General features: G+C 47.2%; 2 protein-coding genes across 4 annotated transcripts; one reads left to right on the top strand and one right to left on the bottom strand.

Moving 5' to 3' along the window:
• Nucleotides 1–11,786: 11,786 nt before the first annotated feature.
• On the bottom strand, nucleotides 11,787–68,875 carry Slc25a48 (solute carrier family 25 member 48). Of its 3 annotated transcripts, XM_051172266.1 has the most exons (8): nucleotides 68,788–68,875; nucleotides 64,690–64,733; nucleotides 57,843–57,914; nucleotides 55,058–55,316; nucleotides 41,534–41,791; nucleotides 39,454–39,587; nucleotides 31,616–31,745; nucleotides 27,986–28,929 (listed from the first exon to the last, which is right to left on the bottom strand). In XM_051172266.1, the coding sequence occupies exons 1-7, from the start codon at nucleotides 68,840–68,842 to the stop codon at nucleotides 31,623–31,625; spliced, it is 945 nt and encodes a 314-aa protein (XP_051028223.1). In that variant the 5' UTR covers nucleotides 68,843–68,875; the 3' UTR covers nucleotides 27,986–28,929; nucleotides 31,616–31,622. The 3 variants fall into 3 exon arrangements, with proteins under 3 accessions (XP_051028215.1, XP_051028219.1, XP_051028223.1); XM_051172258.1 differs by lacking the exons at nucleotides 27,986–28,929; nucleotides 31,616–31,745 and adding an exon at nucleotides 11,787–11,877; XM_051172262.1 differs by lacking the exons at nucleotides 27,986–28,929; nucleotides 31,616–31,745 and adding an exon at nucleotides 17,219–17,594.
• Il9 (interleukin 9) lies at nucleotides 22,016–24,408 on the top strand. The gene is made up of 5 exons (XM_051172500.1): nucleotides 22,016–22,129; nucleotides 22,232–22,267; nucleotides 22,347–22,379; nucleotides 23,590–23,721; nucleotides 24,209–24,408. The coding sequence occupies exons 1-5, from the start codon at nucleotides 22,016–22,018 to the stop codon at nucleotides 24,320–24,322; spliced, it is 429 nt and encodes a 142-aa protein (XP_051028457.1). The 3' UTR covers nucleotides 24,323–24,408.
• Nucleotides 68,876–71,170: the final 2,295 nt, after the last annotated feature.

The following is a 71,170-nucleotide window of genomic DNA, read 5'->3' as shown; positions in this document are numbered from 1 at the left end:
TAATGTCACAATATCCAGTCTAAATCATCCAGTGGCTTTCTCTTACTCAGAGTAAAAGCCAAGTCCTTAGCAGGACCTATGACTCCTACATCTGCCTTCCTATCATTGTGGCTCCCTCTTACCCTACCACTCTCCTCCCTCCCTCTGCTCCATTCACAGTATCCTCCTTACTGTGCCTCACACCCTCTGAGAATACTCACATCTCACACTTTCTGCAGTCACTCTCCCTTCTGCCCACAATGTTCCTGCCCAGCTGTCAGCCCCTCTCCCCTCTCAGGGCTGGAGCCAGAAGGCACCTGCCTTTTCTTTCTTCTTAGCACTTCCTGCTGTATCACCTAGACAGGCAGGGCATTTGTGGTTTTCACCACCCTATTCTCACTGCCCTAAGACATGCTTGGTTGGCATCCAGTGAATACAGAGTGCGCAAAGACAGAGGTGAATAAGTTAGTGTCCTACCATCTTATGGAACCACTCCAATAGTGAGAAGACAGTAGAAGGTAGCTAAGACAGATATGAAGGCAAGCCAGTGATATAGATGATAAACTTATGGCTTGATGATCGATAGACAGAAACTGTGGGTAGGCCGGCATCATCTGTCCTTCCCAGTCTCTCTTCCGAGGAAAAGCAGCACCAAGTTCTCACAGACAATCACAGACAGAACATGCCTATATGTAAGACTAAAGAAGGCATATAATCATCATGTATTCTGTATTTTCCATAACTTAAGCACCATGGCCTTTCATTTGACAATCTCCAAGTGTGTTACCAAAAGAGCACTGCAATTACATGTAGTGATACATCACTACTGCACATCAAGCAGGGTGAGGAGGCTTAACGGAGTCAAGAGCTCACTTGCTCTTGACACATCTGTATTATAAAAGGAAATGCAAGATGAGCCCAAGTGGCAATTCTGACACTTAGGCTGTGTCATCTGAGCCCGAGGAAGATCTATTATGGTATGGCTTATTAGCATAAGAAAAAGTGGGATGACTTGTAGACTGTCTACAGTCTCATGATGGCCAGCCAGTCACCTCAGCTGACTTTATGTGTCTCCCCAAGTATGTCACAGTTGAAGAGACTACTAGAGGAGGGCTTTAAGGAGGAAGCGGGACTCATTTTTGGTGGTTAACCAAGAGCACATCTCTGAGGTCAAAGTGTGACATGTGTGCTCTGTGTTGACCGCGTTGGGTCAAGAAAAGTTCTCTTCATGAGACCAAACCCTGACAAACTTTCCAAGTGCTTAGGGCATGGATTCAGTGTGTAGTGACCTAATGGCATGTCACTTTGCACAGTGATCCTCTCCTTAGATGCCAACAACCTTCTCCTCAAAAGTGTCACACAGAAAAGCCTCTGGTAACAGCTCAAATGCTCATCTCTTCCAAGATTCCCACACAATTACGTGAATATTTCATGACCAGAAGCAAAACTACTGACAGGCCCACAGTGAGATCACAGGTCCAGTCTCTGTGTCTGGGTACCACCATTTGACTGCCAAAGCCCATGGAGATAAAATTGGATATGATGCCCCAAACATATCTAGCATGAAACTTCTGTATTACAATGAACTGTCTCACTGGTGTGAAGAGTGAAAGAGAGTCTGGCTGGCCTTCCTCAGTCACAGTCGCAGACAGCTGGAGGACCCTAGAAGCTACCATGCCTCAGTTTGTGAAGTGACCTGGAAGGTCCCAAAGAGCACCCTGCTAATCTGTGAGGACCTGGGCGACAAGTCTGTGTCTTACGTTGCATGTTTGCTTGGATGTGAGTAGAACGCAGTTTGTCCAATTGCTTCTGTGCCCCAGCAAGATTATTCTGTGCTCTGTCCTCATCTAAAGAGTACCTCAGATTGTCAGCCAGGACACTCCTAGTATCTCCTCATACAGACTACACAGAGGAACGAGGCTTTTAACCTGGAAATAGCCTGTCACTTGATATGATAGCCCTAGCCTGAGCTTTAAAAAGCCCTCTACGGGGTCATATATTTAAATGCTTAGTCACCAAGGAGTGGCATTATTTGAGAGGGATTAGGAGGTGTAGCCTTGTTAGAGGAAGTGTGTCACTGGGGGTGAGCTTTAATGCTTCAAAAGCCCAAAGCTAGTCCCAGTGTCTCTCTCTTCCTGCTGCCTTCGGACTGAGGTGCAGAACTCTGAGCTACTATGTCTGTCTGTCTGTGTGCCGTCATGCCCCCATGCCATGAAGATAATCAGCTAAACCTCAGAAACTCTAAGCCAGCCCCAATGAAATGCTTTCTTTTTTATAAGAGTTGCCGTGGTCATGGTGTCTCTTCGCAGCAATAGAACACTGACTGAGACACTTGCTTTTACATTGGAGTAGCCTCCCAACTCCAAAATGATCAGGCAGCAGCCTCTACATGACCAAAGTTAAATAGTGGGACAATGGGGGAATAGTAGAGAACCTTGAATAGAAGGTGTTGAGTTCAGCTCAGGCTCGGTCACTGTCTAGCCACTTCACTTCAGACAGGTATTCCACCCCCTTTGGAGACAGAAGCTACTGTGTAACTTTACCTGGGGGAATGTAAACAAATATCTATTCACCCCATAAATGATAGAACCTTGCAAATCTCACCCAAGTGTAACAATGAACAGGTGCATTTTTTTTTTCAGGGTTACTTACAATAACCTGGTTGACTCCAAGGCAGGTGCATCCCTGAGAAACCCACCCAGCCTGGACATCAGTTTGTGAAAAGCTGTTTCCCTGGAGCTCCTGCTCAACTAAACGTAGCTCAGGAGGTTGGGGAGCCTTTTTCAGATAGATTGGTGAGCTGGGCACCTCAGCTTCTAGGTGGGTGGGTTGGTCTGAACTCCTCTTAAATAGCTCCACTTGTCTGTGAGTCTTTTAGGCAGTGGGCTGGTCTCTGTCTCTTTCAGGTGGCTTGCCTGTCTGTGTGTCTTTCAGAAGACCTTACTGCACACATATGCTTGGGGAGAAAGGGACCTAGTGAATCTGGTCAGTTTCAGGGACTTCCTGAAGCTATTGAGTTGTTTTCTTCCTGAGCTTAGTTTAGCAAGCTTTCCTGCGGGTTAGAATGTTTTACCTCCCCCTGTGTCTAGAGGAGCTTTTCTCTAAGATGGAAGGTGTTACCTTGAAGGAAATCACTACACAATAACATTGGAAGGGAGGGAGGGAGGAAAGAGAAGATGGGGAAAGGACTGAAGGAAGAAAATGCCAGCAAGTTCCCAGTAAACATCTCTTCCTTTGTTTAACAGACCTTAGAATTTGCTAACTAGTGCCTTACAGATTTCAAAGGGTGTCATGAAGCTAGCCTACCGTGCAGCTGCTTTTCCTAAACTGAACAGAAGAAACTGCAAAAGAAACCTCAGACCGCAGGGGCTTGAAGATTAGAAGCAAATGAGGTAACAGAAGATAGTGACACCTGATAGAAGTCCTCACCATGCTAGTTCCATGAAGTGCTGTGACGGGGCTCCGGCACAGCGAGTGGCTTTTCAGAGGCTCGTGTCGGGGCAAATCGTGTGAAAGTGGGTACTTCGTGGGTTTAGTAACAATGAAGACTGATTTTACAAACCTGGGCACTTGGTGATGAAGAGGCGGGAAGGTTGCTCTAACAATTGTTTGGTATGAGTTGTATCGTTCTCTGTGATCAGATTTTTTTCAAACCACAAACAGGATGCAGATGAGTGGTGCTGAGACAAAAAAAAGAGTCTGGGTGCCAGAAACAAAGATGATCACCAGAAGGGTTTGTTTTGCATGACTTTGTTAACGTTGGTGACCACTTTAAAACTTGCTTTTTTCCAGTTTTAAGTTCAGTCATGACAAGCAACATTTCAAATGATTCTTTAAGGCATAAGCACCTGCTGAGAAGTATCTCGTCCATCAGTTCATATGTGGACTTTATAAACAACGAAAGGGGGGAACATCTCACTGCCATTTGTACTATATAAATTACATTAAAATAATGGTTTTTTTTTATCAAAACAGATATATAATAAATCTCTAGAGAGCACCCCAAACTAGAAAAATACTCACTTTTAGAACTATAGCAACATTGTCCATGATACTCATGACTACTCAATTAGGAAGCCTCAACACCTGTAATTATTAAATATAAATAAGATTTTCTTTACTTGAAAATCTTCAAAGGGACACACTAAAAAGAAACCTAATTTCAGTCATAAATAAGTTGTAAGGATATTTTCTTCCTAAGATGGTGAGAAGGCTCAGTGGGTAAGCATACTTGCCACCAAAGCTAATGACCAGAGCTTCATTCTGGTAACATACATGGTAGATGAACAGAACTGACCCCCACAAGTTGTCCTCTGACCTTCACATGCATGCCATGGTACGCACTCGCACATGTGTGCGCACGTGCGCGCACGCACACGCACACACACACACACACACACACACACACACACAATAAATAAACAAACTTTCTTCAATAGTTTCATACCCCAAGCACATAACAATATAAATATTTCTTAGCTTTCTGAAATCCTGGGAAACTGAGCCCTGGCATCTGATAAGAGCCACCGATGGTTGTAGCATCAGCCTGTAATGTTTAAGTTCGTGGACATGAACGCAAGGCTCACTGCCCAGCAAACTGCTTTTCATTTCCCTGGCTTTTATTCCTCTGTTTACGTCACCGCATCTCCTAGAAATTCTGAGATATTGGCTTTGCTGTTTATCAGTCTGCGGCCACGTTATGAGATCTGCACAATAGCACCATACACAATTTTAACCACAGATTCTTTAACCCAAGTGTCCCATGCAACAGTGTGTGACCTTCATTCACTGTTCAAGAGTCTGAAAGTAAGAGTGGGCCAGATTGCTTTCTGAGTTTGGAGTTTTCACTTCTATGGCAGAAAAAGAGGAAGAAATGAAATACAAACAGATGAATAAATGGGGAAATGGCTTTAGAGGCCAATAAATATTACTAGGCAAACCAAACAGGTAAGATGATAGAGGGGGCATGAGGAGGGCATGTTAGCAGTGCCATTCAGCTCAGTCCTTCCTGAGGACATGGCATCTCAGCCAGACCTGAGTGGCAGGAAGGAGCCAGCCTGTTTACTCCAGAACCACAGCACAGGACAACAAGAGCAAAATAGAAGGGATGAGCATCACGTCAGAGGGAAAAGGAACAGTCGTGAGGAGTGACGAGGCTGGAGAAGGGAGCAGAGGCTGGAGAAGGGACGAGGCTGGAGAAGGGAGCAGAGGCTGGAGAAGGGACGAGGCTGGAGAAGGGAGCAGAGGCTGGAGAAGGGACGAGGCTGGAGAAGGGAGCAGGGGCCAGAACAGGTAAGACATCGCAGGCCGCAGTGGAAAGCCACAACTCTGGCCCCCAAATCAGTGTTCTTCACCAGAATGAGGACACCTGATTTACACAGGTGTCACCCAGGGTGGGGGTGGGGGGCTGCTGGCTGTGCTGTTACAGGTTGAATCTATGCAAGGGTGTTAGGCACAGGAGGTAAGCAGGGGCCAAGATCTAGGACTTAACCACTCTGCCAGCCCTGTGTCCATCACACAGATGGTCATCTGTAGAAAGAAGGGTTTTGTTGTTTTATTTTGTGTTTGTGTTTGAGACGGGTCTCACATAGACCGAAATAGTTTTGGACTCACTATATAGCTAAGGATGGCTTTGAACTCTGGATCTCCCGCTTCCACCTCCCGCGTGCTGAAATCACTGGCATTGCCACCACCCTCAGTTTCATGAGGTACCGGAGCTTGAACCTAGCTCTAAAAAGAGATCTCTGTTTTGCAGCACATGACATACCGCATGGAAGCAGCCTCTGGGGTGAAAGGAAGGGAGTATGTTGCATCTGTTTACAAGGATGGTAGTTATTATAGAAGAAGAGAGAAACAGGAGGTTCTGGCTGTGTGAGAATCCTGACGGAGGAACCATGAGAGGCGAGGGGAAAGGAGTAATCAAAGTGAGCCTTAAGTTTGTGGGGAGCCGTGTTGTCCATGACTGAGGTAGGGAAACTGGAATTTTTCTTTTGGGGAAAGAGTAAAAATATTTAGCTTAGGCTACAACTAACAAAAAAAAAAAAAAAAAAAAAAAAAAAAAAATGCAGCATGTTAGGAGCCAGTGTGGCACCTACGTCAGCTGAAGACGTCTGTAGCTTTTGTAACCATAATCTGGAAGTGCCAAGTTGTAGCTGCATTCAGCTCTTCCATGATTCCTGACTCTCTGGGAGATGGAGGTAAGGAAAAGATGCAGGTAGGGGACCAGAGTCAGTTCAGTCTGAAGTGCTTCAGTGAGGGAACACACCACCTCTCAAGGGTCCAGCCTGCCCCTCTTTTCTTCCCCGTGATGGTTCATGCACGGAGTTGTCATTCATATTGGAGTTCTCTCCCACGATGCTCTCACGGTCTTGGCTGCTCAGCGCTGGGACATTCTCTGCTGTTCCTGGGAGCCGACTATGATTAGATGAGGACTGGTGAAGTCCCTGGAGCTCCCTGACTGACATGACCCCATACAAGCCGGACCATCTACTTCTGGGTGTCTGTCATACCTCCACCCAGCTCCTAGCTCTGTGTGCCAAGCTCCCTTGTCCCTTGTGTGTGACGTCTGCTAACTTTCTACCTAGACACAGTCGAGTAGAGAAACCCTTTGCTAACGCATGGGTTTCTAACTTCTGTCCCTATGCAGGAAAATCAATGGAGCTTCATCTGTCTCTCCTCCCCTCTGTCTCCGTGTGACTGTACCATCGAATGGTCTCAGGATGCTTTCCCCATCTCTTTCTCAATGCCCAGGGGGGTGGCATGGTGACTAGATAGGGGGATCATTGCCTCTGGGGGCCCTCAAAGGAAAACAAGAAAAAGCACCCTCACCATCCTCTCAAGATCTATGGCTTGTATCTTCTGACTAGTGAGGGCTAGGAGAGCAAAGACAGTCACCCAGTGCCTCCCTCTGCCCCCACTGTGCCCTTCTGGTAGACTTCCATCTTGAATTCCTCCTACTTCATATTTCTGGCCTGGAACATGTAGCCTCACCACATAGCCATCAGGCAGAAGGGCACGCCTCCATCTACTGACTGAATCTGCATGCAGCGAAGGAGTTACAGAGCTCTTCCCAATCTCCCTGCTGCTCCTGGTGGTTGAGGAGTGATAGGGTTTTCTCTCTCTCTCTCTCTCTCTCTCTCTCTCTCTCTCTCTCTCTCTCTCTCTCTCGCGAAGAAACTAAGCTATTTTCATACAGAGACATATCATACTTGTAACATGAGTTTGTAGTCCTTACAGCTGGCATCATTCGAGTCTTTGGCATGTGCCTGAATAACACTGGGAGCTGGGGACAAGGACTTTGAGTCATGACAGAGAAGAACAGAAAGATCAGGAGCGGCTTCTAGGACAACCCATTATAAGGACCCTAAAACCACAAAAGGGCCTCAGAGCCCACAGCAGTCGGGTTGCCTGTGAGACTGGAGGAATGTTAACAACGTATGGTGAGCTGGGGTCTAGGAGACAGCAGGTCTCCAGAGGGAGGGCGCTCAGCTGAATCAAGTGTTGCTGGTAGGGCTGACCTAAGGTCCCAAGGCATACTCTGACCCTAACCCAGAGACACACCCAGAGCTTCGAATTTCTCTATAAAGACCCTAGGGATTACTTTCCCAGGTCATAAGTCAGCTCAGTTGACCAAAGAAGATCCCTGGCAAAGGAAATTCACAAATTCATGCCACCATCTGAGAGGAAGATGGCACCCTCCTCAACAGAAGCTGCGCCCTTTGAGGCAAACTGAAACTCCAGTAGTTGACTGTGACAGCGAGTCCTGGCCACTGGAGAGTCCCTGGGATTACTGAGAAACATGAACCCGCACTCCAGGGGATCTGCTGTCTGCCCCCTGCTGAGCATCACACAGACCAGGATGACTCTTTCTTTCTGTGCTTTGCCTATCTTTTTCTGAAATCAACCTGGAAAACACTGTCATTCTTTCAGGCACACACTGAAGTGCACAGCGGTGGGTGAGGCAGACCTCTGTCAGATAGTATACTTGGTGTCACAAGTGTACTGGAGGTGGCAGGAGTATCATCAAAGATAGATCCCCAGTGAAATAAGAGCCTGGGGTGTAAGAGATGCCCACATCCTTCTGCCTTAACTCCACCTCTGTTCTGAGGGGCTGGTACCCACCCCTCCTATTCTGACCTCAACTCCCAACTGTGACTGTTGCCATTGTGGATACCATATTCATTTCTCCCATTCCATCTGTCCTGTTCAATCCGATTGAGATAGAACCAAGGAGAGAGTCGCTGGGCTGCAGCCCATCCAAGGGAGCATGGTGAGAGGCAAGGATAGAAAAAGAGGCCAAGTTTGCTTTTGGGGCCAACCCCAGAGAGAGTCAGCAGATCTTAAGAGAGATGAGGAAGTCAGTTCTAGCGCTAACATACCGTCTTGAGGCCGAGCATTTGGGATGGAGGGTGCAACCGAGAAAGTCACGTGGCTCATGGGAACACGTGGAAGGTTGGGGTATTGTAAGGTCAGACACCGCAAAGCTGTATATCCTCTCTGCCTATACGTCTGGGATCATATCTGGTGATAATGCCTTCTCTGAAGACCTGATGTGGGCTTTATAATAAGATAGCATACATACAATATTTAAGTCAAGAGCTGGTTTATACGAAAGGTTAAAAAATATTACTGAACAACAGACTCATTTTGTTTTTAATTTTAGGAGCTGGCGAGATGGCTTTGCAATTCAGAGCACTTGCTGCTCCTACAAAGGACATCAGTTTAGTTCTCAGCACCCAAGTAACACCACCAGCTCTGGCACATGCCTTAAATCCCGGCAGAGACAGGTAGGTCTCTGAATTTGAGGCCAGCCTGTTCTACAGAGTGAGTTCAAGCCAGCCAGGGCTACATAGTAAAGATCTTGTCTCAAAGATAAACTAATTAATTAATTAAAGTTTAAAGTTTTATAGGAATTAAATTTTTTTTTTATTTACTTATGCGGTGGCTACTGGCGGCACACACCACGGCAGGTTTGTAGAGGTGAAGAGACAGTGTGCAGGAGTCAGTTCTCCTCTTCCACCATGTGAGTCCCAGGGACCCAGCTCAGGTCTTCAGGCGTTTTGGCATGTGCCTTTACTAAAGCCATCTCACCAGCCCAGCACATTTTCTCTTGAAGTTCCCTATATATTTCAAACGTATGGGGGAAAAAAATTCACAATTTCAAGTTTATCATATTTAAAAATCAGGTTCACAGTGCAAAACTATGTGACAGATATGAGATGTAGCGTCACAGCGAGAGACTAAGGCGGTGTGCCAAGCCACTTTGTGCGTATTCTTTCCTAGCCACCAAGGCCATACCGGAAGGAAAACACGATCCTGCTAGAGACTGTGGTGGAGTCTCCCCCCTAACCCCGGGTGGGCAGACTCCTGAGACTTGTGTAGGATACCATCTCTTTCTTGTCGCACACCTGTGTAGTCTCTCCCCAGGAGATGGACACAGTGACAGGGTGCCCTCTCCGTGATGGGTTCTCGGCAACAGTGACTTCCTTCCGCTAGCTGACACTCACTACTGCATCTAACTTGCACACTCTGAGAAGCCAGTTGCCGTAATAGAGAAGCCGAAGGCAAGAACTAAGATGATCCTCCAGACAACTGCCAGCCGGGGGACTCTGTTCTCATCCCGACAACCCACAGGAACCGAATCCACCCGCATAAGCTAGGAGGTAGGTAGATCCTGCTTCCAGTACCAGATGGGACCACATCCACTTTTGGTGAAACCTCGATACAGCCTTGCGAGAGGCTACAAAACACAGGATGCAGCTGAACCATGCCTGACCTCTGAGAAACAAACTACTTCTAGTTTTGTTTGTTACGTGGACATAAATTAACAGTGGCCTTATCTCAGTCTCAGTCGTGTAAGGATGTGGATAAGAGTCAAACCCTGAGCCATCTTTACCCCTCTACCTCCACCCTCAACCTGGGGCAGGTAATATGATCAGGTCGTGAGGAAGTGGGGAGCAGAAACAAAGGTCAGTGCTTTTGAATCTTCTACCTCAAGTACCCGAAGAAGGTGTCGGAGGCTGAGCAGAGTGGGGGCCTCAACCCTGCTCATAGGTGGTGTCAAAAGGCAGAGCTGGGCCTCTGGGAAAAGGATCCCATGAGATCAGCAGGGACTGAGTGCCACCTAGTGAGAAGCGAAGCATCAAATGGCCTCCAGTTTCTACAGAAGCCGGTGACATTGCACACAAGTAGCTCACAGAGCTTAAGACACTCTCTCAGTCTGTAGACAGCTGTGGCACACCCAGGTCTCCCAAGATTGAAGACCTGAGTCCGGTCCCGGAGCCCACCGGTGGAAGTAGAGAATTCACTGTCTGATGTTTTGTCTCTGGGTTCCACAATTCAGTGCATGCACAGCCAATCCCCAAATACATGGGGAAAATTTCAAATACACATGTAAATTATTTTCTGTTCTTTGTTAAGGATGGAGAGAAATTGTACTTGTTTATATAATCCCAGCTGGAGATTATCCCAGCTCCTAATGCTGATCTCATTATCTTTCCGAGAGGAAAAAAAAGAAAAAAGAAAAGAAAAAAAAATCTATCTGTATTAACAGAACAAAACACTGCCAGGATGCCTAAAATATTCAGCAGTTTAAATGAATCATTCAGTACAAACGACTCTCACTGCAGAGGTTCTCCCTCAAGAGAAGCCCCCGTGCATTTCTATGCTAATTATAATTCTTATTGTTACACTGCACCAATAAGGAGAGGAGAGGGCAGGCTGCTGGAGAACAGCCGCCATGTTCAAAGGTTCGCTGAAGACAAATCTCAGTGAGATGGACAGTAATTGCAATGAACACACCTGCTGCCATCTTGGTGCCTAAAGCCATTTCCCTTTAAAAGGAGTTAGAATTGTTTAAAGGAATGGAAGCTTCCAGAACTGTGGCAGAAAGTGCACAATATGAAGCTGGAGTATCTCATGGCAAAGGAAAGAGAGGAGGAAGAGAAGAAAGAGAAGGGGGGGGAGAAGGAAAGAGAGGAGATGAGAAGAGGGAGGAAGTCTCCCTTCAAATACTAAATTTAAAAAGCCACATTGATGAACTCAAAAGGTACACAGAGGACAACTTCAACAAGCTCCTGGTGGTCAAACTTGGAACAATATGAGCAATAAGTAAAGCATCATCAAGTTATCAGATGAGATATAAACTACCCACAAATCTATATTGATAAATATTTTACTCGATAAATGTGGAAACCAATATCCCATGAGTAAGAATTATAAGTCATTTGTGAAGATACACAGCCATCGAGGAGGCAGTGCATGGCTGGTGACTACCTAAGTGTGGCCAGTGTGCAGTGGTTTGCTTCCAAAGAGAATCTTCAGGGGAGAGGAGGAAAAAGATTAATCTCACAACAGAGAAACAGCAGGACCACCTCAGCTGAGCAATTAAGACAACATCATGAGTGAAAAAAAATTGACAATATGTACCTTTGACATCAAAAAACTAAATGTTTTTTGTTGTTGTTGTTGTTGTTTGTTTTAATACTAAAGTAGAGAATGTGATCTTAAGATTCAGTGAGCCAAGTACATGCTGGTCAGCAGTAGCCAGGGACAGCCATAAGTAAGTAGACACTTCCTGGTCAGGAGCAGCCAAGAGCAGCCATAAGTAGACACTTCCTGGTCAGGAGTAGCCAAGGGCAGCCATAAGTAAGTAGACACTTCCTGGTCAGCAGTAGCCAAGGGCAGCCATAAGTAAGTAGACACTTCCTGGTCAGGAGTAACCAAGGGCAGCCATAAGTAAGTAGACACTTCCTGGTCAGGAGTAGCCAAGGGCAGCCATAAGTAAGTAGACACTTCCTGGTCAGCAGTAGCCAAGGGCAGCCATAAGTAGACACTTCCTAGCATCATGTCTAAGTTTCTGTAGGGAAGGAATGTAGACAGGAAGAATCAAGGGGTTTCCTGCAGAGGGGAAACAACAGAAACTTCACCAAAGGGAGACAGAACTGAAGATAGAGAATTTAAAAATTAGATCCAGGGGCTGGAGCTGGCTCAGCAGTTAAGAGTACCTGCTGCTCTTCATGGGGACTAGAGTTTGGTTCCCAGCATCAGTATCTGGCAGCTGACAGCTGTAACACCATGTCTAGGAGATCTGTCACCCTCTTCTGACCTCCATGAGGACCTGACACATGTCATACCACACACACACACACACACACACACACACACACACACACACACACACATACACACACACACACAAATCTCAAAATAAAAAAGTGGTTGCGTGAAGTATGTGCTGAGATCTACAGGGTGATGCAGGCTGTGTTCTGAAGATGGTCCCTTTCCTAGAGCAGCTGTGTGAGCCTGTACAAAGCAAGCTCTCATCTCCTCATCTTCAGACAATGGTATCAACCACTTCCATGGTGGTGAGTGGGTCTCCCACTATTGTGGAGACTTCATGTGTACAAAGTCACTGATCTTCTCCCTATGATGGGGCTCAGTGGGGATCCAATGGTACAGATTCTGCCATCATCCCCTTTTACAGATGAGGAAATTAAGGCAGAAGTCTCATGCATAAAGTCACAAATATACAAATGGCAGAGTTCTCTGGCTCAAGTTTGTGCCAATCGCCACAATGCTTTGTGAAACCTCACACAGTGCTTAGAGGACTCAGTAGAACAACGTGTGTTTAATGTGTGGCTTTACTTGCCAAAGATCAACAGTAGTGGATGCCATTGGTATAGAAAAATAACACAAATGTGCAATCCACGGAACTATAAAACAAATGGTAAAAGCAAATCTAAATCAAACAGATAATAAAGGAAAGCTGTAGTGTCAAATTTGTGTGGTAGTTTGAAAGGGAATGGCCCTGTTGACTCACATGGTCCCCAATTGGAGGAACTGTTTGGGAAGAATTAGGAGGTGTGGCCTTGCTTGGGGAGGCGTGTCACTGGGGGGGGGGCGGGCTTATCTCTCAAGCTGTGGGCTCTGAGCTGCTGCTCCAACACTATGCCTGCCTGCTGCTGCTATGCTCCTGTCATGATGGCCACAGAGTGTAACCCCCCAAGTAAGCTCTTCTATAAGTTGCCTCGGTCATGGTGTCTTATCAAGCAATAGAAAAGTAACTAAGACAGAAAACTAAGAAGTTGGACCAGAGAGTAGGCCATTGCTGTGACAGGTCTGATTTTGCCCCCTACCCCCCCCTTTTTTTTTTGACTGTGGAAGCGTTTGGGGTTTGGGAAGGGCACAATGAGCCAACCTGGTAGGATCTTGGAGCACAGCAGTGCTGAGAGCAATGTGGATCATAGAGACCCAGCTTAAGAGGTTTCAGACAGAAAAAACATTGGCAGCCGGGCTAGAGGCCATACTTGTGATACTTCGGCAAAGAATATGGCTGCTTTCTGCCCTTTTCCTAAAAATTTGACTGAGGCTAAATTGAAAAATATTGGATTAATTTCCTTGCCCAGGGAAAATTTTAAGATAGCCTAACACTGACTCTGTCTCATTGTTATTAGTAATCACGCTTATGCAGGTCTACAGTGAAAATTAAGTAAGGCTAAAAAAAAGTTAGGAAATAGAAAAAAAAAAAAAAAAAAACCTTGAATCTTTATAAAGTACAAAATACAAATGTTTTAAATGCATGTTCTAAATGAATACTGAAAGAATTAAGAAATGAGAGGGCTGGTGGGTAGAAGATAAAGCGCTAATGCTTTCCTACTGTGGTGAGTTGCATTTGGGGCTACGGACTCACTTCCCCATAGTCATGTTCTTTGCTGAGCCGCCATCTTTGCAGAGTTCTGAGCAGCGGGCCGGGCGGCTGCCTTCAGCACTGACTCTGCAGGGTTGGCAGATGTGATTAGAAGAGAAGCTTGATTTGAATCCTGGTCTTGAGCATGATTTCCTCCCCCTATTAAACAGGAAGACTATATCTGTGCTACCCGACCAGTCACAGTCATGTGAGCAGCGAGCACTTCATTCAAGTCCACACAAGTCCACAGACCCTTCTAGGAAAGCCCAGCTGAGCTCCATAGGTGTGCGTAAAAAGGAATGAACATCACTAGCATCTGGTGACGTATTGAGGTTGGTTGTTGCACAGCAAAAGCTGACTGCTGTATTTAAACATCAGTAATAACCAGTTGGAAGACACACACGCATACATACGCGCACACACACATACACACACACACACACACACACACCATACATGTATTAAAGTAGAAAACACTTCACCCTTTGCTTATACTTTAATGTCTAGTAGATATTCCACAAGGCTCATGCATGCTCGTCACGGCACATGACATCAAAGCTTTCAAAATAAAATACACCTCACCACAAGTGCTACACCCCAATACTGCAGTGTCCCGTACCCAGCTAACAATCACCCCATCAGCTTCCCTGGCAAAGGCCTTGGAGTCCTTTTGGCTGTTTTCTCTCACATCATTTACCCAACTCCAGCTTAAAAGATTCTGGTTTTGATGCTGGTTGTCATGTGCTACCAGTGGTCAGGCATCCATTGTGTCTCACAAGGGTAATCTAAACAGCACCCTAACTTACCTGTGACCTCTAAAAGAACCCAGCCTTCTATCCTGTGTCTCCTGTCCCAGCTACTCTCTATGCAGCAGCCTTCCTAAGTATAGACTAGTGCATGTCATTCCCCAGGCTTAACGCACACCAGTGGCTCCCACCTTCCTCAGAGTTGAGTCTGGAGTCCGTATTCACTGCCTACAGGGTTTTCTGTTATTTATCCTTTTGCCTCAGACCCTGACTATCCCCAGACCTTTGTATCAACCTACAGAAGCACTAGCTGCCTTGCTGCTGGTACCTCTGGCATGGTAGACACACTGGAGCCATGAGGCCTTTGGGCTCCACATCCTTTTATCCCCCCTGCCAGAAATGCTCTTTCACAGGTTGTGTGACTCACTCACTTGCTTTCTTTGAGCTTCTGCCCAAATCACCGTCATGGGAGAGGCTTTCACTGCCTATACAATAGGCCACAGAGCTGCTCCCCTCCCATAGGCTCTGCCTCCTTACTGGCTTTTGTCTTCCTCACATGTCTCACCACTTGACATAGTACCAGTATTTTTATGTTTGTTTCTCGTTGTCTTTCTGCACTTTCTAAAATGTATGCTGCACAGACCAGGAATTTGGTTTTTGTTCAGTTCTTTATCCCAAGAGCCCAGAACAATGCTCAATAAATTTGTAAATAGGTGGACTTAGGAGGGAACTTTGTAAGAATGCATGAAAATTGTATGAAATTTAAAAAACTATAAAACCTAATTGAGGGAGATAGAAAAATACACTCAAATATATAGTGATGACTAAGCTTTAGGAAAAGAGATCTTATATTTTAAAGATAATATTTCTTCTTAAATTCACTTTAAATGGACACATTCCCTATAATATTTAGTGGTGGGACCACCAAATAGATGTAAAGGTCAGTTTAGAGATGTGAGTGTTCACAGCTATCTAAACTCTTCTGTAAGAATGAACAGTAAGGATTGGGGATATGCTCGCTCAGCATGTGCCAGGACCTATGCTGGGTCCACAGCAATGAAAACAAAAGGGTAGGCATGTGATCTCTACCATCTACCAGAACAGAACCATGGCAACGCCAGTGTAAATAGACATTTCATTGGACTACACTTAGCCCAGAAACAAACCTGTGACCATCCATACTGATCTTCAACCTGATGACATTTAGATTCACCTGGACAAACCTCTAGACACATCTGTGAAGGAGTTTCTAGATTGCATTAACTAACATGGGAATTCCCACACTAGATGTGGGTGGCACCATTTCCTAGGCTCAGGCCCAGGCTAGGGCCCAGGTTGGGCACTAGAAGACATTGCTCTGGACTTTCTGACTGTGGATGCAATGGGGCCAGTCACCTCCAACTGTAAGCTGAAATCAATCCTTCTTCCCTGACATTGCTATGGTGTTGTGGTGGCAGAAGTGTCATGGCAGCAGAAGAAGAGGCCAGCTGGGTCTACAGGCAGGAAGCCGCAAGTAATGACTCCTTGTGCTCAGCTTACTTTCTCCTTTTCAAACTTTTTAAAGCATGTTTTAAACTTGTTTTATGAATATGAGTATTTGGCCTGCGTGTGTGTCTGTGTGCCACATTGATGACAGAAGGTAGCCTCAGATCCCTGCGGACTAAAGTTACAGATGGCTCTGAGCCGCCATGTGGGTGCTAGGAATCAAACCCAGGTCCTCCGGAAGAGCAGACAGTGCTCTTTTCATCTGTACCATTTCTCCAACCCCAGTTTCTTCTATCTATTTAGTCCTGGACCCCTAACCCATGGAGGAAGTCGGGGAGGGGGTGTCCTTTCGTCTCAGTTAACCCGGATAATCCCTCACCAACAGCCCAGAGGCTTGTCTCCTCCTCAGTAATTCCAGGTTCTAAGTTGACAGTGAGTATGAACTACCACGACCCCAAAGGGATACACTGGTTTTCTGATTATATTACGTCATCTTGGGATGCAGGCTGTGTGGGGTGGGCTGATAGAAATGGAGCTCGAACCCAGCATTGTCCACAAGCCTTGGGATTTGCTACAAGCAATTCAACCTGCTGATTCTGTGACTAAGACGCACCTCTTTGCACCTCAGTATCTACCTCCACATAAACATATCTGTTTTCCCATTTAAAAATGGAGTTTAAAAAAAAAAAGGTTGGAGCCCAGTGCCCAGTGTGAACAAATATGGAAAGACACCTAATATGAAGATGTAACTGAGTCTAAGATTTCCAACACGGCCAAAAGAATCATCAGCTCTCCTGACCCACATGGACATCACTACATCGACCACAGCAAAGGGCGGTGGGTGGTTCCTGCACTGACAGACAAGGACAAGTTTCAAGCAGTGACAGACTCTCCTGGCAGGATGTGAGAGCTCAATTTACAAAGATGGGCTGGGCTGCTGTTAGGCAGTATGGGGAGTGAGGAAGACAGGAAGGGACCCTGGGGAGGAATGGCAGGTAAGCGGGGAACAGCGTCCCTAAGTCAGAAAGAAATGGCTTAGGAGAGAGTCTGGGGAACGGCCCATGGTGTCCAGTTAAAACGCCTCCTCCTTTGGGGAAAATTGCATCCAGACGGGGCTTACCCCATACAGCTGGTGAGAAATATTGATCTAAGAATTACTATTTCACAAAGAAATTAGTGCTGGAAGATTCTGGGAACTACTTATCTCTTTACTGTTTAGAGTAAAATGTGGAATGGTTTTTTTGTTGTGCTTTTTTTTTTTTAGCTTGGAAACTTATTTTTTTAAAAAAAAAAATTTTGGGGTCATTTTGTGTTGTGGCTTCCTAGAACAAATAGCCAATTTTTTGTTGTAGAAATAATCCATGACACGCAAGCCTTTTAATCACAAGTATGTTAAGTTTTATCTTTGGAACAAAATAAATGGCTGATTGTTGTCTCCTGTCACTTATTTCGAAAGATGTTATCTGTGCTTGATCTTGGCCTGCAGTCTGCTCCCCAACCTCCCTTGTAGTTAATGTCAGTGAGTCATTTTGGAGTTAGGCGCATTTCCTGCATTTGCATACTTGCATTCTGATGCTGAGAAAATCCTAGAAGCCCAGCTTCTGAAGCTGCACACAGCTTGGCCAGCACTGCTGTTGCGATGGTGTGTTCAAGTGCAGGGCTCCCCTCGTGGCCCTGATTCTGCTGCTCTGTCACAACTGAGGGGGTGTGGGGGACAGAAATGAAAGATAAAAAACAACCAGCCACCTATCCTCTTCTTTACATAAAGGAGGCCTTGCCCCACAGCCCTTCCCTGTGTGGCCACTATGTGAACAAGCCCTGCCCCACAGCCCTTCCCTGTGGTGTGGCCACTATGTGAACAAGCCCTGCACCAGGGGCTCAGAACACAATGTTAGCTCTGTCCATCACCTACTCACTCCTCAAATGCTTCCATGTTCAGCTTTTAAAACATTAAATAGTCATCTGCTGGGAAGATGTGTTGGTTATTCCTAAATAATATATATTACATATACACATAAATAATACATATAATGAGCTAGCAAGAGCAAATTTATCAGTCACAGCAATTGCCGAGCACTTGATGAATTTAGAATTGTTTCTTTTTTCCCCCTGGGGATGCCATTGATATTTGGGTGGAAATTGCATTAAATACTTGGGGGTAGTATAGACATTTTAAATAAATTAATTTTCCCACATGATGTTTCCCTTGTGTGCACACATACCATCTTCAGTTTCTTTTATCAGTGTTTTGTGATTTTCACTACAGGGTTTATTGTTACTTCTTTGGTTGATTTTCTTTCTAGGCTTTTGGGCGTTGTTTACTGCGGGACCTGAACGGTCCAAGCCATCTTGCTGCCTCAGCATCCTGTGTAGCTGGGACTATGGACTTGCACTCCCATACCTGGCTTATTCCAAGGCATCTATCTTGTTTTCACTATGTTTTTGCTGCTTTTGTGAATAGATAGAATGCCTCTCATATCTTCTGAGTAAGTTCATTATTACTGTATAAAATATTGCTGACTTTTATGTTGGATTATGAAGGATTTCACTGAATTCCTTTATCTGTGTCTTTTGGTGGAGTTTTGATTTTTTTTTTAAATCTATATATCATGTCATTTCAACCAGGTAACTTGATTTCTTCTCTTCTTATTTATATATCTTTGATTACTTTTATTTGATATCTCATCTCATCCAAAATTGCTATTATAAAAAATAGTAAATGTTACCTGGCAAGAGTGTGGGTAGAGTGTGGGCACTGCTGGGGGAATGTACATCACTACAGACATCTTAGTGTCAACATTTGAAAAAGAAAAAGTGAAAACCCAAAGAATCCAGTAATCCTACTCCTGGGTCTATCCAAAGGAAATGGCTAAACACGTCTACAGGCAGGGCGCGGCACTATTACAACACTCAGGTGTAGGACCAACCTACAAGTCTATGACAGACAGAAAAGGAAAATGTGGGTAATAGGATATGTATAGTTCCTGGAAAGTAGAAAAGAGAGAAAAGAGGAATTAAAAGGCCTTGGAAAATAGGTGCCAGGACACAGATAGATAGAAGGAGCGAGTTTCAGTATAGCATGTCGGAAGGAGATGCTAGTCTACTCAAGCACAGGGGCTCAGGTTCCAAATATAGGGATGAAGAGATGACTCAGAGGTTAAGAGCACTGGCTGCTCTTGCAGAGGTCCTGGGTTTGAGTCCCAGGACCCACATATGGCAGCTCACGACCGTTTGTAACTCCAGTTCCAGGACATCTGATACCCTCCTTGGTCTCTATGAGCATTGCGTACAGGTGGTGAACTCACACGCATGCAGACAAAACACTCACATATATAAAAAAAGAATAAATAAATAAGTCTGATTATAAAAAGGTTCCAAACATAGACAAGTGATAGAAGTGTCTTGGACCTGCACTGAAATATCATCACACTGACCAACAAATACATGCAATTATTATGTATTAGCTTTAAGGAGAGATAGATACATATAACTGCAAAATTACTGCAGTCAGGGAAAGCATGGAGAACGCGAGCAGGCCTGGTATGGGACAGCTGACGAAGGACATTCTAGGTAGATCTTAGCAAGGATAAGGGTGAAGAGGTGGAAAGAAACGGCAACTGAGGAGGGTCAGTGTTAGGAAGTCAGTGCCCAGTGAGAAACTTCCCAAGGGAACTGTAGTCACTCCCGGACAACATATTCCAAGTCAAATAGTGTTATCCTTCTGGAAGGAAGGACTCAATGGATGGTTCCTCCTTCCTGATTTCTTGTTACTGTAAAAGTTAGGTGACCACCTGAAACACACCAACATGTATGGACGCCATCTTTGCACCATCTCTTTTAGGTGGTGGCAGAGAGGCAACCCATAGACCATGGGTCAGGGCAGAACTTTCTAGGCAACATAAGTAGTCAGGATTAAAATGAGACACATGGACCCCACTGCAGCAAAGTTGTGAGGGGAAAGCAAATCTTTCACTGGCTTTATTGCCACACTGAACTCTCTAGAGACTTGTCAGAGAAAGGTGCAGATCTGGACTTAGAAACACAGGTGTTTTCCATAGGCTAGGAGGCTATCAGGTACTTTGGGGCAGGCATATAGGACTAAGCTGTGGGGAGATTTGGGAAACCTGGTAAGAAGTCATCTCTACCTTGTTTACATCAAAGATGGCCCCTCTTTCCCACTGTGCAGCCAAATTCTGACAATGGCCCTCTCTCCTGAAAAAAAGGAATTCAATAAAGGCAGACATTGTCACCCACCCTCACCACACACCGCACAATGTTTAGTTTACTCCTGCTGCCAACTAGAGAAGATGTGCCTGGCCGAAGGACCTCACGCCTGTTGATCTGATGGCTGCCTCTTACCTGAGTTCACCTCTGAGGATAACTGTCTTGAAACCTCACAGAAACCCAGTTTATAAACAGTGTACTTTTCCATTTAAAAGAAATGTTTCAAATTAATGTTTGAGGTCAGTCGACAAACATTTAGTCAGAGTTTGAGTCTCCAGGTATCTCATCATGGAGACTGGCCAGGAGAACCAGACCACAGAGACCTTGGGGTATGGGCGGGGTGGGCAGGGCAGGCAAGGCAGCCCTCAGGGCAGCTGGAGAACACTTAAGCGGTACACTCGAGGGCTGTGAAGGCAGCTCAGCTGGAAAAAACACCAGCCCACAAGCCAGCCAACCCGGGCTCAATTCCCAGAACCCACGTGAAAATGCGGGATGCAGTGGTATTTACCTGCAACTCCAAAACTCCTACAAGAGATGAGACAGGAGAACTGAACAGAAACTTGAAGGCCAGCTAGCCTAGGGTACACAACACACCAAAACCAAGAGAGTCCCTCCCTGCCTCAGAGACAACTGCCCCAAACTGTCTCTTGACCTCCATACACTTATACCACAGTAATAATATTTAATAAATAAATTGTAAAAAGGATTTTTAAAGATGCATGTGGTAGCTGAGGAGGGGGTAGCCTGGCAGGGCCTAGTAGGGTGTAGCTTGGTGGTACAGCATACTTGTCTGGCTGTTCAATTTCTGTACCACCACGCTACCCCCAAAACCTGGACTTGGGATTTTCAGTATAGAGTCTACTGATCTCTAGTTGTATGACTTTGGGCAAATTATTCTCTGTGCCTCAGTTTTCCCCTGTATGAAACCCTGAGGGTAACTATAGTATTTGCATCGGTACTTCACAGAGGGTCTGCGTCCTGGACGTAGTGATGAAGGAATCCACACTCGAGGACCTGGTAGTATATATCCACCTGCAGATGTATACAACTGTAGAAAATGAGGGTGGCAAATTAGTACCAATCTTATTTGGTGGCTTAATTTACATAAAGCACCTAGGATGGGGCTGATAGAGCCATAAGTGCTCTAGGTACTAGGCTGTGCCCTGTTGTTTTAGGCAGTACCCTGTTTTAGTACTGAGCTTTGTTTTGTATATTTTACCTGACGTTACCCAGACACATAGTCTGTAAAGAACCTGAGACTCCTTGAGGCCAGTGCTAACAAGTACAGTTACAGCTTCCTGTGCTTATAGAGAACAGCTCCTCATATACTCGCCTAGAATAGGACCTCTCAGAGGTGGATACATGAGGTAGAGCTTCTGTTCCAAGCCCTGAGACATTGAGATACCAGCAATCAAATATGGGGCTACAATGGCCAGAGGAAAACCCCAGTGAGTGGAAGGGGTACCTTATCTTCCCCAATATCCCCAGTGTGACCCCTTCATTACACCACCTACAACCATCCCTCAGCATTTCCACCAACATGGAGGGGAAAACACAGACCTGGGCTTTCATGGAAAGCATTCTGATTCTCACAACCAGAATTCCTGCCTCTAAAGGGGGGTGGGGGTGATCTTTAACTTTTCCTTTAGTGTTTCAGAACACCAGTATTAGAAAAGCATCTTCTCTGAGGAATGGTATTTCCTGGCACAAGACACTCTTTTGTCAAGTGACTCAGACTGATTTTTTTTTTTTTCAATATCAATTGGCCCCAACTTACAGAGAAAAGGTGGGCACTGGGTATCAGTTTGATGTGGGGGTTTTTCCCAGTTTGAAGAGCTTTAAATACGACTGGTCTGGAAGGTGCTGGTAGGTTGAGTGCCAGACTCCCGACAAGATGCTTGTGGCATCCGTCCTTGCCTTTGGCCTGCTCTTTGGTTCTGTACTAGGCCAGGGATGCAACATCAAGAGGGGGATTTTAAACACCAATTACCTTATTGGGAAGCTCAAGGTAGTTCTTTGGGGCTGGAGAGAGCTGGCACTGTGTGAGCCATGCCCTGGGGGATGGCAAAGGGCACTTTGCTCACCACGGTTATCATCTCTTTGCCTACAGGATGACCCACCCTCAACATGTAGCTGCAGCAGCAACGTGAGTAAATGACCTTAAGAGCCTCCCAAGTGTCTCTGCTCACAGCTAGGATGCTCACACTGTGTTTTCTCTCTTGCAGGCGACCAGCTGCTTGTGTCCTCCCATCCCATCTGTAAGTATAGGCGAAAAGGACCACAGGACACTGTTTTGAAGAAAAATAACACAATTTACTTGACATTCTAAATTCTAAATTATTGTTTAAGTGGAACTGTTATAGTATAGACTTTATCTTTAAAGTGTGTGTGTGTGTGTGTGTGTGTGTGTGTGTGTGTGTGTGTATCTCACACCTTATCTATATGTTTAAGTTACCTTCATGGCCTTTGAGAACCTTGAACATTTTTCAGAGCCTAAAAATTATTGACTATCCTCTGAGATAAATGGCCATGTACAAAATAACAAAAATGAAAATTGCTTTCTGATTCATCTGCTGATGACTCCAGGCATATAAAACAAACAAACAAAATGGATTGTCATTACCTATACCTCCTTGCTCTGCTTTCTCTGGATTCCTCCCTCCCCCTCCCCCTCCCTCCTCCTCCCCCTCCCCCTCTCTCCCTCTCTTCCTCCATCTCCCTGCTGGGTTTCAGGGGCTGTTATGTGGTTCCAACTGTGCTCTGGGAAGATAATATCTCAGTTTGGTGCTGGGGATCAAATGGGACCCTAAGAGAGCAACTCCCACCCTGACAGTGAGGGAAGGCCAGGGAGGCTCTGGGACTCTTCTAACTCCTGGATATAATGAGGGAGCAGTTACCCAGACCTGTAGCCATTTGCAGGGCTCACGCTTCAAGCTGGACCTGGGGGAGAGCTGAGCTTGGGACCCTGAGGAGATCAGAAGCCTCATCCTTTGGCCTCTGTGGCTAGGGAATGGTCCGCCTACCTTGGGTCTTCTTGATGCAGGATTGTAGCTTATTGAAACATTGAGCCCTGTGCAATGGTGTGTCGCCTCAGCAGGTGTGAGAAATTGCTTTGCCTTTCTCAATACTTTCAAACTCACAGCCACTGGATCTGGACAGGGACACCAGGTGCATGGAGGAGGCAGCATTGGCTTTCCTGGGACATCAGGGCCCACATTTCCTGTCACTGGAGGAATGACCCCCCCCCCCCACCTTGAATTACTTTAAGATCATTTCCTAGAGTGGCAGGGACAGATAAAAAAAACAAAACAAAACAAAACAAAAACAAAAACAAAAAAAACCATAGCACGAGTTTGGGTGGCACTGGTTAAATTAAGTGGCTCTTTAAAATTCTCTTGGTGATTTCTTTCTCAAAGCATCCTAGACGGTTCTTATAAATCCTTTTCATAAGACCTTGTTATTTACCAGGATGATTGTGCCACACCGTGCTTCCAGGAAGGCCTGGCACAAGTGACCAACGTCACACAGAAAACACAGTTCTCAGTTTTTTTCTTCCAAGTGAAAAGGACAGTCGACGTTCTAAAGAGCAACAAGTGCCCGGTGAGTTTCGTGTTTGCATGTGACAGCTAATTTCTGAGTGGATGCTGTCTCCAAAGGAGTGAGGCCTCTGGGGCAGAGCCTGGAGCCACCTCATGTGCTCGTCCCCCAGCAAAGGAGAGAGGATGGCAAAGTCAGCGTGGGTAGTCCCGGCTGGAAGGGGGAAGGTAAGAAATTGAACCAGAAACAAGATCATCGAAGTGGGATCTGCTGTGGAGTCCATGTTCCCCCCAGTTAAATGGAAACCGCTGATACTTTTGTGTGTGTGTGTGTGTGTGTGTGTGTGTGTGTGTAGACCTGGAATCCTGACCCCCCCCCAATCAACTCCTACGCAGTCTAGCTAGACCAGGATCGCCCTTCTTATTCTCCTGACATTCCACTCCTCGCTCCCTGTCCATCAACTGCTCCCCCATGTTTAAGGGACCCTGGGGCTGCCAGGTGCACACTGCTGCAGTTGCTCACTTGTTCTTACCCACTTCCCTCTCTGCAGGGGTTTTCCTGCGAAAAGCCATGCAACCAGACAACAGCAGGCAACACTCTGTCATTCCTGAAGAGTCTCCTGAAAACATTCCAGAAGACGGAGATGCAGAAAAGTCGAACATGAAGATGGATATTATTTATTCTATTTATTGCATTTATAAAACCTTTTCCTCTTTAATTGTTCCGATGAAGAAATAAACCCAGCTACTCTAGATCAAAACCAGTTGTGTTCCTGTTTCCCATTCAGTTTTGGAATAAAGATCCAGGGGGAGGGAGAATACAAGCTGTGTCTCCAGGCGCTTTCTCACAGTTTATTCATTCCTGGTGCTCAGAACAAATAAAGCTCCCAACTTTGTCATCGGTAGAATGGATCAAATACTTGGTGATAAACGGGTTCATGAGCCTGAGCACAGAGCCTGGCTGGTATGTAGGTGAGCAGCTACACAGAACATAGCTGCTCCAGCCTGTGGAGTCCCTAAACCAAGATACCTTTACCTATCCCTTCCAAACTTACCACTCAAATGGGACACATAGGGAAGGCCGAGGAAATGACACATATTGACAATAACCATTAGATTGAGCATTTAATATTGGCATTGTTTCTGATTGTACCCGGAGACAGAGCCTCCTTTCATGGCTCAGGGTTGGTGGAAGTAAACTCTAGTATTCCTTTTTTATAAGCATGAAAGTCAAAGCTTTCTAGGTTGGATGGGTTCTCAAGATCCCGCAGCTGGTGAAAACGTAGAGCAGAAAGCCACTTCCAGCTGGTTCTGCTTGCCAACCCGTCGCTCTTCCTGTCTCATTCTGTTGTTCTATATAATATTTCTAGACTGCTTCCTCTGATCATTTGACCTAGGGGTCAAATGGGTTCACCACCGCCCTAGTGCACACCCACCTGTCCAGAAAGCAAGGGTCAGGCAGGGTTCAGATTTCAAGCTCTTTAGCCCTTTTAAAAGTTAATGCACAATTCATGTGCTATGTGTTACATAACACCCATTGCAGGATCTGGGGCACAATTCTGAAATTAAACGCATCAATATTCTGCAGCAGAACCGTAGGACATTCACACGGGACAGGTCAAGGTTTATAGCCAAGCGAGTCACAACAACCTTGAGTTGGCTGAGCTGTTTGGGTTTGGGGATGGTGATAACGGATTGGGGAGCCTTATGAGGAAAACCACTTTGCTCCAGCTTGGGGCTCAGTTACATCCCCGTCCGGTTCTGGGTCATCTCCAGGAGGAACAGAGGCTTCTTCAGTTCCCTTCTGGACCGGCACAGTGGTTTCCCTGCTCCTGGCATTTCTGAGTCAGATTACTCATTGTGGTTTGCTGACTGTAACTCACTCAGGATGACAGGCAGGGGTAGATGCAGTGGCTGGCATGGTCTCACAGAACCCGACAACGCAACCCCACCCCGCAACATAAGCTGCTGCTGGAGGGGCGGGACCAAGCAATCCGAACTGAAGCTCATTGCCACATCAAAACCACCTGCCAGCTTGGTGCTTTCCCTAGCCTTGTCTGTCAAGTCATGTAAGACGAGAGATTCACTCCTGCAGACAAAGTCTGAGGAGGGCTCGCCTGGGGTGAGGAGAGTTTGTCTGGAGTGAGATGGGCAGAACACTATTAAGACGCACCTTGGAGAAAGAAGGAGAAACTGTGGCATTTATTCCGTGTTTGCTGGGCACCAGGCAGTACTAAGTTACTATGTGTGGCTTGTAGGCTAGTGAGTTGGACCCTCACGCTGACCCCATGAGATAGTCACTGACAGTTGTGTAGGGTAACCTCGTTATATAAATAAGACTGAAAATAAATAAACAAATAAATAAATAAATAAGACTGAAGCCCAGAAGCACATTGTTCAAATGGATGAGCCTGCTGCCCTGTGCAGTGGCTAAGTCCCAGGAAGATTGCTTCCAGAAACCCAGAGGATAAAACAGGGACTCCCTGGAGAAGCTCTCTGTATCGCAGCCTTGGAATTCAAAGTCACCTCCAGGGGAAGAAGGGGACCATCTTGAGTTGAGCATTTCATTTAGAATTCCCAAATTTTCCTCAGAAGTGGCAAAATCACTCCCCCACCATGACCACCCTCACCCCCACCCCCCACCCCCGTGCAGCTATTGCATAGACTGGAAGCTTGGTGGAGAAGAAGTGAGGCCCAGTGCGGGGAAGGGAGCAGCACTGAAATTTAGGTAGAAAATAAATGAATCAAGTTGCACCTGCGTCCTGAACACCTGAGGGCGAGGTTTGATGACTCAAGAGCCATGATAAGCATGTAGGTGCCAGCTCAGCGTGACAGTGAGATGCTGTGGGGCCGTGAAGTACTAAGGCAGGAGGGTAGAACGATCATTAAAACTCCGGGAGTGGAACCCAGTAGGCCCCCTCCATGCTCAGGGGACCTGAATCTAGTAGGTCCTCTCCATGCTCAGCCAGAGGCCGGAAGCTGTGCTTCTCTGCTTGTCAGGATCCCTGGACTTCGCTGCTGGATCACATGCAGAGAGGATTCTGGGAGTTAGAATCTGCCATGTGTCCTGGGTATGCAAAGATCCATTCAGTGTTTTGCATCTACCCCACTCCAAGTGTCCTTATGAGCTGTTCACTTGAAGGCACAAAGCAGCAGTTATGGCTCTCAGGGCTTCCTGCAGACCAGGCCCAAGGAACACAGATGCATCCACCCTTTGTCAACCTCCCAACAAACACTAAACAGCCCAGAACCGGAGACGAAGACTGAGGCGCGAGCAGGCAGAATGTGTGGAGATTTTGCAGACAGCCACTGAGGCTGGAATCCAAGGAAAGGACAACACCCAGGGACAAGGAAAGCCAAGAGACAAGAAGGGAAGTGTCAAGGACCCACGCTCTGCCACCTAAGGCACAAACTAGTAGACCAACCCCACCCCCAGGAGTTTAGTTGACCTCTGCTGCCATCAAGTGGCGATTCTATGGTATACAAACTAAAGACGCTTTTGAGGGATGGTGTTTCTTGTCCTCAAGATGACCCACAAGGCCCAAACTACCTTCACATGACTCTAAGATACCACCTTCCTCTCCACTCTCATTTTCTTATAGGTGCATGCGGTTTTTTAAGGCGTGCACAGCAGGAGACTCTTCCCGGCCTCTGAATATACCGCCCTTCCAACCCAACGGCAGCCAAGGTAGGGTGTGCCTACCTGATGCATCCTGGGACGCGATGGAAGAGGCACTCTGGGTCAACCTTGGCCTTCTCTATCGTGCCAGCAGCATCTCCTCGCCAGCCTCCTCAGTACCTGCCAGTGATGCTGAGATGGGGATGAAGCCGGCCTCTTCCTGCTAAAGGGTCTGATAATCTGGCATGAAAGCTTTTCTGGAGCTCCTCTGTTCCCAATCCTTGAGACAGTGGCTGCACGTGGCAGGTGTTCCTCTAAGTGATGAGGGCCCTTACAGCCTTGGGCTGAGAGCTAACCAGGGAACTGAGCTCTAAGAGCTGTGGAAGGTGGAGATGGAAAAAAACAACCTGAGAGCAATCATGTTGGCCTCTAGGGGGAAGCAGTGATTTTTAGGTGCTAGGTCCAGATTGCACGCAGGTGGGATGGAATGGAGCAAACCAAGGAACATCCTTAAAGGTTTGTTTTTAGCAGGGCTGTGAAGACAGCTCCCTTTCTGGGATTTGCAATCACGTTGGACTGCATTTCTGCATGGCTGGTGGTGGTTGCCCAGGTGACAGTTCTGGGCAGGATTCTGAAGTCATGATCAAGAGTGTGCTGAGAGGGATTCTGTGGCTCCTGAGAGGAGTGGCTGCTGAGGGCACAGAATTGGAAGTGACATCACAAACACGTGCCACATATTAGCAACGCTGTCTCCTATGTGGTACTCAAAGGAGATAAAAACAGAAGCATAAAATCACACTGGGAAGCAGAGCATGTATTTTATTATGGTTTCCATGTAAAAGTCAGGACCAGAGAACACCCACCCTCTACAAGCTCAGATTGCCATCTGCCACTCACAACACTAATATGTGACACTGTTCGGGCCTATGAGAGAATCTAGATTTTTCTCTCCTATGTGTTGCTTTCCAGACACTGTGCCCTCCCTTCCCACCTCAAGGATGGGGGCGAGGGAGGGAGGGATGAAGTACAAGTCTACACTGGATTTCCATCATCCATGGGCCAGGAATGATTTGCCTGTTCTTCCAGGTTCACATCCAGAGCTGAAAGAGATGGCTTGGCGGCTGCCTGATCGATCCATGGTCTGCCGCTTCCTTCCAGCACCCGGACTGGGGAGAGACAGTCTGCAATCCCAAAGGCAGTCAGTCCAAGCTCAATATGCTGGCTATGGCCCACCTGGCACAGAACAGGGACAGCTGGCTTGTCCCTCTCTCTCCAGTGCTGGTTCTACAGGTTCTGTCAGCGCTAGCCTGCAGTGGGATGAGGCCTGGGAGGTGAGAGGGACTGTAGAGAGCCCTCTTCTGAGTTGTGGCCAGGAGGATCTAGGCTCAGACAACGCACATGGAGATGGCTTTTGTGCTACAGAGATGAGTAGTGATCACCGACACGCTGCAGTCAGTCAGCATGGCTGTCTGGGATTGTTTCTAAATGTTCAAAACAATATGGCTCAGGAAGAAAATGTCTCCTTTCTTTGGGTAGGAAGCTCTGGGCAGACAGAACGTAGGCTCCTGGGTCTGAAGAACAAATGTCAGGGTAGGACATAGGCCAGCACTGTTCTGGAAGGCCTCTGGCACCCAGATCCTGAAAGGGCGGGGACTGATGACACAGGACGACTCCTGAGCAAACCTAAGAACTGCTTACAGCGGGCTGGGACCTTCTTTCTCAAACTATCCCACAACAAAACAATGACCCCACAGAGTTCTCACTGAGCCTCCCATCTGGGTCATGAGGAGCCTGGAAGGAAACAGCTAAGGCCGGATGAGAAGGAAGGTGCAGTCACGCTGTGACTCTGGGGAGCTGCGCCTGCTATCCCGTGCATATATTTTAGAAGCAATTTTTATTGACCCTGTGCTTGGGACTCTGGAGACAGGCACCATCCCACTACTTCTTAGGGTCTGCAGCATTCCAGGGTCATCTGAGACCCACTGTCTCCTCCATTCCTGGGACTAGATGAGGAGGGAGGCACTGCTGTGTACATCTTCAGAGAGTTCCTATGTGGCCTGCTCCAAACCTTTGCAAGTAGAAGCCCAGGCTCACCAGAGGACGTGGCGTTCGTGGCTCCCAGTTAGAGGAGGGTGGCAAACACTTGGAGTGGAGTCTGTTCCAGACAAAGGTGCTGCGGACCACTCATTCCCACTTGGGGGAGCCTCTTCCTACTCCCCCACCTCCACTGCCACCCTTAGAGGCTTTTTTCTAAGGAGACTGGTTTCCAAGCCCTTTGCAGGGGAGGGGACATTCAGAAAGAAACACTTCCAGCTGGCTCAGCTACTGCTCTCAAATGCCGAATCTAGGACAGTCATGACTTGGCTCTCTAGAGACTTCCTCTGGTCTCCTTAAAGAGCTAGTCCTCAGGGTGGCCAAGAGTGGCATGGTATGACAATAGGACAATTGCCCAGTCACTCCGGGATCTGAGGTCTTGGTTTGGCTTGGAAGCCATTTTGTAACCACATGGGGCAGGTTAGGCAGGAAGGCAGCTGCTCTGTGCAAAGTCGGCTCTGGGCCTAAGGCCACAGCTGGACCTTATGGTGACTGCAGAAATTCTTGCTCTGCTTTCTGCAGTTTCTATGTTTTCCTACAATATAAAAATGCATTGATTTGTTGCAGGATTTTTTTAAAAATCATTTTTCCCTGTTAAAGGGGATGGATGGAGCCGGGTGGTGGTAGCACATACTTTTAATCCCAGCACTTAGGAGGCCGAGGTAGGTTGACCGCTGTGAGTTCGAGGCTAGCCTGGTCTACAAAGTGAGTCCAGGCCAGCCAAGGCTACACAGAGAAACCCTGTCTCAAAAAACCAAAAAGGAGAGGGCAAGTGATGGATGGGGGTGACATCCTAAGCAGCACAGTGTTAGGAATGGAACTATGTCCCTGCCTGCCCTGCCTTGTCCTGAACATTACCCAAATACAGCAGGCTGCACCGAGAGCTTTAATTATGTGAATTGAGTTACCGCCCTTTTTCACTTTATATAAAGGGGGTGAAAAACCAGAGAAGCTGTGTCAAGATTCTAGTAAAGGACTGCACGGGTCTATTTAAGGCCAACTTATAGGTTCTCCGTGGTCAGCCTGATGGATGGCCCTCTCTGCCTGCCTGCATCCAGGACCTGGTACACTGTGCTCCTTCCCAGCATCCCTCGCAGCATGGGGTTGGAGGGCAATAGCTGGGCTTCTAGGCTCCCCTGATGGTGGCCATCCTCATTGGGAGAATGGGCATTCATAGAGAAGGAGGGAAACGGCTTCTTGGCTGATGAGAAAGTCCAGGATTGACCCCTGCATCTTCTGAGCTTGGCAACGGACAAGTTTGCGTGAAGGGAGGAGCAGCCACAGGAGGGAGGGAGGCATAGTGGCCAGGGAGAATGCTGGGTAGTCATCAGAGAAAAGGAGGAGGGAGGAGAGCTGTTGTGTGTGCGGAGAGGGGTGGAAGGAAGGGTTGGGGGGGGGGTTAGAGGAGACATAGACCCTCCACTGGGAAGAATGAACAGGACAGCAGGCAGCTAGGGAGTCTGCAGTAGGCAGACCACATCTCAGCTAAGAAACGAAGCTGCCATCCTGAAAGAGGAGACTTACAACTAGAGCTGGAGGTCAAAGAGACGGCAACACTAAGACCCAGAGGGAGTTGGCTCAAGGCACAGAAGAAACACAGACCCCCAGGAGAACGGGGGTGGGGGGTTGGGGGCGGGGTGGGAGAGGAGAAAGGTATTCAGGATAGGCCCCCCATCAGGGCTGGAGCAGGAAGTGGCCTCAGGAGCTGACTCCCACCCCCCACCCCCTGCAGAATGAAGCAGAAAGCTGTTGAGGGCATTTGAGCAAGACATCAGGTGCACAGTGCTACACTAATCCTTCCTTTCAATGAGAAAGGAAAAGCTGAGGACTCGGACTGTGAGAGGCAAGGAACAGCCTGTCCCCTGGAGCTTTGCAAGGAGTGTGTTAAGCTCAGAAGGAAGTGAGGAGATGGCCCTGTGTAGGCATGGGATAGCCACTGGGGTCGGTGTCCTCAGAGCACGGATCATTACATTTAAGGAAGAAGCTAAAAGCGCTTCTCTCCAAGGACCATGGAAGCTGCAAATGGGGGAGAGGGAAGGAGAACTGGCTGTGAGATGTAGATCTGAGCCCATCTCAGTCACTGGAGACCCAGCGCACCACTGCCCACGATGGCTGCTTCAGAACTGCCTCGCTGCTGCTAGACTTAGCCCAGGGGACAGAGGGGGCATTTCAGAAGCTTGTGACAGTCTTGTGAGGAAGAACAGAGTCCAAGCTTCAACCTTGGCTAGGGAGAAAGCACACTGACCTGATGCTTATGTGCCTGTCATAGTGTGGTCGCCACGGAGTGCCTTCAGTGAGAGCTCGTACCCGAGGAACATGGCTGCGCTCATGGGGAATCCACGCACAGCATTCACAGTGACACCCCTGAAAAACACCTTTGTGCGGGGGGGTTGGGGGGGTCAGTTATCCGAGGTTAACCCTCTACAGGGCCAACACACAGTCTCAGCAGCACTGCCTCTGAGGGTACTGGAATGACTGCACCTGCAGTGTTGTCCAGCCTTGGCCAGAGCAGAGCCCAAAAGCTCTACATGTGGGAAGCCTCTGACATGTCCCATGACATCATTGATGGCGCTTGCCTATACGGGCTCTGTAGTGCATCTACTGGGGGCTTTGGCAAGCCCAGATCCAAGCAGTTCTTTGCTGGTATGGTTCTAAGCACTTATGTTTATTTTCTTTGTCTCTCTCTCTCCCTCCCTCCCCCTTCCTCCATCCCACCCACCCTCCACACCGCTGCTCTCAGTGTTCTGGAATCTCCATATAAAGCATCCAGCCACGCTCAGTGACTGTGTTAGGTGCTGTGTGTCCTACACCATCCCCAACATGGTAGAAGACAGATCCAGGACAGTGCTTAAGACCACAGGCAAGGATATAGTCACAACCTGGGTAGGTGACAACATCTCCAATTATAGGGGCAATGTTGGGCTGCTAAAGGGAGTTCCAGGGAACAACCCAGACAATGATTCTTGAAGCTTTTCCTAGTGCCCGCTGAACCAGTGGGCACCCAGTGAGTATGCATCACCTGTGGGAGCTGAGGTAACATGGTCTGAATAGAGAATCTGCTAACCTCCACCTCCGCGGTGACCTGTCACCTGTGTTCTGTCTTCAATTCCTAGGCAAAGCTATGACATGCCTCCCATGAGCTCCTCATGCCTCAAATCTTTCTGCTTGGTACCAGGTGGACACAAAGAGACATGGGCAACCTATAATCTCTTAGATGTAATAGGCTCACTCCAGAGCAATCAACAGCAATTTTACCAGGCAATAGTGGGAACAGAAAGAGGCCTAAGAAGCTACCCTCCCCGCCAGGTGTTCTCAGGAAACTTCGCCATCAAAAGGTAAGCCCTTTCCCAAGCATGACCAGATTGCTGTCAGGACAGGAACTGAACCTTCTTTCACACAAAATCATTTCAAAGTTTAAGGCACAGAGTGGGCCATTTTCAGAAAGAGGCAGCCAGCCTTTGCCTGTGTCCACTTGCAGGGGCCACTGGCAGCCACAGGACTCAGCTTGGCCTAGGAGAGGAGCTCATGGATGAAGTGCTGGAGCCACCCAGTCAGACCCACACAGTTAATATCAGCACTCCCTTCCAATGCCTAACCATATTGGAATTCCTCAGGCTCACCCAGAGTGACTGAGTAATAGAAAGACTGGATCCAGCTCCAAGGGGGAAAATTCCATGCTGGGTGCCCAGACTGCCTGTAACCTTGGCTTGACTCTGCTCCGAGGCGGAGCCAGTTGGGCCCAGCCTAGAGCACAGCCTCAGAAAACAACACTCAGGACTTAGGAGCCAAGACCCTCCTCACAAAGCCTCTATGGCTCCCTACTACCTGGGACATGTCTACAGTCCTCCCTGGCCTGTGATGCCCTCCTGCCCCAGCCTTATATTCTCTCTGGCTGCCTGTCCCATCTGTCTCCCAGGGTCATCTCTGGTCCCCTCTCTTTGGATGCTCTCCAGACCTGTTTGCAGCCTCCGTCCATCCAACCAAGGCCACCCCAGAGTGACCTTCCCAATCTCAGAATGCCCTAACATTTCCCCACGGTCCAGGACTCAGTAGTCCCTGACAGGGCAAAAGGCACAGTCTGTGTGGTGATTCCCCTGGTTTCAGCACTTATGGGTACCTGGCTCTGAGGAGAGCTCCTATAATTACTTGTCAAATGAGTCCCTGAAGGATGAAAAGTGAATGAATGACAGAAGAATACCCTGTGCTGGGGCAGTCTTGGCAATGGTAGCTGTGGGGGAGGGGGAGGAGGAGAGGGGCATGTGCGCAGGCAGGGGAAATTAGGGTGTGCCTTATGGGCCAATTGCTGTTTTTACTGTTTTTCTTGTTTTACTGCCCTAAAAACTAAGTGTGCTTTATGGTCAGGTGCATCTTATTGTCTGAAAAATATGGCAGCATTAGGACTTCATACCTCTAAAGGACAGGGCCACCAGGCAATTGACCCTGGCCACTCAAGAAGCTTGACTACCACACACTCTCCTCCCCAGCCCAGAGCTGACCTCATCACACCACCAAGGCTCAACTCCAGCCTCCTCAGTTCAGGAGAGAAGCTCCTTTCAGGAGCCATAGCTACACAGCCCAAGACAACCCCCTCAGAGCAGACAGAGAATAGGACCAACGTACCAGGTGCTGTGTGGTGGTGGGTTCCTAAACCATGGGCTTCTGGGCTTCCTGTATCCCAGCAACCCTTGAGTTATGAAGACCAACCTGCCACCAGTATCAGGAGTCCTTTCTGAGCTCTAGTTACTACTGAGTTCCCCTTCCCCGGGCAGGTGTACTGTCCAGTGCTGGCAGACCACTGATGCAGCACAGCAGAAGGCATGCACAGGACCACTGCACACAGAGAAGGAACACAACAGTCTCAGTAACGGAAGGAATAATTGACATGAAAGGAATACCTGGGCTGAGCTGGCTCAGTGGGTAGGAACACTTGTTGCTCTTTCAGAAGACCAGAGTTCAATTCCCAGCACCCATGCCGAATGGTTCACAACTGCCTGTAACTTCAGCTCCAGGCTATCAGGTAAGCCTCTCCTAGACCCCAAGGGTATTTGCCCTCAAATGTGCATGTGTCAGTGCTGAAGAGATGGCTCAGCAGGTAAGAGCACTGTCTACTCTTCCAGAGGTCCTGAGTTCAATTCGCAGCAATGATATGGTGGCTCATAACCATCTATACTGGGATCTGATGCCCTCTTCTAGCATGCTGGCATACATGCAGGCAGAACACTGTGTACATAATAAATAAATAAATCTTTTTTAAAATGTGCATATGTACCTCCCCAACCCCACATGTATACATAATTACAGAAAAAAAAATTGCTGAGCTAGCCCTGGGACCTAAGATACAGGGGCATCCACAGACCGGGGAGCCTCAGTTTGTTGTTCTGCCTTAGTCTCAGAATTAGGAAAGGGCAGTGAGGTAGTTATGGTGAGCTGAGAGCTCAAGTCAGCACATCAGAAGGGCACAGGTAACAGGAGCTTGGGCTCAAACAGGGAAATGAAAAAGCCCTTGGTGGCAGAAACAGATCTTAGCTAATAACAGCCTTTACATGCAGGCTCAGTTTTTAGAGTTGACTGTCTGCGTTAGAAGCACCTTCTGTATACCTGACCCACAGCTGTATTGGTATACAGCAGGTGATTAATACCCAGAGGCCTCGAAAATTCAAAGTCAGGTTCTCCACTTGCTCGGCTCTCAGTACCGAGATTGCTTATGACACTGCCAACACATGTGGGTGAGAGCGCCTAGCTCGGGGGTTCTTAACTTTCCTGATGCTGCGACCCTTTAATACAATTCCCTATGCTGTGGTCATCCCAACTTTAAATTATTTCATCACTACTTCATACATAACTGTAATTTTGTTACTATTATGAGTTGTAATGTAAACATCTGATATGCAGGCTATCTGAGATGTGACCCTGTAAAAGGGTATGTCAATTCCCAAAGGGGTCACCACCCACAGGTTGAGAACCACTGCCCTATTTAGACTATTAGCCACTTCAGGGGGTACAGCTTGGGGAGTTTTAAAAGACTGAGACAACCTGCCCAGTCCACAGACTATAAAGCTAAATATGGCCAGCAGAGGCCTCTGGTGCACAAATTACAATATATATATATATATATATATATATATATATATACATACATACATACACACACACAGCTCTGGTAAACAAGGGAAACTTGTCCAATATGGGGTAAGTAACAATATAAGCTGCAGGGAAGACAAGAGATCACAAGTTCAACTGCCCTTCACTTTCATGCAGGAGACTGTAATGTCCAGTGCTGGCGGACCACTGCTGCAGCACAAAAGAAGACATGCACAGGACCACTGCACATGGAGAAGGATATAAGACAGTCTTGGTAATGAAAGGGATAACTGACAAGAAAGGAACAGATGAAGAAAGGAAAACTAGGAAAGAATCCACATGTTCAACATAGCAACCCAGCAAATCCCCATTACTGATGGGAGAGACAGAAGGGAACCAATGGTAACCCAAGCAGTGAGAGAAATAACAACAGTCAGGGCAGGAATTAGTAAACCACTCTCACCGTTAACCTTAAACGTAAAGGCCACCAACTCAGCATGAGAGAGACTCAGACTGGCTGACTGGACTAAAAGATCAACCCAGATGTCATTGTCTGCAAGAAACACACCCCCACTTGTACACACCCAAAGTCTAAAGGTGAAAGACAACCTATCCGGAGGCTGGAAGATAAAAACAAGCTGGCATAGCCATTCTGATATCTGATAAAGTAGATGTCAAACCAAAATTGGAAGAGATAAGAAGGTCACTATATATGAAGGAGGGGAACAGTTCATCAAGAAGACAGAGCATTTGTAAATACATATACATCAAATGGTAGACACTCTGTTTCCAAAATAAAACTATAGGACATTAAAGGTCACAGAGATCCCGTTATAATAGTTGGTAATTAAGTATCCCAATCTCATGTAAAGATGGACCATCAACCTAAAAGTAAACAAACAAAACCTCTTAACCTTAAATTGTAAGACAGATTAAATAGACTAAACAGATATGAAGAAATGTCTCACCCAACATTTACAGAATAGGTACTCTTCCAGACAGCGTGAGGGACCTCCTCTAACAGGGGCCACAAATCAAATCTCTGCAAATAGAAAAGCCTACAAATGATTTCTGTTTCTTACCAAATCATAGCCAATTAAAACTAAAACTCAGCAACAAGACACAGTATAGAAACTGCAAAAATTCAGGAAGGTCAAACAACATACTCTTCAATAATTCTTAAATGCTCATTGAAGAAATCAGATAATTTAAAGATTCCTAGAATCAGATGAAAATGAAAACACAAACCTATCAGAAAATTCAGGATACAGATAAGGCAGTCCTAAGAGGAATGTCTGAATGCTTACACATAAAACCCAGAGCAATATTAAAAAACAATGTAATGGTGCACTTCAAAGTCTTAGAAAAACAGCTAGCCGCTGATGGCATGTGTTCATAATCTCAGCACTCAGGAGGCTCTATCGGGCAGATCTCTTAAGTTTGAGGCCAGCCTAATCTACAGAGTAAGTTCCAGGACAGCCAGGGCTACACAGAGAACCCCCGCCCCCAAAAGCACAAAACAACAAAGTCTTAGAAAAACAAGGACTAAAGTGGTTGTACAAGTTTGCACTCCCACCAGCAATGGAGGAGTGTTCCCCTCTCTCCACATCCTCCCCAGCATGTGCTGACACTTGAGGTTTTTTTTTTTTTTTTGGTCTTAACTATTCTAGTAGGTGTAAAACGGAATCTCAGAGTCCTTTTGATTTGTATTTCCCTGATGACTAAGGACACTGAGCATTTCTTTAAGTGTTTCTCAGTCATTTGATAGTCATCTGTTGGGAATTCTCTATTTCTAAATGGGTTATTTGATTTGGTGGTACACAATGGAATATTACTCAGCTATTAAAACTAAGGAAAACTTGGAATGTGCAGGCAAATGGATAGAACTAGAAATGATCATCCTGAGTGAGGTGACCCAGACCCAGAAAGACACACACGGTGTATAGTCACTTATAAGTGGATATTAGTCCAACACAGATGTCCTCTGAGTGGTGGATTGGGACAGATGCTGGGACTTGCTGCTGGATTCCAGGTGAGAGTGGTATGGAAGAATGGGGGGAAGGGAAGGAGCCAGAGGGTTTAGGAGCCTCATAAGAGGACCATCAAGGTTGGCAGATGCGAACCCATGGGGGCCTGCACAAACTATTGCACCAAGCAAGGACAATGCACACAGTGAACCTAGACCCCTATTCAGATATAGCCAATGGACAGCTCATTCTCCATGGTTGTGAGGAGAATGGGTAGCACCTCTGACATGAACTCTGGTGTCTCCAATTTAATCACTTAGTGGGGAGGCCCAGTGGCACACAGAGGAAGGGGAAGCAGGCTATCTGGATAAGATCTGTTATGGTGGGGGAGGAGATCCCTTTTTGTCAGAGGTCTAGGGGGAGAGGAATAGGGCAAAAGAGGAAGAGAGGGTGGGAACAGAAAGATACAAGTGAGGGGATAACAATCAGAATGTAATCTGAATAAATTATAATAAATTTTTAAAAACAAAAAACCCCAGTAACAACAAAAAAGAAAACCAAGGACTAGCCAAGTCCCCAAGCAGTAGGTGGTAATAAAAAATCATAAACATCAGGACAGAACTCAGTGAAATAAAAATGTTTAAAAACATACATAGAGTCAAAGAATTGGTTCTGTGAAAAAATAAGCAAGATTGGCAAACCCCTGGCCAAACTAACACACACACACACAGAGAGAGAGAGAGAGAGAGAGAGAGAGAGAGAGAGAGAGAGCTAACACTAAAGTTAGAGATGAAAGGCTGAGATTGCCAGAGATCCCAATGATATCCAAGCATCTACCAAGGAATAGTCAGACTATCTGTGTTTTAAACAACTCGAAGCCTAGACAGAACTGAAAAGATCCTAGGCCCATATGACCTACTATATTAGTTCAAGAGAATATAAACAATTTAAAAATATAGAACAATCAATGTGATTTAAACTTGAATTAAAAAAAAAAAAAAAAAAAAAAAAAGCCCAGAATGGGACAGATTCACTGCTGAATTAAGTATTTAAAGAGTTGAAACTAGTGCTCCAGGAACTTCTATAAAACCAACAAGGAAGAAACACAACTAAACTCATTCCACAAAACCAGCTGGTAACCCTGACACCAGCAGCAGATAAAGACAATAAAAGGGAATTTACAGACCAAATTCCCTGATGAACAAAGACACAAAATTTCTCCATAGAACTCCTGCAAACCTAATTAAAGAGCACAATAAAAAGCTCATATGTCATGACCAGGCTGGTTTCATTCCATGGATGGCTTGATCAAACATATGCAAACTAATATTAATAGACAAAAATCACAAGATCATCTCAACAGTTTAACATCCTGTCATGAGAACAGCCTCGAAGAAACTAAGACTAAAAGAAACATACATCAACACACTTGAGGCCATGGATAACAAACTACAGCCAGTATCATATTAAATAGGGGGAAACTAACTAAAAACTTTCCTCTAAATTCTAAAGTGAGACAAGGGTTCTCATGGTCTCCTCTCCTGCTCAATACAGAAATTGAAGTCTTAACTGCAGTAATATTGTGAGAGGGAATGAAACGTATACAAATAGAAAGGGAAGAGGTCAATTTGCCCCTATTTGCAGATTCCCACCATCTCATCCCTAAATCCTAAGTAATCCACCCTGGCCCAAAACAAAACAAAACAAAACAAAACAAAAAAAAACCTCTCAAGCTCTCAAGACTTGGTCCACATTTTCAGCAAAACAGCAGTGTACAAAATCTACATACAAAATCCAGTAACATTTCTATATACCAATAACAAACTTGCTGAGAAAGAAATCAGAGGGTGAAAAAAGAAAAAAAAAAAGATTCCATTCACAATTGCCTCATAAAGCATGAAATATCTAGGTATAAACTTAACTAAGGACAGGCTGGTAACCTTAACCTCCACCTCACCCCAACTCCAGCCTCACCACCCCATGTCTGAGCCCTCTGGCAGGCTGCTGCTGATCCAGAGGTCTATAGGACTCTTACTTTAAGGCCTTCCTGCTGGTAACTCTGGGTGATGCAGTCCAAGACACCTTTGTACTTGTTTAAATAGACCCCATCAGCTTGCATCCGGCTTTTCACGACATCCATTGGAGTTGCTGTTGCCCAGGAAATTGCTCCTGCAAAGTCAGAGAAACCAAGTGTGTAGGCGCTGGCTGTCTTGGGTCTTCAATGCCTGGCTTTCTGAGCTGACATCCTCCAGAAACACCTTAAGTAGAGGGGGAAGTGGGCTGGGAGCAGGACTTCTGGTCCTCTCTTCCTCCACTCTTGGACCTATAAGCCTCCTGAATCTCCTCTGTGAAGGGACACCATGCCATGATTTTGAGTTTGCTGTGGGAACGCTGTGGGAGCCTGGAGCAAGAGACCAGGCCATGGTGGCACTCCACACGTGGCAACATTTATCAGGGGGATCGCAACTGCTTCACAGTAGCTTTTCCCAAGTTGGCAGAGCAAGCTCAGGGTGAGACTTGTGACCAAAGGCTTGCAGCCACCTCCAAGGGTTTCATTTGAATCTGAGGAAGCTAAACAAAGCCTGGCCTGTCATGAAGACTGCTTGCTGGGAAAGGCCAGCCCAGGACTGCATAAAACTGAGGGACCACATATAGAGGTCAGCTCAGAAGTTCCAGTTTGAGCATTTATTTGACCTTAAATGGTTAGGAAAACAGTGATCGGATTTTTTTTTTTTTTCTAACACACAAATTGGCACATTCTTGACTGGGGAGAGACAACAATCAGTGTCAAAGTCCAGGGCTAGGTTTTGTAGCTGCTGCCCAGCAGCTCTCCAAGGAGACCTCAGCACACCCTGGACACTCTGCCCATGCAGGCCTCCAGTGCCTTAGCGGTCTGCCATGGCCTCGGAAGCCTGCCTAGATGCCCATTCTCTCCTGCCCTTGCCAGGGCTCTTGGCTGCTTCCCAGCATGTGCCTGGGATACGCAGCACTCAGTCACAGTGAGGATGTCATAAAAACGAGGTTGGCAGGCCCTTGGCGCACGCTTGCCACACAAATGAGAACAGATGAAAACTTGGCAGGTGGGGTAGGGGAGTGGGGGCTTGGGGGTGGGGAGTGGGGCTGGGGGTCTTCCTGGGAACAGGTCAAGGGATGAGCCTCAGACCCACAAGAGCATTATTGTATGGCAGAGGCATGGGCTTTGTGTATGTTTGCTATGAGTTTAAAACACAGATAGCAGCTGGGAGGTGTTGGCACATGCCTTTAATCCTAGAACTTGGGAGGCAGGGGCAGGAGGATCTCTGTGAACTCGAAGCCAGCTTGATCTATAGAATGAGTTCTAGGACAGCCAGGGCTACACAGAGATACCCTGTCTCAAAAAATACCAAATCAAAACACACACACACACACACACACACACACACACACACACACACACACACCAAAACCAACAACAAAAAAAACCAAAACAACAACAAAAAACCAGATAGCTCTGAGGAGGATGAGGAAGAGAAGTAGGAAGAGGAGGAAGAGGAAGAGGAGGAGGAGGAAAAGGAAGAGGAGGAGGATGAGGAAAATGTTTAAGAGGCAGTAGGGAGCCACATCAAAGAAGGTGTGGCAAACCACTTTCCCTCTGAATGAACAGGGGTCGTGGTGCAGCATAGTAGGGTAATAAGTCCACGGTGACAAAATGAGCAAATGTGGCTACCCTCGGATGTTTCTGACTGCAGAGCCCTGCAGTCCTGTCATCCCTGCATCATGGCCTTGGGTATCTCAGTGCAGAGTGTGGAGGCTGGCTCCTCTCTCATAAACCTAACAAAGCCTGATGTTCAGGAAAAGCAAGCCTCGATAATAGCTGCTAGAATACACCCTTTGCCTCAAAGTCCAGTAAATTCACATAGAGATTTTCACAGCCCTGGAGGGAAGGACATGAAAGGTCAAAGGCCATTCCCCCACTAGGTATGCACAGAGTAAGTGAAGTGAAGGGTCCTACATATTTGGCTGGATGACCCTGTCTCCTCAGGGCTGGGAAGGTTGTGGTAAGCTCCTCTGCACTCTCCCATCACTGTGGCAGGCCCAGGGCCCAGGGACAGGACTCCCACTTCTGTGGCCCTTACCTGCAATGCCACCTGCCAGCCACACTGCAAAGGGGCTGGGCCCTGTGCAGGCCTCAGGCGTGATCCATTCACTCAGGAATACATAGGGAGTAAAGTAGAGGCAATATCCTGGGATGTCCCTCAGCAGCATGGCGCTGGCTCCCCGGTACAGCCCTGCCAGGCCCTCAGTCCGCACAATGGTTGAAATGCAATGCACTGGCCCCTGGTACGGTGCCTGCTCCCCTAGGGCTACTGCCCTGGACTTCAATCCATGGCTGGCTGAAAAGACAGGAGGGAGATGGTGGCAAGTGACCGGTAAGAGACTGGCCAGCTCCTGGTATCACAGCCAGTCCAGTCCACTAACAGTTCCTGCTCACGTGACTCATTTGCTTTTACCAAGCTATCTGTCACCCTTGGCAGCTTACGCTAGAGTTCTGAGGCTCCAATAAGGAGCCCTGGCAACCTGTACACCAGACTGGAGACAATCCAAGCCAAGTTGCCCTGGGATTCCCGGAGCCTTCTGGTCAACCATCACTATGCACTTCTACGTAGTTGTGGTTACAGAATGCTTGGGATCATTGAAGACAGCCAAGTCAAGCTCACTCTAATGGGGAATTGATAGTCATTCATATTCACTCTCTCCCTCCTCCCCTCTATCTCTTCCAACACAGTGTATGTTTATTGGTGGTGGCGGGGTGGGGGTGGGGGAGAGGAAGGGGGAGGGGGTTGTTGAAGACAGGTTGTCCTGGATTTCAAATCCTCTTCTACCACTTACAAGTGTCAGCATTTTTCTGCTGTGGGTTTTCTGATCCTTAAAAGACAGACAGGATGCTGTGGATACAAGTCAGGTAACATGGCAGGTGCTCAGTGTGGGGACTGGAACAGTGTTGCATTCAATAAGTTAGCAGATGGGGGTCACTGAAAGGACCCACTGGCTGACTAGAGGAGGGGCATCTTCTGACTCGTGTCTTCCCTGGCCTGGATGTGCCTAAAACAGCTCTAAGGCAGCAGCAACAACCCTCAACATCAAGGGCCCAGGGTTCCATTTTCTTTCCTAACAGGCCCCAGACCTTAACACAACTGATGCCATGACAGAGGTACCATTTAGGCCATAAAACTTAGCACGTAGACAGCACCAACTGCCAAAAGGAAAACAAATGTCTAATCCATCAAAGTCCATAGTTCTGGAAAAGTCCCTAAATGGACTAACCTTGCTTTTTGGCTTCTGTAGTTCTGCTTCTAGCTAACTGTTAACTGAAGTGTGTCAACCCAGGATATTGTTTTTGAGCTTAAAATCTCACCCTGAGAAAGGCTGGAGCCTACACTGGCATCCCAAATACCCAGTGTAGTCACCAGTAGCTAATAAAGATTTCTATTGGCTTAAACCTGTATCTCAGCAGTCTTCTCTGATGGAAAACCCATAACACTTTCAGTCTCAGGGGTCTGTGCTGGATGGCTGTGGTTTGCTCTCTCTACTATAGCTTTTCTATGTGTACACAACAGCAGAGCCTTGGTCTCTCTCCAGCTGGTCCTCCCACAGGCTATGCACCACTCCCTCCCATCCCCCTGCCAGCCCCCAGCCCCCAGCCCTTCCATATACATCTTCTCTGGTCAGAAAGGCCTTCCAGTTCAGACAAAGTAACTCTCAGTGTCCCTTCTGAAAGGTCCCACTATCATAAGATGAAGGAGACCCACCCATGATCATGACAGCCTTTGAGCCACCTAAGTTCAACTCCCCTGATGCTGGCATCTGATTGGCTCTCACATACGCTGTAGACAGGAAGTCCCTTTCACCCTGGGAGCTCTCTTCACATCCCCAAATACTCCCATCTTTCTCAGTTCAGCCTCTTGGGCTGTGTAGATCAAAGTGGAGGTTAGAGGAAAGGACATGGACTTTAACTCATCCCAGAAGTCCACAAGAGCGAGGAGAGTAGCATTTGCCTGAGAAACACACCTGAGGAAAACTCCTACGCCTGCATGTCCAGCTATGTGAAGGGAGGGAGGCAGAAGGAGTGAAGGCCACCTGAGGGATCCTTTGAACAAGACCAGACACTGTGGCCCTTGAGAGGTCCCCAGAGATCATTATATATTCTTACCCCAAACTAGGATGACATTATCTGCGTCATAACACTAGCTGGGAGCCCCTCTCTAGGCAAGGCTGGACTGACCCAGCAGTCAGGGTTCCTCTAAATCAGCCTCTCCAGTGTGGACGTCCAGAGTTACTGACTGAAAGGGCCTGTCCAGATAATGATCTGCTAGCTTGGCCCTGCAGGTGTTGAAAGAACAGTTGCCAAGCTTCCAGCTAGCTCTGTCAAAAACCCCTGTATTTGCCCCCTTTTTGTCTCCCAAGTAAGCAAAAATAAAATTCTCCCATAGTATCATAAGTTTTGTTTTGGTTTTGTTTTGTTTTCGAGACAGGGTTTCTCTGTGTAGTCTTGGCTGTCCTGGACTCACTTTGTAGACCAGGCTGGCCTTGAACTCACAGCAATCCACCTGCCTTTGTCTCCCGAGTGCTGGGATTAAAGGTGTGCGCCACCACCGTCCAGCCAGTATCATAAGTATTATAACGTAAGCAACATAGCTTTTATTGGTTTATAATTACTCATTTGTGGCTATTAGCCAGTAAAATATCTAATAGAAGTGAAAACAATTCAGATGCTGACACAGCACTGCACCAACCCAAACTCACACTGTTAATACTTGTCAACTTGGCAGTATATAACAAAATACCTGAGATACTTATCTTCTGTAAAGAGTTATTCTGGCTCACAGTTTGGGGGGGGGTGGGGGTGTTCTTTCAATCATTTATTAGTTTCACTGTTTGGAGCCTGTAGCAAGGCGCTGCATCATGGCTACATAAGACAACCTCATGCCAGGGTATAGCACATGGACCATGTCCTGCTGCCCACCCCTTCTCGCCTCCCTATGCCCTTTGTTCCCTACTCGGTCTTATTTCTTTCATACCATATGCACGTAAGATATGAGAGACACAAATGAGAGAAAACATGCAGTGTTTTTTTTTTTCCTGAAACCAACTTAATTTACTTAATAGATCATATCCAGTTGAATCTGCTTTCCTGTAAATGAAATAACTTCATTCGTTGTGGCTGAAATAATTCTACTGTTCACACAACCATACTTTCTTTGTGCACCCTGATGTTGACTCTGGGGCTGGCTCCATAGCTTAGCTACTGCGACAGTGTTGCAGTGAACACTTATACGCCAGTGTCCCTGTGACGTCTGGATTTGGAGTGCTCTGGCAAATACCCAGGAGTGGCAGAGCTGGCTAGATTTTAGCTTTGAGGAACCTCCATACTGATTTCCACATGGCTAGACTAGTTTATATTCCTACCAAAAATGCCCCCTTGCCTCACATCTTCTCCAGTCTTCTTTGGACCAGGCTGGCCTCAAACCTGCCTCCTCTGCCTCTCAAGTACTGGGATTAAAGACTTACACCACCATTGCCAAACTTTTATTGTCTTAATGACTGCCATTCCAACTGACGATGGAATTTCAATATAGTTTAATTGGTATTTCTATGATGGTTGAACGTTCTTTCATGTTTATTGGCTATGCATTTATTGACAAGTACCTACTCATTTCATTAGGCAATATACTGAATAGGTTGTTTGATTTATTGTTATTTCATTTCTTGAGGTCTCTGTATAATTTAGGTGTTAACCCTCTGTGAGATATCTAGCCATCAAGGATTCACTCCCTTCTGTGAGCTGCCTCTTCACTTGGTTTCCTTCGTTATACAGAAGCTTTTAAACCTCATGAAAGCTCACTTGTCAGTTGTTAGCACTATTCCCTGAATGACGAGAGTCCTAGTCAGAAAAGTTCTGACAGGCTCATGAGACAACTCAATGGGTAGAGACGTTTGCTGCCTAGCCTGATGAGTTGGATCTCCTTGAAAACATAAAATGGAAGCCAACTCTCACAAGTTGTTCTCCGATCTCCACACATGTGCCATGACATGTGGCTCCTCCAACAATAAATAAATACAACTTACAAATCAGGAAGTCCTTGCCCCTGCTGCTGTCATGAAGTGTTTCCTCATAGTTGCCTCTAATGCCTTCAGGGTTCAGATCTTGCATTAAGGTCTTTCATCCATTTGGAGTTGTTTTTCATACAGGGTGAGAGATAAAAATTTGGTTTCATTCTCCTAAATGAGAATGGCTATCCAGTTTTGCTAGCACCACTTATTGAAGAGGCTGTCTTTTTCTCATATATATATTTTTGGCATCTTTGTCAAAAATCAACCCCATAGTTGTGAGAACTTAGAGCTGAGTCCTATTCTATTCTATTCTATTTTATTCTATTCTGTTGTCTACATATTTGTTTTGTCCTTAGGACTCTGTAGTACAACTTGAAATTAAGTATATTGACACCTCCAGCATCTTTCTTTTTGCATAGGATTACTTTGGCTTTCTGGAATCTTGTGCTTCCACGGTATTTTAGGATTGTTTTCTCTATTTCTGTGACGAATGACACTGGAGTTCTTATGAGTTTTCATTTACGTATAACTTGGTGCTTCTCTTAGCTTTCAGTATTTTCTTTGCTCTCTTGTTCAGGTTGTAACTATAAGATGTCAGAAGGTTCTTTTCTGGTCTTGTCTGTCTGATATTCTAAATGCTTTCTGGCACTAGCTGGGCATCTGTTTCTCTAGATTTGGGGAGCTTTATGCTATGATTTTGTTGACTATATTGTTTGTGCCTTTAGAAGTTCTATCACCTATCACTTTAAATTTGGTCTTTTGATGGTGTCCAATAGATCTCAATGTATTTTGGTCTTATTTTATTACTTTATCTTTTTCAATGTTCTAACATCTGTTTTCCACCCCCAATAGTTTGTCTACTGTCAGATCCATTCTGTTAGTGGGGCTTTGTGAAGAAGGTTTTTTTTCCTGACTTACTAATGCCTCCATTTCTTATATTTTAATTTGATTTCTTTTCAGTATTTCTATCTTTTTATTGAGTTCCTATGTCAAATCCTATTTGTCTCTTTTTCTTCATTTATTTATTTGGATTCCATTTTAATTCATTTAATAGTTTATTTGTATCCTTCAATTTCATTAAACATGTTTACAGTCCTTTTGAATTCTTTATCTGGGATTCAATGCAGTGCTCTCTCATTGAGAGCCATTGCTGCCTTGATTTTTCATGTTTCTTATATAGTCTGTGCTGGGACTTGTGCATCTGGGCTTGTGTGTTGGTTGGATTTTATCAGCTGTGTTATTTCTGTTGAATTATCTGCAATGTTCAACGTGGTGTTAGATAATGGTGGGGTGAGTGTCATCTTAGCAGTCAAACCCACAGTCCGTGTGCATTAAGCACTGGGTGTGATGCCTGTGTTGCTCTTAGAACATGAGCTACAGAAACAACCACAGCATTGGCTGGGACTGCTACACAAATGTCATACTCACCAGCTGAAACAGCCATTCCTTTGACTTCAATAATTATTGAAGGATGAAAGAAGAAGGGTTATTTTGCATCTACAAGGGTATTGGCTGCTAAGATTAGGAATGGCAGGAAGTAGGCTGGGGAGCCATACTACACCAACTGAGGGCAAACGTTGAAATGGAAAAGTAGCTCAGGAGGGGAAGTTGGGATAACTGTATGGTCTACTGAGCTCAAAGATTATTAAAGGTACAGAAGGCTAGAGTTAAGAAGTAAAAAGAGAACGTTCTGGGGATGAGAGAGAAGAAATGAAATAGGAAAGAGAGGAAATGTTCACAGAAAGAGCAGTAGACTGTTGACATTAGAAGGTGGAAAAACACAGAACAATCATAAAACCTAACCAAGCAATATACAAACTCAAGCAAGATGAACATGATCTAATTATGTAAGAGTGACGATTACAAATTAACAAAGGTTAAAAGGAACAGAAAATAAAAGCACAGCATGTAAGAGTCCATTAAGTTAAAAATACTGCATCAGTCAGTATTTCTTCCCTTGTGGGGTGGGTTTTGAATTCTTTCCCTGCTCTGTTGTTTCCTGGGACAAACTGCTAATTGGAGGAAGTGCAACTTGGAATTACAGTTCAAAGGTATAAAACCAGATTTTAGAGTATGTGTTGCCCCAGGAGAGAGTTTAGACAAACTCCCTTTCAGAGGGATTTTCTGGTGCAACTGTACTGATTGGGCTTGTAATTCTCAGTGCAGAGAGTAGAGGCTCTCTGGCTCCTGCTCTCGCTGATGTCACTCTGCAGCATCGCAGGAGGATGAAAAGGAGAGGGGAGGGGACTTCCACTGCTGTTCTGTGTCCAGTGTCCTACCCCAGCCTCAGCCCACGGCCCACGTCCTGAACCAGAGACGACCTCAGCCCCACAGCACACCCACTTGGGGCCCAAGACTTCCGACTTCTACCCATGGTGCATCTGACCCTTAGCCCCACCCCCTTAAGCAGCAGTTCGCTCTGGAGGGATAGCTTTATCGTAGGAACTATTTCAGGATGGGCTGCTCACTCTGAATGTCTAACCCTAAATACTTCTGAAGACATATCCCAAGGCTCGAGATGTCATCTTGCTAACCTTGGTGATCAGGTTCATATTCTACATCGATGACACCTTTATCTAATCTACCATCTGTAATGATGAGCCGCCATTTGGCCTCATGATACACCTTATAGCATTTGCTCCTCCAGGAAGGAATCTAGTCTTGCCATCTCTGACATTTCCACAGCCTTCCGCTGTTTTTCATGACACCAATATTCAGGGGGTGGGGTGGGGAAACAGCTAGCCTCTTCTCGTTATAGAACATTCCTGATCTGGGGTGTGCCTGAGGTGTCCTTGTTCCTTCACTGCAGTGACCTGCTCCTAGTGTCTCTTCCCTGTGTGTCTTACCTCCTTTTCCCAAGCCCAGTCCTTTGCCTTCTTTAGCTTTCTGCCCTTGTTTTAATTGATTTGTTTCTAAATTTACACTTGGTTTAAAAAAAAAGAAAGTCTAGTTCTTACGCACAGTTAGCAAGCTCTGACAATTGCATGCACCTGTAGAACCATGCCTACCGTGAAGATCGTTTCACAGTACTGATGCTCCTTAGCCTACAATGTTCTCCCCACTCCATGCCCCCCTCCACTCATAGATACCCAAGGTTAGAGAACATCATGTCATCAAGGAAGCACACGCTGAGGTGGAAGCCACTTCTAGGGTGGTGGTTGCTTTGGGCCCACCTGCAGAGGTTCAGTGGCATAGATAATTTATGTTGGGACCACAAAATGTGTCATCAGCTATAAACATACAGTTCTAGGCCTATGTGAAAAGACATCACAATACAGTGGCCAGGCCAAGGTCACAGAAGCTTAAAAGGAGAAAGACTCTTGCTATGCTTGCCACTCAGCAGCATGGTAGGAGTGAGAGAAAACTACGCCAGGTCAACATATGGCTGCTAAGGAGGATCTGGCAATTTCTTTCAGAGAACAACAGGAGTTCCCAAATGTTGGCTGTGGCCCAGAGGGTGTGGTCTGGAGCCCCCACCACTGGCTGCTGGAAAGCCCTGGCGAGAGTCCTCTATAACTTTAGCATGGACTAACTGTGGTTGGTGACTGCTAACTGTGAATGACTCTTACACACTGATTTGGAGGATGACAGGAGAGTGGCTCATGGAAATACGCACATGTCAGTTTCCTAGACTTGCATGCCATTTGCCCAAGGAGGCTAAGGAAAGTTGCAGGATGCTGGGGCAGCGCCTGATGCCCCACCAACATCTTGAACCTTCCAGGGTTGGTCTTGGGGTACAAGATGAAATAAAGACTTTTTTCTCCCCAATTTGCTTTTGATTACTGTTTTATCAGAGCAGCAGACAGCAAACACCCTTTCTGGAATAGTAAGTGTCCTCATGATAGGAACCTGATGCTGTGGCCTGTCTTCAAACAGCTTCTGTGTCCCTGGGCATCTCAGCATCATTGCCATACATACCAGAGTAGCCGACCTAAACACGTCCCCACATCAAGGCCTCCACAGGTCACATGGCATTCAACCAAGACTGACACTGATCTTGGTCTGAGGCTTTAAACACTAAAAATAAGCTGCCAAATCATTTCTCATCCACAGGGCCAATGTAACTAGCATCCAGTAATACTGGTGGCATTCTCTGGGCAGACAAACTGCCTATACCCTCTTAGGGTTGAGTTTGGGCTGGAGCAGGCTGGCAGGCCCCTCAGATCACATGGCCAGGAAGTTCTCTGGTGGGAAGCTCTTTGCTAGCTATTGTTTCTCAAAAGGCCATCAGTTTCCCCAGAATTTGGGGCCTTCAATAGAGTCACATGCTTCAGCAGAAAGAACCTGCATTATAAGCAGGCCAGCATGTGTGTTCCTGTCTACTTGCTATTTACTGAGAAACCACATACAAGGAACTAGAGTTCATGAGTCTTTGTTTCCTCATCTATAAAGAGGGACAAAGATGAGTGTACTTGGCTTTGTGACATAGAAGGTTACAAGCACACTTCACTGAGTGCTGTGAGAATGCCCTTTGCTCAGGGGAAACAGTCACCGTTCTTAGGTTTACTGCCCTGTACCCAAAGGAGTCTGGATTCTGAAAGTACACGAAACCTTATCGCCTGCAGTGAGAGCATCGACACCCATCCGGGAACAGGAATGTTCAAGTCCAGAAATCAGGACAATGCTTAAGTATTGTTCATTGATTTAAAAACAAAGGAACAAATGGAAAACAACAGCAAAAACAAACACCATGATGTTCCGCTAATGCATGCAACTTTAACTAAGGCATGCTCTCCTTGGCGCGTGGCTGTATGCACAGCCCCTCCACAGCCCTCCTCCCTCCACTTCTAGGCTGCCAGTGTCCCAGCCCTCACTTCCTCCTGGCAACCCAGAGCCTCCTGGAGAAGCATAGCCAGGGTACAAAGCCCTGAATGCCTCTGGGATTTTGTGTCTCCTGTGTTCCCAGAGCTCCAGATTTTTCACATAGTTCCCCTTATTTAGGAAGTGAACAGGGCTGTCGTTAATAATTCCTGCACCTAGGAAATCTTAGAAAATCTCCTGCTCCTCCCAAGGGGAGAAGAGTGGAGCGTGTGTGGTGTGCATGTGTGGTATGGATGTGTGTGTGTGTGTGTGTGTGGTGTGCATGTGTGGTATGGATGTGTGTGTGTGTGGTGCATGTATGGTGTGTGTGTGTGTGGTGCATGTATGGTGTGTGTGTGTGGTGCATGTATGGTGTGTGTGTGTGTGCTGTGTTTGGTAGCCACACATCTATATGATAGCTATCTAGCTGTACCACGAAAGAGAAACTGAAACACTCAGGGCCGCAGACGCATCAGTCATGTCCTCCCCACCTGGGTACCACTGAGGACCCAGTGAAACTAGAAAACAGTCTTTGCTGCCATGCAGATCTTGGTCCAAATGAGTTTGTGCTCTAAAATGCCCAAACTGCCTTTACCTACCCCTCAGCTGGCTCACAAGTCAGTGAGACTCATCCCCATTGGCACACAGGGTCATCACCTCTGCCCTAGCTATATTCTGCCCTCTGCCCCAGCAAGAGTATCTTTCCTATGATGGCACCAAGGCCGGCAGGCCTGTCCTTCTTACCCCCAAATTTGGAGAAGGTCTTTCCCTTCCCTACCCCATCTCTTCCTCAAATGTCAGCCCCCCAAGGTCACTCCCCACCACCACACTTCATTGACCCTGGTGTCTCCAGATTCTGCTCCTAGAGGCAGAGTTCACAGCTGAGCCAATTACCTGTGCCACCTGAACAGCTGGGGGAACCCAAATGAGTCCTACAATCCAAGCATCTGCATCTAATGCCATACGTTCAGCTGTCACTTCTGCACTTCTGGCACCTCTCCAGCAGACACTGCCGCTCTCACGGACTCCTTCTACAACACAGAGCAGCCAAACTTACCATTAGCCACCCATGCCCTGCCTGCCAGCCTCCAGAGCAGGAGCTTGGACAGTAGCCATTGACTGCTACTGTATGCCAGTGGCTGTCCTCACCCTTCGCTAACTGTTGCCTTCCCTGTGAAGAGCCCAAGTGGCCCAAGATCCAACTTTGAAACCCTGGGTCGATTCTGATGCATCTCTCTGCTCACATTTGGCCTGTTGGTTCTGCGCCATCAACACATCTGACCCACCACTCCTCTCAGTTGCCAAGTCTAAGACTCTGTGCTAGGGCAACAGCCTCCACCTCACCCTACCCACCCTACACCCTATCACCACATACCCCTTTCAAAGACCTATGATACATCTCTGGTGAGCTCACTCTAGGATCCAAGCTGCTTCACTGTGGGCCAGACTCTTGCCCATCCTTGTCTAAGAAACCCAAGCTCTTCCTAACTCAACCCATATCTCCCCAAGTGCCTTCTCTCCCAGGTCACTCACGCTGCCACCACATACTATTTCCTGCCACTGTTTTTGTTTTTATTGTTGTTTGTTTGTTTCTTTGTTGTTTTGGGGGATAGTGTTTCTCTGTGTAGTTGTTCTACATTGATCTCTCAGTATGAAAAGCACTCCTACTCCAGACCTTACCTCTGGACCCTACTGAGCACTCAGAGAACCTGCATCATGCCTACTGACTCTCAGGTGGCCTCAAGACCCACATAGTTAGAGTCAGGGTTCCAGAGAGAGCCCTTGACACATACGTGTGTGGCTTCCCCTAGACTGGGGCTATGCATCCCGCATCTCTGCTTTCCCTACTGTGAGTGGCTCAGAGGGGCTCACGGAGCGGTTGTGAAGGACAGAATGAGTCCCAGAGCAGATGTCAATAGGCAGAACCTGGCACTTTTGCCTCCAGTTGGGCCCAGAGGTGACTGGGATCATGGCCAATGTTGAGTCCCCTCAGGTCTGCCACCCTCCTCCTGCTGCATAGGGACCTCGAGTAGCACTTCTGTGTTTTTTAGTGGGTGTGCAGAGCCAAGAGCTTCCAGGTGGAAGAATGTCGCTGGCCATCTGCTTCTAGAATACAGTTAGACAGGACAACAGGGGGACTGCTGGCATCAATACCTAGTTCCCCCCAATAAGGCACCTGGGTAGGCTCATTCATGCCAGTAATAATACTGAAGAGAAGGCAGGCTTCTCCACTGTGAGGGGCACATCTGAAAGAACCCAGGCCATTCCTACTTGCTTACCAGTGGGCAGGAGGCCCAGGAGACTGGCTCTGGTAAGCTGGAAGAGTTTGGAGGAGGGTTAAATGCTGTGAGGCATGCTTGGTAAGGAAGAGTGGGGTGTGTGTGTATGTGTGGTGTGTGTGTGTATGTGGTGTGTGTGGTATGTGTGTGTGTGGTGTGTGTCTGTGTGTGTATGTGCATGTGGTGTGTTTGGTAGCCACACATCTCTGTGGTAGTAATCCCTCTCAACTTAAGCAGCTACCAATACAATGTAACAAGTCCTTCTGCATCATAGTTTCACAACCTGTGCCAAGAATCTTAAAAATGGCCACACCCTTGGGCCCACTCATGAATCAAAGAGCCCACACATTGAGGGAAACAGCCCTAATGAAGGAACTTCTTTATAACCAGTTGGCTGATAACTTTACTGTTTTGGGGTAAAGACAAACTGCAAGCAGGCTAAATGGCCACCAGCAGAGAGAGCATTAAATAGTAACAGTTACCAGCCATACAGGTGATTGTTACCTGACAACTTCAACATGGCAGACACTGTGCCAAGAGCTCCACGGACATCCAGACTGCCCTAGCTGTGAAGTGACACATCCGAAGCTTGTTGGCACCAGGTGAGTCATCCTAGCTTTGAGGGAAGATAGGATCGCTGGCAGTCTAACTTGAGAAATGGAATTTGTACTATAGGAGATTGGCCCTGTCTGTGTGCGTGCCTGTGTGTACACATGAGCGGGTGTATTTTTGCATGTGTGTGTGTGTGTGTGAGTATGGTTTTTGAGGGCACGGTGCACATCTATTTTAAGCACCACACCTACTTCAAGTAACTACATATGCTATTTGAATGACATAGAAATGTGTTTGTTTGCATGGGGAGGGCGGGAGCATGTAAAATTGAGCATATAGTCTGGCTAAATTCCCGTAATATTTTTAACCTAAGAAAGATTAGCAAAAAGAGGTACCTTAATGAGGCAACAGTGTATGTCTATTGGTGAGTCACATAGGGGGAAGGGCATTTTCCGTGTCTGATCAGGTTTCAGTCGTGGACCACCGCCAAAATACACTCAGGAAGATGTCATTAGCTCTCCCAAAAAGATGAGCTGGGCCACTTCACTGTGACCTCCAGTCCATCTGTCACATGTCCTAAGGTAGAGAACACAGTAGCATCTGGCAGTTGGCTTCAGAACCTCAGGCTGCCTCTCTCATCACGTGATCATCACCCTGGCAGTGGACTGGCAATTTTGAATTAAAACTTCAAACCAAGGGAGAGTTCAAGCAGCGCCTGCACTGCCTGGAAACGGTCACGTCAGCAAAGCCATCATTCATGAGGCCCTGACCTGAAGCCGAGCTTGCAAGCTTGCAGTCAGCCTGGCCCCATTCTGTTTATACACGTCAGGCCACACAGTGGTCTCTCTGAGTGTATGTAACTGAAGTACCTGACAGCTTCAGCTATGAAATCTTATGGTAAGGTCCATTTTTCTATCTCGCTTTTAAACGCCAGAGGCTCCAAACACATCAGGCCACAGGATAGTGGCTGTGTGGGAAAAATGCCAAGGTCTCTTGGGACAACATCCCCCAGGTCACCACAACCCTGCTACACCCACTGCTTTCAGGTATGAGTGCTGCCCCATTTAGCCTGGACTGCAGCTTTTCAACAGCAACGGGAGGCATACAGTGAGATAAGTCCTGGGTTCATGCTTCAATTTAAAGAGGAAAACTAAAACCAGGAAAGGAAGGCTGTGTCTCAACGAAGTGGGAGAGGGCATACTTCCTAGGACCTCTGCTCACTGGTGTTAGCTCCTTGGTCCCAACTGTCTGAAATTTCTCCCTAAACCCTTGCTTTCACCCTGGAATGGGACCAGGTGGGCCTGCCCCATACCTCACTGCTGGTGGCTCTATTGCGATTCTGCATTCCCTCTGCCCTGACACCGATCTGATCTTGTGAGTTGGAAAGAGACATGTACCCTCAGAGCAGCTGGGCCCGGTCCTCCCTATGCACAGCGGGGTGTGTCAGCCTCAGGCTCCGCATGCTTGGAGCCTGCGCCAGACACTGCCTGAACAGGGAGCTATGAACCTGGGCCAGGATGCTCCAGGGTAAGCTTATGGGTCTCCCATTGTGTCACAGAGCTGAGCCCCAGCCTCAGTGAGTAGGGGAGCAACACAACAGCCATTCTGAAGGCAAAAGGGGCTCATCATATATACAAGAGCAGGAATCCAGCCCCTCCATTCTATAGAAATGGAACCAACCAAGAACAAAACCCAAGGTATTGAAATAATGCCTCCAATAGCACCTAACTCCGCCAAAGAACTGTATGGAAAACCCTCAAGAAGAGAAAATGAGATGGCACCTGTGGTGAGCAGGGATGGGGGATTGGAGGGTGGCCTTGCTCACTCTCAAGGCTATGAACAATGGTACCAGATCCAGTCAAGTGGGAAAGGGTCACAGGTCTTCCAACACCAGACTTCCCGCCATTGGCCTCTTACCTTCCTGAAATGGCTGTGTTTGCATCTGCAGTCGGATCTTGATGAGGTCTACGGGTCCGCCCAGCCCAACAGAGATCATACCAGCCATCATGCTAGCCAGGAGTAGGTCAGACAGACTTCGGCCAGGGCCATCCTCGGGCTCCCCACAGCGGTGCCGGCTAAGGAACCGTTGGGTGTTACTGAAGACCCCGAACACCACCGAGTTGTAGACAGCGATGCTCGCCAGGGGGAAGGACATGCCCTTGAAGAAGCCGAAAACCTGTAGCAAGGGGACCAGTGGGAGGAAAGGTGAGGCCAAGCTACTCCCCAGGGTCTCGGTCTGCGTAGCAGGCGTGGGACTCCCCCATATTCTGATCCTCCCTCCTGAGAGCTGCAGGCAGTGCATGTTAGAGACACCCAGAATCAATAATGCACTGTGCCAGAGAAGAGCCCCAAAGAGGGTCTAGATGACACAGAAAAGACAGAAGAGGAAGAAGGCCACGTGCAACCCCGGCAGTCACTCTCGCCCTAAAGATGAGCCCCCTGAACAATGCCATCTTGGCCTAAGATGTATGTACCCCCCAAATGGTAGTGTCTGGAACTGGTGGGAAAATCAGACTGTGGTGGCAGAACATCTGAAGAGCCTCAGGAGTAGTGGGGGTGATCAGGTTACTCCCACACCTCCTCACTCAACACTCAAACAAAACACACATACACACACTCTCTCTGGTTACTTTCTGTGTGTCAGTCCCTGAAGACACCAATAATAAAACAGTGTTCACACTCACTGAGTCCATGGTCTTGGGGTATGGCAGATGAGGATGGCATAGCGGGTACAGACAAATGGACAGGCAACACAGTACAACTAACTCAGTAAGTCTGTGATAAAGGGCTAAAAACGGGATCTTCCAAGGGCACTAGGGACAGCATCTCAGATTGGGATCCATTACACACAGACACATATACATGCACACACACACACACATACACACACATGCACACACACATAGAGAGAAAGAGAGAGAGTGAGGGACAGGGGAGGCAAGAAGCAATGCTTTCTGCAGGGGTCGGGGTCTTCTCTGTAACTGTGCTCTCAATAAGAACACAGATGCTGTAAGGGAAACTGGAAAATTCCACAGCCGTTGGATGAGCTAATAAGACAGAACTCATGTGCCAACGATGAGAAAGCTCTAAAAAGGCACGCCACTGAAGATGTACAAAGTTATGCCATCAACGGTATCCCCAACAGCAAAGGACACCTCACATATGCTTATGTATATGTGCACATATGCATCTGCCTTGTTTCAGGCTCTTTGTAACTTGGGACACTGAGCTACACTGCCTCAGAAATACCACCTGAGTTCCCACCAGAATCCTGGCACTGGGACACTGGCTGGCAACTACTGCACGGAACGTGGGCCAGAAAAAGAAGAATCAATGGCCATCATTCAGGAGGGTGAGGACCACACCCATTTATCTTGGAACACCACGTAGGAGGCTGGCAGTACTCACCCTGACTTCAGAGTGGCCAGTCAGGGGAACTGGAACAACACTGGCAGTCAAGATGAAGCTATCTGTTGACAAGGCTGGTGCCTGCAGGAGGCTGTACAGCCTCGGGCATTTGTTACGATGTGGTCTGTGACATCAACAGTCACCGCTGGGCGTATTTTCAGGCCTCAGGGGGAAGCTGCAGAGCCCCCACGAACTACCACATCTGACTGTTTCTTTAAATTATGTCATTTCATCTAAAGTTTAATTTTTTTTCTTAAAATTTTAGATTCCTCAAAAGGTAGTCTTAGAAAGTAACCCGCTAATTCTCTCTCTTTTTTTAAATTTATTTATTTATTATGTATACAGTGCTCTGTCTGCAGTACACCTGCATAGTGGAAGAGGACATTAGATTGCATTATAGATGGTTTGAGCCACCATGTGGTTGTTGGGGATTGAACTCAGGACCTCTGAAAGAGCAGCCAGTGCTCTTAACCACTGAACCATCTCTCCAGCCCCAACCCATCTCTCCAGGCCCAACCCGCTAATTTTTAAGAAGGGAGCTGGGCCGGGCGCAGTGACACACGCCTGTAATCCCTATACTCAGGGAGGCAGAGGCAGGCAGGTTGCTATGAGTTTGAGGCCAGCCTGGTCTACAAAGCAGAGCAGCCAAGGCTACACAGAGAAACCCTGTCTCAAAAAAGGAAAAGAGAAGAAGAAAGAGGAGAAAGAGGAGGAAGAGGAAGAGGAGGGGGAGAAGGAAGAGGAGGAGAGGGAGGAAGAAGGAGGAAGAGGAGGAGGAAGGGGGGAGGAAGAAGGGGAGGAAGAGGAGGGGAGGAGGAAGAGGAGGGGGAGCGGGAGAAGAAGGACACGGAGGAGGAAGCTGGAAGCTGGAAGCTGGTGTTACAAAATATTGTTCTACTCTGTGCTTGAACACCAGCATCTCAGTCACATGGGGAGAGTCCCACTACATCAAGATATCAAGATGAAGGGAAATCTGCAGAGATTCAGCTTCCTGGCCATCCTTTTTTAGGGAAACTAACAGTCCTCCTTGTTTTTACAGGAGTTTTCTATTCTGTGGCTCTGACTTCCTGAGCCTCTCCAGAGAGTTCATGCAAGACCACTTTCTCCCCAGAAATGCACCAAGTGACCAGGGTTAAGCTGAGGCAAGGTAGCATTCGCCAAGAGGGACCAGATGAGAAAATAGGTGATAAGCAGGGACAAGCTGCCTCACGCCTGTTGTGCTGCTGTAGGGGTGTGGCCGTGGGGTCCGTGGGAGGTTCTAGCAGGCACCCTCCACCTGCCCCAGAGCACTTACACTCTCCCTCTTGTACACCACGCGGATGCAGTTGAGTGTGTTCCCATAGCCGACACCAGCCTGCAGGCGAGTCTGCAAGGGAGCCAAGGGCAGCGTCACTCGGAGATAGGTCCCAGGCCCCCAAGCGACCCACCCAGGGAGGAGGAGCACAAAGCTCAGTCTTGGCCAGCTGAGTGCCAAAGGACACTGGCTTTACATCCATGCAGCCCAGCTCTGTGTGGCAGAAGGCTGCTCTGAGTCAGTGAACGACCCAGATCTAGCTGTGTAGCGACATGACACTGGCTGCTGGACTTAAGGACTCCCCAAACAGCCAAACCTTAGCTCCGTCCTATTTCCTGATGTCCCTCCCCCAGCCCTGCTAGATGCCTTTGGGGAACACCTGCTCCTTTCCCCCAGCAGCCATCTTTCTAGTCTGTGCTTCTATCTCACCTGAACAAGGCCTTGGCCCTTCGGTGTCCCTCTCTACACCACAACCAGACTGGCCTTTCTCAAAATAATTGAAACCATGTCCCTCTGTTTAAAACTTTCCAAGGCCTCTTATCAATGGTACATATGTCCAGGACACTCTGGAAGTGAGAATTGGCCTGCTCGTTACCCTCCGCGCCATCCTGCCTTCCATGCCAACTACATCTCTATTTCCTGCCTCCAACTTCTGCTCTGGCTGGTCCCCTGGAATTTCCTCCAGTGCCTGCTCCCTAGCTGAGTCTGAGCTTAAGCACACTACGTAGTGTTTACTTTAGATTTCGCCACTGGGGCAGGGCCACCCTTCTCCCTCTCCTCGTCCTTGCCTGGAGTTGGCACAGCCTTTGCAGAACTCTTTGCAATCCTGCAAAATGGAAGAAGTTGCCCAGAAAAGACATATGGCACCTTCTGAGGAAGTCTGAGTAACCAGGGCAGGAGGTGACAGGCACAGGATGGCTGAGGAAGCCCACAGGATAGGTCAGAATAGCTTCTGCGTGGCCTGACGTTCTCCGTAAGATGCTTTCTCAGTGCCTATGTCCTGCATTCTCTGTTAGGAGCTGTGAGAGCCCCACAGTGGGTCCTGTTCTTTGCAGCACTCGGTGTACAGAGAAGAGTGAAGGCCCCAGAACCAGGCCATGAGGACAGCCGTCTCTCAGCTGGCACCTTTCTGCAGCCCCAACCTTCCATGATAAGCAAGAATATCTTTCAGTACATGTAGTTTTAAAGATAGTTTCAAGTATGCAACTAATATGGGAACACATTCTGTCTCTAAGACTCACTGCAAGTCCAGAGCCTCCTCTGACTTCCCACCCTGACTCACTCATCTTCCTCTGAGCAACAGCCATGGCCACTAGCACGGCCAAGAATCTGACAGACATCCGACTGCCTTCATTAACACATGGAGCCGTAAACACAAGGCAATGGAGGGGAAATTCTATCATGCTGCCCCTAAGTGTTAGGTGTATACCCGGGGACCTGGGTGGCCTGCCTTGTCGGACACTATTTGTTAAGCGTCAGGATCATGACTCTATTAGAACCCTAAGGAAACTCAGCAATAAAGACAGCAAAATCTCCAACCTCATGGATAATATAGCTTAGAGGGGGTTGAAAAAAAAAAAAAAACCCGCAAGAGTAGTTAGTTAGGCAACATACACAGTTGGACTAGATCTGTTAAAAGGAGAAGTGGGAACTGGAGAGATGGCTCAGCAATTGAGAGCGCTGGCTGTTTTTGCAGAGGACCTGGGTTTGATCCCCAGCATGCACACAGCAGCTCACAACTGCCAGTAACTCCAGTTCCAAGGGATTTGACACCCTCTTCTGGTCTCTGAGAGCACGGCACACACAGAGCACACAAACACAACATGCTGGCAAAATGTTCATACACACAAAATAAATAAATCTTAAAAAAAAAAAAAAAAGGTAACACAGAGAAGGGTAGGTAATTAAGTGGGGGTAGATCTGGGATGAGTTGGGGGAGGGGAGCAAAATATGATGAAAATGAATTGTATGAAATATATGTGTGATATATATGCAAAATAATTGGAATATACAGCAGACAATAAACCTTAAAGCTTTGAGAAATGATAATTTCCAAATGAAGTATATTTGCTAGCTGAATATTATAAAAAATAAGCCAGTGTTCAGAAGGGCTGGGTGGTGGTGAAGGAAACTTTTAAGTTGTTGGGGGCAGGGAGACACACCCTAGAATATGCTGTACGGGGCTGAGCCCTTGTAGTATTTTTGTTAAGCAAGGGCACAAAACTCAAGCTTGGAGTAGGGTGTCCCCAACCAGCACAATGACAAGGGTTATGGGAGGAGATGTAGGCCTCTGTCTGTACCCCACTTATCCCTCTCTGGCCCCAGCTCTGCCACAGAGTAGTGGATGACCATGGAGACACAAATCACCCCTCCCCAAAGGTTGAGTAGTCAAAGAACTCAAGCCCATGAGTGGGCTTAACTCAAGAAGAAAGGCTGGGTCCTGGAGCCTCTTCAGGGCCATGAGCAAAGGTCTACCAGACACACTGAGACCATGGCGGATGCTGAGGTCAGCAGCCAAGGCTCAGGACCCTAGTTACACCAAGCGCTGGGGGTCTGTGTGTGCACTGACTGTATATGGGCATGAGGATGCCCTTATTTGATTGCCAGTGCCGTACCTTATAGATGAAGTACTATGCTGCTTTTAGTTTCCACTATTGCTGTGGCGGCTTGAAGCCATACAAGTATACTGTCAGACGTCCTCACCACCACTGAGAAGTGAGCAAGTGGCCAGAGGCAGGGGAAAAGCCTTTCCCTGAGGCCAGCAGTCCTGGGCCTGGTGATCAGGGTGTTTCATGGCTGAGTCCCAGGCCCTCAGGCAGGCCCCTGGTTGGCCTCTCCTTCCCCTGCAAGTGGCCGGGCAGAGGAATGAATTGTTGCTTGCTCCGTCTTTAGCACGTCCATGGACAACCCTCCTGACAGCTTCACCAGAGAGGTTCTATCTGCCCATTTTACAGACAAGAAGGATGAGAGAGGCTCAGTGCCAGGAATGGGTATCTCTCTTACTTTCTATTGCTGTTAAAAAAAAAAAAAAAACAATATGACCAAGGTAACTTACAAAATAGTACAGCTGGGGCTTATAGCTCCATCATGGCGGAGCAAGGCAGCAGGCAGGCAGGCCTGGTGCTGGAGCAGCAGCTGAGAGCTCACATCTGACCCACAGAGTGAGGCAGAGCGAGTCTAAGTAGGAATGGAGTGGGCTTTTGAAACCTAAAGCCTCCCCCTCAATGACACACCTCCTAATCCTTCCCAAGCAATTCCACCAACTGGGGACTAAATATCTAAACATGAGCCTATTGGGGCCATTCTTGTTCAAGCCACCACACAGGGCAAGTGGCGTGGCTAAGACTGAACTCTTTTTATTTTTTCTGTGTTTGTGGGTACACATGTACACTGGGGTATACACGCACATATCCATGTGAAGGCTAGAGGACAACCTTAGGTATCATCCTCAAAGACACCATCCACTTCCTTTGAGATGGGGTCTCTCACTGACCTAGAACTTACTGATTGGGTTAGACTGGCTAGCCTTCTAACCTTCTGCCTCCCTGTCTCTGGTGCTGGGATTACAGGTATGTGCCATCATACCTGGTTCTGGAGAGCAAGCCCAGGTCCTTGTGTTTCCCATGCCAGCAATCTGCAACTGAGCCATCTCACCAGCCCTAAATGGACTCCTATTTGGACTTGCCAAGCCTTTTCAGTTGGCAGGGAATCTCGGGAAAATGTCAGCTAGAAGGAAGGAGGATGTTCCAGGGCAAACAGGAGCTCAAGGCTAGGTCCAGGGCTGGCCACATGAGCCCACTGCCACACTGGGGCTTCGCACGGGGTTCTCAGGATGGACAGCACTTGGTCCTCTCCCGTGCAGAACAGAATAGGAAGAGAGGGCCGGCCCTTTCCAGTGTGGGTGGTGGGGGTGGGGCCACGCTTTCCTATGCAGGAAGCAAAGGGACTGCCTTCCCGAATGGCATGAAGCCAGTGGCTCATGGCCTTAGAAAGGAGACAAATCTGTGACAGGAGACATAGGCAGAGGTGGCGTTGGAGCGGTAAAGCCATGATTGGGACTACAACAACAGAACAAACCAGGAGGGAGGCAAGGGGGCAGAACCACCTTGAAGTGGGTCCAAGACCTTGATTTTGCTTTCTGCTTCCTGGCTGCAAGAGTTGTTTGTTTGTAGAAGAATGGTAATTCAGAACACGGCTGTTCTAGCAAGAGATCACATCCTTGTAGGTCTGTGTGATCTGGCTGGAATACAAACATGCCTTTAATCGAGGAGATAGAGGTAAAAAAATCTGTGTTCAAGACCAGCCTGGTATAGAGCAAGTATTAGGTAAAGAAAAGCTTAGATCCAGGTGTGGTGATCCATGCAAATCCCAAATGAAGGTAAATTTAGTATGTAGAAGGAAGCACCCAGTTTGAAAGTGATGTCTAGTTGAGTGGCAGAAAAGGTGATGAATCAGAGAAAATTTGACAGAATAGGATACGCCCAATTCACATGAGAGAAAAGAGAAGAAATGGAAGCTATTTAAGAGGCAGTTTTTCAGAGGGAGGAGGAAGTTTGTTTGTTTGTTTGTTTTTTAACCAGGGCAGTAATAGAGAGGTGTGTTGCAGAGAGAGAACTCAGGTGAAGACGGAATGAGCCAGAAAATGAGAAGAAGCCAGAAGATTATAGCAGATTGCTGAGTTAGTTTGAGGCCAAGCAGAGCAATTGTGGGCCAAGAGAGAAGCCAGATTAAATAAATCAGCTGGGAGAAGAGTTTGAACCAGAAAAGCTGAGTTGAACCAGCCAGCCCAGAGCTCAGTAAGAACAAGAAAGGGCGAGCTTATTAAGAAGTAAGTCTCAGAGGCTGAAAACATTCTAGGCCTAGGTTAGATTTTATGGAGGCTAGAAGCTTCCAGGACTAGGCCTAGGTTAGCAGAGGAGGCAGTTAGCCTCCAAGACAACAAATGAGTCTGGAGAATAAAAGTTACTTTTACATTTGTTTGTTTTAAGATGTATTTATTTTTACTTATGTGTACGGGTGTTTTGCCTGCATGTATGTCTGTGTACTATGAGCAGTTACTGTGAAGCCAGAAGAAGAAGTCAGATCCCCTGGAACTAGAGTTACAGATGGTTGTAAACACCCAATGTGGGTGCTGGGGGTTAAATCTAGCTATTTTAAAAGAGCAGCTAGTGTTTTTAACCACTAGCTGGAGCCATCTCTCCAGCACCAATTTCTGTTATTTTAAGGCAGCCAATTTGTGGTAATTTATTACAGCAACCTAAGCAACTAATACCCCAACCAACTTTTCGTAGGTTGGTTTCTCACACCCTATTCAACAATAATTTGTTAGGAGTTCACTTTTATCTGGTCAACTTGAGAAACAATGGCACGCTCTCTTGTTGTGACACAGAGGTACAAACTCGGTGAGCACACCCACAGCCAGTCCACTGGGGAAGCTACTGGAAAGGACTTTTGAGGTGTCTCCATATTGACACCAAAGAGAAACGTGTGTGTGTGTGTGTGTGTGTGTGTGTGTGTGTGTGTGTGTGTGTGTGTATACTGTTTACATTGGGGACTTCTAAACTCATTATCCAAATTTGGTTAAAATGATGTAGTAACTGGGGATAAGACTAATTTTCATTGATGATATTAGAGTGACAGTCCCCCACCTATGAATGCCTACTGGGTATCAAGAACAACTCCTCCATAGTCTCCCCGCAAGGCAGAGTAAACAAAACCCTGCTTAACAATCTCTGCATGTAGGAACTACCCAAACCCCAGTCTAGACTCACGGCTGTGTGGTTCCACAGCCCATGGTTTCTGGCTTGAATTCTGCCTACCAATTGATCCCACTGATGTCGAGTGTTTGTCAGAATAGTTTTGGCGAAGCAGGCTGGGAAGGAAGGTAGTCTCAGGTGGCAGGAGTAGCTAGTACCCTCCTGACAAAACTAAGGATAACAGCTGAGCCCCACCTTGGAGGGGCTGTCACCAAGGAGGGGCCCACTGTCACAAGCAGAGGAGGGTAGAGGGAATAGGAATTGCAGACAGTCTGAGTCAGGCCTCAGAGCTTCCTCTGTACACACTCCAGGCACTTTTAGGGAGGACAGGAGCAGAATTGGTGGTCATGTTTCTGGGGCCTGGCTGGGTCCTGCCCACCCAGATAGGTTGTGGGGTGGCTGGGTCTCAGATTGTCCTTTTATAGCATCTTGTTCCTTCAGTCCTCTGTTTTTCACGGTATGACCTGAGACAACCCCACCCCGACCCCCTTCAGTGGTACCTGTGACTGTCAGGATGGCGCTGCTGGCTCAAGAGGCCTCATACCCTATGTACCTTTTCACATTATTCCAAGCTAGGTTAAAAATCCCCAACCTGACATCCAAGCACCCAAAGGACTGAGGGCTGACCTGCCTAGATCGGGGTCCACAGCTGTAACCAGATGCATCAGCAAACCTGGTTTGGCTGGCCTTTCCCAGGCATAGCTCCTATCCATGGTCCCCACCTCAGCTCCTTTTCCCATGCTGCTCCCTGGGCCTGGCAGATCTTCTCTCCAATGACTGGAAACCCAATCTCATGCTTCAAGCTCAGACTCTATCCCACATATGAAGCCTTTCCTGATTATTCAGCTCCCCAGGCTCGTGGAAGAGGACAATTATCAGTGCCCTAGCTCCTCCCTCACCAACTTACAAGATCCTATAGGCAGATAGGGGACAGTGATGGAGACAAAGCTAGCTTCCTGCCTTCACATCCCCGGGGGCCAGCAAGGGCCTGCCTTGGGGTGTGTCTAGGTTGGAAGGTCTCCAGGGATCTGAGAGGCACAGTCCCACTTGAGGTGCCTCCCCAAGAGGTCGTGATGACACAGCTACTGTACCTTGACCGTGTCCAGGGGGTAGCCAACGATGACACTAGCTGCACCTGTAGGTCAAAGAAGAACACCTGGTCACCCAAAATCTGGACTCCTGGCTTGTCCCTGCTGGCTGCTCGAAAATGTCAGAGAGCAGAGGCACATCGGGCATCCATCAACAGTTAGTCACTAAGGCGGTCTTCCAGTGCATGAGGTCTGGCCCAGTCACTGAGGCGGGCAGAAAGAGTACAGTCAAGCCTAAACCTTATCTTTAATGTACCCCAAAATAGGAATTAAGTCTTGGAGACAACTGGATAGCTTCATGCAGAAGAACAGAGTCAGTCCCCTGCTTCATACTACACATAAAAATTAATCCAAAATAGACCAAATGCTTAAAACTACTAAGACTCAAATATGTGGGAAATATTTTATAACCTTGGTTTTGTAACATTTGCAGTTACAATAAAGAAAGCACAATCAACAATAACAACAAAAATAAGTGAACTAGACATCGCAATAGATACTCTCATGATAGTAAAGGCACACAGCTTAAAAACTGAAGCTACTGTTGACAAATTGCATATCTATTAAGGGTCTCAAATCCAGGATTCACAGCTAAAATAATGCTTAAGTGGCCAAAAGAGACATCTCTCTAAAGAAGAAATGCCAATGACCAACTGTCCATGAACATATACTCAACATCATTGGTCACTAGGGAAATATAAATCAAAATAGTAATAAAATTTCCCTTCATATCCACTAGGATGGCTGGAAGTTTTTAAAAGTAAAATAATAAAAAGTATTGACAAAGATATAAAGGAATTAGGACTTTTTTAAAATTACTTTTTATGTGAATGAATGTCTGCCAGCATGTATGTATGTGCACTATATACATGCATGTGCCCACAGAGGCTGGAAGAGGATGCCTAGTTCTCAGCAACTGCACTTACAGATGGCTGTGAGTAGATGCATGCTCACCACTACACTGAAATAGTAGTGCAGACACTTTTGAGCTTTCTCTCCAGCCATAAGACATTAGAAATCCTACATGTTTCTGGGTGTGGTGGCACGCCTTTAATCCCAGCACTCAGGAGGCAGATGCAGGAAGATTGCTGTGAGTTTGAGGCCAGCCTGGTCCACACAGTGAGTCCAGGACAGCCAAGGCTAAAGACAGAAACCCTGTCTCAAGAAAAAATAAATAAGTAAATAAATCCTATATGTTGTTGATGGAATGTGAAACAGTGCCATTGCTGTAGACAACCGGTTATTCCTTTAAAACGTTAAACACAGAATTATAAAATGTGTGGTTTTTTCTTTTTGTTTGTTTTAAATGTTACATTTTTTAAAACCATACATTTTATGTAGAATTGCTATGTGACTCAGCATTTCCAATCCTAGCTGTATACCTAAGAACGGAAAGCAAGAACTCACACAAGAACAAGCACACTGACTGTCACCATAGCATTCATCACAGGGGACAAAGGGTGGGAACAGACCCAATGCTCACTAAATGACATACAATGAATAAATATAGTGCATAAAAATGGATTATTATTTAGCTGTAAGTAGTACTACATAGCCATTTCCTCCAAATGGAGACATCCCATTCTGGAAGGCGGATCCTTAACTCACAGAAAGTAAAACTCACAAGTCTCAGAACGCCCTGAAACTTATTAAGTTTTACAAGATTTGCTTCTCAAAGTTACATAAGCAGTAAGGGCTTCTCGAGGAGACTCTCTTCAGCTAAACTGAAAACAATTCTGCAGTAGCTTTTAGGAGCTGTCAGCCATGTGACAGCTGCCTGTGAGTCATCCATGCTCCTGTAAGTAACCCCTTACCTATACTTCTGTAAGTAACTTCAGTAAACTCACTGACTCATTAAGCTCTGATGGAATCATCTCTTTGGTCTGTCATCCACGCTCTGTCTGGAGTGAGCAGCCACGTGTTCATACATCCCATGTAAAGTCAAAAAAAAAAAAAAAAAAAAAAAAAAAAAAAAACAGGTAGGAATGGAGTGCTAAATCCTGCTTGGGGAAAAAAAAGTGAGCGAACCTTAAAACCCATATTACGCTAAGCAAGACAGGCCAGACACAAAAGGCAAACGTGCCATGAATCTTTATTTAAATTAATTATGTAGAATACGCTTTCTTTGGTGATGTTAAATTTGTTAAGCTCTAAAGCATTTTCTTAGCAAACAATGAAGTGGGTAACTTCAAAGCAGGGGTGTAAGGAAGAGGCAGAGAGAGAGAGACAGACAGACAGACAGACAGACATAAGGCTGTCTCAAAACCACCTAGATGAAGAAACCTCTGTGGTCCCCAGCAACTGGCATGCACACAAGGCTGGTTTTTTCCAGGACAAATTCCTCTAACATCTCTGCCTTCCGAAGTGGCTGAGCAAGCCAGGCAACAGGAACACTTGCTGCTTGGTCTAGAACCTCCTGTTTTCTTCACCCTCCAACTCCCCTGAACTGAGTAGCACAGAAGTGAACAGAAGCAGACAAAGCCTCACTATGCCTGTCCATCAGGGAGGGAGGAGCTCAGCTCCCCAGGTACCACTGTCTCCCCCAAAGTGGAGACAGGCATTTGGCATCCTCAAGTCCAGAGCAGCAGCTCAGAGTCACCACACACAAGCATCTCCTCACTCACACTCAGCCTACCCATTTGAAAGCAGAGGTGCAAAATAAAAAAGTAGGGTGATGGGGCTGTAATTTCCAGAGCTTGGAAAGTCTGCACACCGTCAAACAAACATGGAGGACAGGGAGGCAAAATTTTGTTGCACAGTGTCATCAAGGAAGACAGCTGCTCTAGGCAAGTTTGGGGGTTCAAGGACTTCCAAGGGCCTAAGCAGACCTTGGTACCATGTTGCCTGGATTAGAATCCCAGTGCTTGTAGATTTCCACCTTAGGCAAGTCACCAAACTGCTCTGTATTTTCTATTTCCTGTCTACTAAATAGGGCTGCGAAGGCATCTACTTCATTGGTATTCCTATGTCATGAAAGAAATATATGTAAGCAGTGTGAAGGGCACATACTGCAGGATTCAATGCATAATAGCCAAGAAAAGCAAATGTATAGGACCATGGTTGTTGAGGGAGATGTGGGGTGGGGGTGGGGGGCACAACTGTAAATCACAGGAGAGATGAGGCACCCATAAAAAATACTCTAGAATTTATAGGGATATTTTACCACTTGGTAGAGTTACTAGAAAACCCATCACATTGTACACATTATACACTTGAGCTGGAGACATTTTCTTAATTTAGAACACAAACCTTTGAAGATACACACAGCATGGACACTTTAGGAAACCTGGAACCTGCTAAGCAGCTGGCCCACGGGTTATAGCTGGCAGGCTAAGGGAACCCACCTGACAGTGAGACCCAGGCAGAAACTCAGGGTCCCAGCCTCGGACATGACAAGGACCTCAGCACACAGCAAACCCCTGGTTGGGCTTTACTCAGAAGGGTAGGTGACACCTAAACCAGGGGACCAAAGGGGCCAGAAGATCTGGAGGTGAGGGCATTGAAGACGGTGAGGGCTGCTGGCCGACAGTGGCTAGACCAGAGGGACCCCCTCTCAGCAGTCTGGGGCAAAGGCTTCACAGCCCTCCACTCCCTGCCCTGGGGGCTGCACTTTCTGTCCTGCCGGCTAGGCTTTCATTCAGGGGCAACGCCCTTGAGACAACTTGAATTTGACGTCCAGATACTTGGCCTCCCCCCCTCCCCCAAAACCGGATTCAGTACCCAAGCTAAGTGGCAACCTAAGCACAAGTTTCTTGGAGACATGTCCCCAAACCCAGATGTGCCCCGGGTCACCGAAGGGTGTGCACTCACTGAGGTAGCTCCATTGGTTGTCTGCTCTGACCAACGGTTTAATCATTATAGGATCCAAGATCTGGCCTAAATCGCTGTGAATCTTAAGCAGCTTGGCTTCAGAGACTAGAAGGGATCTCAGGACCAACCAAGCGGACTGGACTAGGGGCACCCGGGGCTGCGTGGTGAAACACACCCCCCTCCAAACCCCACTGCCTGCAATGGCAATGCAAAGTGCACTGAGAACACCAGGTGCTAAAAAACTGAAGCAGCCCTGGAGCTTGCCCTGTGGTGCGGGGGTCTTTCACTCACCTCCGATCCAGCCTGCCACAAAGTCTTCCAGCTGGAATATACCCATGGCCAACATGCGCGCCTCGCCCACCCCCTCCTGCAGCCTGGGCAGCACCCTCTCAGCGTATGTCGGGCATGCCCCCCGCCCCCCGCAGGTCTAGGAGCACAGCAGAAAGGCAACTTGATCACCCAGCAGGTTCTTCCACAAACTCTGTGTTCCAGCCACCCGCGCTAGGGCTGTTAGCGAATGAGGGCGGGTGGCTGACAACCCGCCCCAGAGGATCTTAAAGTCATAGCGCTCCCGGACACCGTGTGATCCAGGACATTGCCCTAGTCACCAAAGAGGCACCAACAACACAGCCTCTCTCTCCCCAACAACACAGCCTCGGAGCCTCCCTGGTGCAAGTGCTCATCAGAAAGGCCTTTATAAACACCAAAAGTTGCCTTCTATAGGACTCACCTGGGGAGACTCAAAACTCTCAGGCTGTGTTAAAGGCAAACACCTTTGCAATAACCAGTTGAAGATTTGGGGAGATGGGTTAGTGGAAAAGAGCACTTGCTGTCCAAGCATGCGGACCTGAGTTTGGATTCCCAGAACCCACATACATGCCTGACCCCCCTGGGTAGGTACCTGGAACCTCAGGGTTGGGGGTGGGAGTCCGAAGAGACCAGAGGATTGCTGGGCGGCTGCTTGACAGCCAGCCTCGTGGAAAACAGAGTAGAACACTTGCATACACACACACACACACACACACACACACACACACACACACACACTTGCATGCACAAAACCTGTAATTGACCAGTATCTATAAACCAGAAATTCTCAATGCTTTGAGAAGCTGGTTGAAAGCCATGGACAGTTTCACAGTGAGATGGAGTAAGCACAGTTATCCAAGCCAGTTTTGAGGCTGCCTCTCCTTCTCCAGGCCACACATCATGTGCAGCCCTGGACTGAGAGTTCTACCTACAAGTGAGAGACTGTATAAGGTATGGGAGGCACTTCACCCGAAAACCAGCTTCAGACCAGCTCCAAGTGACCCTGCACTTAACTGAAGCCTCCGTGCACTCCAGTTCACAGGCCAGGGAAGCCATTATGTTGAAAGTACAGAAAATGTCTGCATCTCACACAGAGAGAGTGATCCTTCATAAAAATGACTAACACAGGATGAACACTGCCAGATCCTGGTCTGACAACAGATTCCAATTTATTTCCCCACCCCTGGTTTCATAGGGAGAAACACTACTGGAAGGAAAACTCCCTACAGCCCTTCAGATGTAGGCACACAGCCCCCTCCCACGGACATGTCTGTCCCCTGAGTGGGTATCCCTGCCATTGAGAGTCTTCTCACTACAAAGGGAACACACATTTCCAGCAGGCAGGCTACAGCAGAACAGGGCAACTCTGCTATGGGCCACAGATGCTCTCTGAAGCATCCTCAGCTTTTGTGTTGGTACAAGCCAGAGGTCTCAACACAGTCCAGAGGTTTTACCTGATAGTCAAAGGGATGCAGAGAGGGATGACTATTAAAGGAACAGAGGACAACTTTGGCTTTCAGTCTGCAACATTTCAGCTCTCTACACTCACAATTCTGACCGGTTGGCCAGTAGCTCAGCAGAGCCTTCTGCACAGGTGAGGCTTTCTCAGGGACCTTCACAGCGCAGCCCTGGAGAGCTAGCTTGCTCTGCCACGCATCAGAACAGCAAGGACAAAGCAGACCGACTCCCCTCTGGCAGCTGCCTGGAACTCAGGTGCCATAGCCAGTTAGAATTCCCCCTGCTCAGCAGCTGCCAGAACTGAAGCCACAGATACCCCATTCTCTTTAGCCAGAATTCGTCTGCAGGCCCCCAAGTCCTGTTTTCTCAGCTTGGCAGAAACCCTTCTTACCCACCTGCTCCTAGGTGCACCCCTCTCCCCTCTACTTAGGTGTTCTGTCACATACACAGCTGCTGCTGCTGCCACATCCAGAGGCCACTGCAGGCTTTGCACACACTGGTCCATCCTCCTGTGGGCAGGAACATTTATGTGTGCATGTGCTAGGGTTATAGTACAAGGTGATTCAACCAAACATTGATCCAGGTGGGATAAGGAGTGTGTAAGGGTGTGACTGGGTGGCAGATGTGACTAGGGGCCTAACCCAGGGCCTTGCACAAGCTAGTTGTGAATGTATCTATATGAGTGACTGACCATTGATCATCTGGGCTAGCTTCACTCAACCAGTTTAAGCACCCTACAAGCAAAACCTCAAATGTCCTGAAAGAAAAAGAAATCACTTCCTTGCCTGGTGGTTTCAGCCTTTTGGTTCCCCCCTACCCCCACCCCCCATCCCCCACCCTTCACCCCCATCCCCCACCCCCCCACTCCCACCCCACCCCCCCGCACCAACCAATTCGAGACTAGCTG

The sequence above is a fragment of the Acomys russatus genome, chromosome 3 (genome assembly GCF_903995435.1).
Source record: "Acomys russatus chromosome 3, mAcoRus1.1, whole genome shotgun sequence".
NCBI classification, from domain to species: domain Eukaryota; kingdom Metazoa; phylum Chordata; class Mammalia; order Rodentia; family Muridae; genus Acomys; species Acomys russatus.
Note: the sequence above shows the minus strand (reverse complement) of the source record. Positions and strands in the feature narration are given on the sequence as shown.

Excerpts from the sequence above, each read along its gene's own strand:
- Il9 (XM_051172500.1), top strand. The coding sequence starts at position 22,016 with ATGCTTGTGGCATCCGTCCTTGCCTTTGGCCTGCTCTTTGGTTCTGTA. Across the intron at positions 22,130-22,231 it reads ACCTTATTGGGAAGCTCAAG|GATGACCCACCCTCAACATG; the intron begins GTAGTTCTTTGG and ends CTTTGCCTACAG. Across the intron at positions 22,268-22,346 it reads CATGTAGCTGCAGCAGCAAC|GCGACCAGCTGCTTGTGTCC; the intron begins GTGAGTAAATGA and ends TCTCTCTTGCAG.
- Slc25a48 (XM_051172266.1), bottom strand. The coding sequence starts at position 68,842 with ATGTTGGCCATGGGTATATTCCAGCTGGAAGACTTTGTGGCAGGCTGG. Across the intron at positions 57,915-64,689 it reads ACCCCCTGGACACGGTCAAG|ACTCGCCTGCAGGCTGGTGT; the intron begins GTACAGTAGCTG and ends GCTCCCTTGCAG. Across the intron at positions 31,746-39,453 it reads ACCAGCAGGAAGGCCTTAAA|GTGTTTTTCAGGGGTGTCAC; the intron begins GTAAGAGTCCTA and ends CCCCGCACAAAG.